The 67772-nt window shown below is 46.8% G+C and overlaps 21 protein-coding genes across 21 annotated transcripts in view; 14 read left to right on the forward strand and 7 right to left on the reverse strand.

The window, feature by feature from the left end:
* Positions 1 to 205: 205 nt before the first annotated feature.
* On the forward strand, positions 206 to 555 carry EDB91DRAFT_1169782 (uncharacterized protein; the record flags this gene model as incomplete). The annotated part of the gene is made up of 1 exon (XM_041320153.1): positions 206 to 555. A coding segment is annotated over exon 1 (240 nt), but the record flags the coding sequence as incomplete, so codon positions are not given.
* Positions 556 to 1065: 510 nt separating this feature from the next.
* Positions 1066 to 3096, forward strand: EDB91DRAFT_119025 (uncharacterized protein). Its single transcript, XM_041320529.1, has 16 exons — positions 1066 to 1343; positions 1396 to 1477; positions 1537 to 1550; positions 1610 to 1718; positions 1775 to 1792; positions 1848 to 1873; positions 1928 to 1953; positions 2005 to 2042; positions 2094 to 2118; positions 2181 to 2192; positions 2245 to 2260; positions 2316 to 2456; positions 2509 to 2568; positions 2624 to 2651; positions 2703 to 2760; positions 2814 to 3096. The coding sequence occupies exons 1-16, from the start codon at positions 1264 to 1266 to the stop codon at positions 3032 to 3034; spliced, it is 954 nt and encodes a 317-aa protein (XP_041170660.1). The 5' UTR covers positions 1066 to 1263; the 3' UTR covers positions 3035 to 3096.
* Positions 3097 to 12761: 9665 nt separating this feature from the next.
* On the reverse strand, positions 12762 to 13404 carry EDB91DRAFT_1062560 (uncharacterized protein; the record flags this gene model as incomplete). Its single annotated transcript, XM_041314538.1, has 3 exons — positions 12762 to 12946; positions 12999 to 13212; positions 13273 to 13404. 3 exons carry the CDS (start codon positions 13402 to 13404, stop codon positions 12762 to 12764), a joined length of 531 nt encoding a protein of 176 aa, XP_041170661.1.
* A 1457-nt stretch (positions 13405 to 14861) lies between these two features.
* Positions 14862 to 15954, forward strand: EDB91DRAFT_1087307 (uncharacterized protein; the record flags this gene model as incomplete). The annotated part of the gene is made up of 6 exons (XM_041316191.1): positions 14862 to 14904; positions 15040 to 15076; positions 15131 to 15176; positions 15301 to 15460; positions 15788 to 15844; positions 15899 to 15954. 6 exons carry the CDS (start codon positions 14862 to 14864, stop codon positions 15952 to 15954), a joined length of 399 nt encoding a protein of 132 aa, XP_041170662.1.
* Positions 15955 to 17301: 1347 nt separating this feature from the next.
* Positions 17302 to 19093, reverse strand: EDB91DRAFT_1062557 (uncharacterized protein; the record flags this gene model as incomplete). Its single annotated transcript, XM_041314537.1, has 5 exons — positions 17302 to 17725; positions 17775 to 17920; positions 17990 to 18137; positions 18194 to 18375; positions 18422 to 19093. Coding segments are annotated over 5 exons (1572 nt in total), but the record flags the coding sequence as incomplete, so codon positions are not given.
* Positions 19094 to 20936: 1843 nt separating this feature from the next.
* On the reverse strand, positions 20937 to 23471 carry EDB91DRAFT_1006960 (uncharacterized protein; the record flags this gene model as incomplete). The annotated part of the gene is made up of 4 exons (XM_041312333.1): positions 20937 to 21095; positions 23083 to 23140; positions 23168 to 23253; positions 23307 to 23471. Coding segments are annotated over 4 exons (468 nt in total), but the record flags the coding sequence as incomplete, so codon positions are not given.
* Positions 23472 to 24402: 931 nt separating this feature from the next.
* EDB91DRAFT_1087311 (uncharacterized protein) lies at positions 24403 to 25103 on the reverse strand (the record flags this gene model as incomplete). Its single annotated transcript, XM_041316192.1, has 3 exons — positions 24403 to 24516; positions 24616 to 24810; positions 24861 to 25103. The coding sequence occupies 3 exons, from the start codon at positions 25101 to 25103 to the stop codon at positions 24403 to 24405; spliced, it is 552 nt and encodes a 183-aa protein (XP_041170665.1).
* Positions 25104 to 26593: 1490 nt separating this feature from the next.
* Positions 26594 to 26773, reverse strand: EDB91DRAFT_1032506 (uncharacterized protein; the record flags this gene model as incomplete). Its single annotated transcript, XM_041312749.1, has 1 exon — positions 26594 to 26773. A coding segment is annotated over one exon (180 nt), but the record flags the coding sequence as incomplete, so codon positions are not given.
* A 668-nt stretch (positions 26774 to 27441) lies between these two features.
* Positions 27442 to 28016, forward strand: EDB91DRAFT_1255021 (uncharacterized protein; the record flags this gene model as incomplete). The annotated part of the gene is made up of 2 exons (XM_041323903.1): positions 27442 to 27685; positions 27805 to 28016. The coding sequence occupies 2 exons, from the start codon at positions 27442 to 27444 to the stop codon at positions 28014 to 28016; spliced, it is 456 nt and encodes a 151-aa protein (XP_041170667.1).
* Positions 28017 to 29668: 1652 nt separating this feature from the next.
* EDB91DRAFT_1255022 (uncharacterized protein) lies at positions 29669 to 30760 on the forward strand (the record flags this gene model as incomplete). Its single annotated transcript, XM_041323904.1, has 4 exons — positions 29669 to 29837; positions 29884 to 30099; positions 30150 to 30373; positions 30431 to 30760. The coding sequence occupies 4 exons, from the start codon at positions 29669 to 29671 to the stop codon at positions 30758 to 30760; spliced, it is 939 nt and encodes a 312-aa protein (XP_041170668.1).
* Positions 30761 to 32976: 2216 nt separating this feature from the next.
* On the forward strand, positions 32977 to 34840 carry EDB91DRAFT_1255023 (uncharacterized protein; the record flags this gene model as incomplete). The annotated part of the gene is made up of 6 exons (XM_041323905.1): positions 32977 to 33241; positions 33291 to 33346; positions 33401 to 34043; positions 34316 to 34453; positions 34509 to 34564; positions 34619 to 34840. The coding sequence occupies 6 exons, from the start codon at positions 32977 to 32979 to the stop codon at positions 34838 to 34840; spliced, it is 1380 nt and encodes a 459-aa protein (XP_041170669.1).
* Positions 34841 to 42525: 7685 nt separating this feature from the next.
* Positions 42526 to 43530, forward strand: EDB91DRAFT_1255024 (uncharacterized protein; the record flags this gene model as incomplete). The annotated part of the gene is made up of 1 exon (XM_041323906.1): positions 42526 to 43530. The coding sequence occupies one exon, from the start codon at positions 42526 to 42528 to the stop codon at positions 43528 to 43530; it is 1005 nt and encodes a 334-aa protein (XP_041170670.1).
* A 1727-nt stretch (positions 43531 to 45257) lies between these two features.
* Positions 45258 to 46172, forward strand: EDB91DRAFT_1255025 (uncharacterized protein; the record flags this gene model as incomplete). Its single annotated transcript, XM_041323907.1, has 2 exons — positions 45258 to 45385; positions 45848 to 46172. 2 exons carry the CDS (start codon positions 45258 to 45260, stop codon positions 46170 to 46172), a joined length of 453 nt encoding a protein of 150 aa, XP_041170671.1.
* A 406-nt stretch (positions 46173 to 46578) lies between these two features.
* EDB91DRAFT_1255026 (uncharacterized protein) lies at positions 46579 to 47631 on the forward strand (the record flags this gene model as incomplete). Its single annotated transcript, XM_041323908.1, has 3 exons — positions 46579 to 46650; positions 46705 to 46942; positions 46997 to 47631. The coding sequence occupies 3 exons, from the start codon at positions 46579 to 46581 to the stop codon at positions 47629 to 47631; spliced, it is 945 nt and encodes a 314-aa protein (XP_041170672.1).
* A 957-nt stretch (positions 47632 to 48588) lies between these two features.
* EDB91DRAFT_1255027 (uncharacterized protein) lies at positions 48589 to 49735 on the forward strand (the record flags this gene model as incomplete). Its single annotated transcript, XM_041323909.1, has 6 exons — positions 48589 to 48659; positions 48712 to 48827; positions 48876 to 48991; positions 49022 to 49090; positions 49144 to 49303; positions 49488 to 49735. The coding sequence occupies 6 exons, from the start codon at positions 48589 to 48591 to the stop codon at positions 49733 to 49735; spliced, it is 780 nt and encodes a 259-aa protein (XP_041170673.1).
* Positions 49736 to 53610: 3875 nt separating this feature from the next.
* On the forward strand, positions 53611 to 55176 carry EDB91DRAFT_1239925 (glycosyltransferase family 90 protein; the record flags this gene model as incomplete). Its single annotated transcript, XM_041321925.1, has 5 exons — positions 53611 to 53630; positions 53898 to 54552; positions 54669 to 54754; positions 54855 to 55058; positions 55113 to 55176. 5 exons carry the CDS (start codon positions 53611 to 53613, stop codon positions 55174 to 55176), a joined length of 1029 nt encoding a protein of 342 aa, XP_041170674.1.
* Positions 55177 to 55312: 136 nt separating this feature from the next.
* Positions 55313 to 55701, forward strand: EDB91DRAFT_1169797 (uncharacterized protein). The gene has a single exon (XM_041320154.1). It carries the CDS (start codon positions 55495 to 55497, stop codon positions 55675 to 55677), a length of 183 nt encoding a protein of 60 aa, XP_041170675.1. The 5' UTR covers positions 55313 to 55494; the 3' UTR covers positions 55678 to 55701.
* Positions 55702 to 56571: 870 nt separating this feature from the next.
* On the reverse strand, positions 56572 to 57118 carry EDB91DRAFT_1169807 (uncharacterized protein; the record flags this gene model as incomplete). Its single annotated transcript, XM_041320155.1, has 3 exons — positions 56572 to 56715; positions 56800 to 57018; positions 57086 to 57118. Coding segments are annotated over 3 exons (296 nt in total), but the record flags the coding sequence as incomplete, so codon positions are not given.
* Positions 57119 to 59793: 2675 nt separating this feature from the next.
* Positions 59794 to 62907, reverse strand: EDB91DRAFT_1087320 (uncharacterized protein; the record flags this gene model as incomplete). Its single annotated transcript, XM_041316193.1, is given in 13 exon segments — positions 59794 to 60146; positions 60198 to 60394; positions 60566 to 60693; positions 60713 to 60821; positions 60883 to 61021; positions 61068 to 61505; positions 61566 to 61648; positions 61702 to 61850; positions 61901 to 62066; positions 62117 to 62177; positions 62202 to 62310; positions 62405 to 62747; positions 62786 to 62907. The coding sequence occupies 13 exon segments, from the start codon at positions 62905 to 62907 to the stop codon at positions 59794 to 59796; spliced, it is 2397 nt and encodes a 798-aa protein (XP_041170677.1).
* Positions 62908 to 63788: 881 nt separating this feature from the next.
* On the forward strand, positions 63789 to 66425 carry EDB91DRAFT_1255031 (uncharacterized protein; the record flags this gene model as incomplete). Its single annotated transcript, XM_041323910.1, has 8 exons — positions 63789 to 63864; positions 63928 to 64014; positions 64065 to 64259; positions 64303 to 64465; positions 64521 to 64572; positions 65728 to 65786; positions 65847 to 66174; positions 66240 to 66425. 8 exons carry the CDS (start codon positions 63789 to 63791, stop codon positions 66423 to 66425), a joined length of 1146 nt encoding a protein of 381 aa, XP_041170678.1.
* Positions 66426 to 66760: 335 nt separating this feature from the next.
* Positions 66761 to 67772, forward strand: part of EDB91DRAFT_1087322 (uncharacterized protein) — a gene marked incomplete at both ends in the record, with an annotated part of 2713 nt that continues 1701 nt past the window's right edge. Inside the window, 2 exons of the mRNA XM_041316194.1 lie at positions 66761 to 66949; positions 67470 to 67734. Coding sequence (XP_041170679.1) covers positions 66761 to 66949; positions 67470 to 67734 — 454 coding nt within the window. The remainder of the gene's footprint in view (positions 66950 to 67469; positions 67735 to 67772) is intronic.

The following is a 67772-nucleotide window of genomic DNA, read 5'->3' on the forward strand; positions in this document are numbered from 1 at the left end:
TTTGTATGTTCCGGCTCTTCTTTGGATTTCCTACTATGTTGTGCTTTGTCCGCTCTTCGTTGGCAGTCTCAATAATCGAATCGGGATGATTCTTGTCTCAAATCCTTTTCTGAGCCAGGGAAAGTGCCTCTTCTGACCCTTTTGGCTCTGAGTCATTTTATTCAGATCTAGCAAGGTGAGAGGATAGATTTCGAAGAGAATAGCAAGACGTTGGAGAACGAACTTGGGAAAGAGGACAGCGGTGCGTGTCACAAACACGGGTCATCGATAACGATGAGCGCTCGAGCTGCCGGATGAGCTGTGCTGATCGGCTCCATGACATTTTCATCCCAGGCGAAGTGCTTGCTGTTACTGTTGACCCACCTTTTCCCTGACCTTGATAATTTCAGCTTTCGCAATTCGAAATCGTTTGCGAGTGATGCTGACGCTACTGTCGAGACCAATGGTGCTGGACCCTCGCGCATGACGGATACACTCCTTCACCTTGGTTATCCCCAGCTACCGGAATCGCGCTTTTTAAATCCTTCCTGCAATTCCTTGTATCAGCTATTTAAGGTCTGTTGGCATCATCATCCAGGCCTCCGAGGCAGGTCAGCATATCCAGTGACGCCCGCTCTATTGATGTATATCCTTTAATTAGTACAGCCGGCTATATAATAATGTCCGAGGTCTACTTTCTGGAGTTCAACAAGGGACTCTCTTACGCACAGCCCGTCCCAACCACGGTGCATCACGCATAATGCTGTTGGGAATCTGGAGGATATTTATTAGCATAATCGCGCATATCATAAATCTCCCGAATCTTATACACGCGGATCGTTGATGAACTGCCGGATGAGCTGTGCTGACGACTTCTTCGAGACGCATATGCCATTTTCCTCCCAGGCGAAGTGCTGTTACTGTTGACCCACCTTTCCTCTGACCTTGATAACGGCTTCCGCAATTTGAAAAGCGTCGCTCAGGATCACTGTCATGAGTGATGCTGACGCTCCCGTCGATGCCATATAAACGTATGCATGTTGCCTTACCTCTTGCTACTCATCGCAAGGCCTCATCTTCCGCATAGTATTAGAGACCAGCTACATCAAGGCACATATGCTGTTTCCGTGGGACTTTGGTGCATAGGTCTGATCAGGGGGCTGCATACTATGAACCAAAATAAAGATCTCTTCTTGATGCGGGCACCACTCTCGGAACAGGTATAAACCACGAAGTGTTTCATGACCGCCTTATAGCTCTCGCTCGAGAGATTTGCATTCTAGCATGGCATCCAACATGGCATTCAACATCGATCTGAATAATTCCTTTGGTGCACTATATATCGGCGCTACTATTGGTGCAATGTCAGTCCAATTTTCAATATGAGGGTCGCTCATTTCCGACTGATCTTGATAGTTTTTTCGGTTTGAGCAATGTCCAAGCGTTTCTTTACTTCCAGGCACACAGGGACGAGGGAATCACATTCTACAAAATTGCAGTAAGTCCCTGTGTACTAGAATGAAAGGAAAGCCCCCATTGATCTAACACAATGTTAAGGTATGCTGGCTCTGGTAAGGTTTCTAGCGCTTGTTCGCTGGTGCTACAGTTGACTTGACGATCGCACTCGCAGTTTTCTCGATGCTTTGCATGTCGCTTTGGTCAATCACATCATATACTATTATCTTATCGTCAACTATGCAAATCCGCTAGCACTTCCCGAGATTGTGTGGAGCTTTAAGGTGCGCAATGATCGCAACTATACTGGACTGTTCCCTTTTGATCTCATCACGCGTAGGTGATGATGATCATCGACGTAAGCTATCACGAGCGAGCTATTGCGTGATGTACCTCATCTCATGACTTCTCAGACACTTATTGTGTATACTGTGCACCTGTGAGTATTACTTCGGCCAGTGGATTTTCCTGCTGATATACTTTCGTACCATAGCCTATATCTGCAGCGGATATGGATACGTATGCATCCACTGAGGCTACAATGACACTGAGCTTACCTGATCATCTTAGTTAGCAAAGGGAGAACTAGAATTTTGCCTGCGGTCATGGTAAGCGGTCATATCGCAGCTGGCCTCCTGTCGATCTGAGAATACCATAAGACGGTACCCATTGTCTCGGTTTTAGGCAAGTAAACACAAAGTGTCGTAATTTTTTTTGACTGACGTTGACCCATCTGTATCCCACAGGCGTTGCCATCGGTGAAGTAGAATGCATTTTCTTGATCTGCTACTGACCCTTCCTCTTCACCAGTTCTGCTCAGGGCAATGTAAATAAAAGCCTCGCTGCACCGATTGGCTATCTCACCTAACACATTAATCTAGATTCAAGTGCCATCTTTTTTCGGAGCTGGATAGTATTCGGTGGACCGTCTACCTGGGTTTGGGCGCGGTCACGTTGATCGACATCCTCATCGCCACTTCATTGTGTCACCTCCTTGCTACTGCCAAGATGGGGTTCACTAAGTATGGCTTTTCCTAGTGTTTTTTCTTCTCTGGCTGATAGATAGTATTGTAGAACAGATAGGACACTTCAGACGCTCGTGAGAGACATTATCAATACAGGATGCTTGACAAGGTATGCGTTTCGTATCGTTTCTTTCGCCATCCTGCCACTGATTCCCAACTTTCAGTGTGTTATCGATGGCGTGCATAATCACAGTGAGTGCCCCCTATGGCATTTACAATACCGTGGCTTATCGCCTCCTACAGGGCGCAGTAATGCCAAACAACCTCATCTACCTTGCAATCGAGTGGCTACTGTCCAAATGTACGCTTTGTTAGCTCCGTATTGCACGCAGAAAGCTTATTCGACGCCCTTAGTATATGTGAACTCCTATATGGCTCTACTGAACGCGCGTTATTACCACGATGGAAGCGCACACACTTCACAAGCCCGACCCCCGCAAGTCTACCGCCCAGAGTTACAGGTCAAAGTTTCACAGGACGTATTTCCCCGAATTTCCACATCGGACAAGTTGCAGGTCCGGGCTCCTTATACATTGTTCCCATTGTTAAATAGATGCTGGGAATCATTTTTATGAGTCTGTCCACCTAGAAATAATCAAATGAGAACATATTTTGTGATTTCCTGCATATATACCATATCTATTGATGTAGGGCGCTTCAGGGGGTCAAATAAGGATCGGAATCTCTTCATATATACTAATAAACATGTTCTGAATGCCCTGGGACACTTCCCTATCAAAGGGGCAAAAATGCGAAAGTGTTCTGTACCCTACCCTATTCCCTATTTTGAAAGGGGCCTGGAGGGGGAGCTGTCACACAAATAAACAAAAAAAGCGGTCTATTATATTATATTATACATATATATACTAAACTACTACCTATATATGAACAGGGACCTATTGTAGTGTGCTGGTGAAGCTGCAGTGAGGTGGGGAGGGTGTGAGAATAATTATAATTGTGGGGTATACCAAATTGGGTGATGTTTGAGGTGTTGTGGGGTAATTCCCACACCATGTGGCTGAAAAATGCGGAGGTATGGTGTGTGGGAATAATGTGGGGAGGCCTGACATGAGGGGGTGACCAAAATGAGTGAATTTCCGCTTTTGGAAGCCAAAATTGCGGTCATCACATGACCAAGCTATACACTATAGGTCTGCTACTTAGCATGTTCTAATGCATCAAAAATCAGGCTAAGAAGCATAGATGATGCATCACCTGTGACTTGTAGTTAGCAGGCTTGATGCATCATAGCTACAGGGACTGGTGCAATTAGATTGACAACAAGGTCAAACCCAAAGCCAGTGATGATAATGATGAAGATGCAGCGCTGTATGCAGCGACAGGAAAGGGTTGGTTCTACTGCCACCGTTGAATCAGTTATTCACGTTTACAGAACGTGCCGACCTCCCCTGTTGTCGCTTCACCAAAGATATCAATGTCCAGATTGCGCTCTGTAAATCAAATTTCCATATCGGGTGCTTGATTAGCATGTATCCAGCAAGTTTCTTGCATTGTTGGTAAGTTTTCATGCATGGGCGCGCTCTTCAGTCGTTAGCTCGTAATATGCATGGGGAAAAAACTACAGACCGTCCACATGATCCCATAATGACATTAACTTGTATGCTGTTGGCATGGCCTTTGCCTTCAACTACCATATGTTTGCACTAACACAGAGTTGTATTGTGGAAGTGAGCATACTCTACTTTGTACAGGCCTGTTTAACTAGCTCAAGATGAAGGTTATCTATCCCTCTGGTGACAAATTATGCTCACTCTTGAATTTTCGGCATATGTCTGGTTCATAGATTTCACGAATTTCTCCTATGGCGTGCATCACTTAGTCACTACCACTTTTGGCAGTTCCCAATAGAAATTGATCTGGGTCATCACTGGTAAGTTCCCATGCATGGCCACATTATTCAGCCGCCAGTTCGTAATACCCAAGTCCTACACGGTAAAAACTGTAGACCATTCACACCTCATCAATTCTGCCAGCATGACCTTCGTCTTTGGCTACCACTCGTGTATACTACTTCAATTGCACGATTGGGGCTGGCTCGTACATTGGGATTGTGTAGCACTACAATACACCAAAACTCAGAGTTGTACTGTGGAGGTGAGCATGCTCTGCTTTGCCCATGTTGCACGCTTATGGATGAAGGTTATCCATTTCCTCCAGCAACAACATTTTGGCAAATGTCCGGTTCATCAATTTCACTATCAACACAATATTCCACTAGGGTGCGGGTTACTTACTAGTTGCCGCCAACTTGTGGCAGTTCCCCCATAGACATTGATCTGGACGAGGGATTTGACTGTGGATACATGCGTGGTCTTGATGCGAACACGTCCAGTGACTCGGAAAGCAAGCAAGAACACGACCAGAAGTTGGTCGTTCAGGAGATTGTCAGGTGAGCGGATCAACTTTGCATATTCTTACGGAAATTCCCTTACGAGCTCAACGTCATTGGGATCGTCAGGTGAGTGGATCAACTTGGCATATTCTGACAGAAATTCCATTACGAGCTCAACGTCATTGGAGGTGTCACGAGACACCATCTTGGAGCACTGTAACAATGCTTTTGAGGTCCTGATTCAGAAACCGAGGAACATCTGGTTATGCGAGCAGACGCACAGCTAGATAGGTGTTCCCTACACCACATGTATATAAACCAAAGTACTAGCTTTTGACTCAATAGAAAAACCCCATCAAGCCTTAGCCTCTCTTAGCTTGCAACTATGAAATTCATCTCACTGGCCACTTTGCTCATGTCTGCCACAGTGATAGCTGGCGCAGCTACCGGGGAATCTAGATTCACCCCCGTCGGCCAAGACTGCAGACCATGTGGTGAGTACTCTTACAGCCTACCATGTTCTAGATGTGTGAACCTTAGACTGCATGCTTACGGTTGCTCTGTCATATACCTGATCCGACTGCTCTGATATTGATATCTGCTCCGCTTTCCGACCCCTCCACTTCATCCATCCTCTGCTCCGTCCAATCACAAGTCCGCATTCTGCCCTACACTTCCGCTCAACCACTCAACCGGTCCCTTTCCATAACCTCTCCATTCAACTGGATCCCTTTCCCCTTCTAGATATATACTTTCCCCTTTGGTACATAGACCCTTAATTCCGGATCACCAGTAATTCCAATTACTGCTCAATCGCTGATCCGACGCGTACATATTGATATCCACTCTGACTTATGTCTTCGCCTATGTAAAATACTTACAAACTATATCCTTGGTACATAGCTTTACTACATAGTTATCCTGATCACTGCCTCATACATAGAAGTATATAACATATCCTGTACTTAGATATTTTCCTTAGTCTTAATATTACTTGTCTTCTCGCAGTTACCTCTCATGAGAATTCTCAGTAGGACCTTGCCTCCTCTGGACACAAGTCTCAACTTGTTGTCACCTCTGACCCTCCGACCCTCCACTCTGACTTAGAGCTGTGCTCTAAGTTCTTCCCTTATTACTCTGCCCCTATCAAATATCCTCCTTCGCCCCTCCACATTATCCTCCACCTTCCCCGCCCCTATCAACATTCCCCTGCTCCTATCCACTCTCCGCATCACTTCTTGCCTTCTCCGCTCCACTCCTAGTCTGCCCACCACCAGTAGCTCTTACTTCCTGACCCTCAAAGCAGACCAAAGTGGTCCATTTGTCCTACTGTCGGACAATGTCGGACCCGCTCCAAATTCAGGGCATGTACTCGGCTAAGGGCGCAATGCAAGAGCTGAAGCCAAGCCCCGACCCCTCTGCTTCCTGAGTCGGCACGGTACCTAACATGCTCGCAGGCAAAGTGGGGTGCAATCTTGAATTAGGTTTTAACAACGACAATTCGTCCTTGTATTTTTGTTCAACAAATGGGAAAATTCTGAGTGTCATACCATGTGATTGTAGGAAGTGCTGCACAGTGACTGGTGATCTGACTGGCCATTGCTAATGAGAGGCAAGAATGAGCATGGTTATTACTGTGTCTCTATGACAGCACAGTGCCTGGGGTGAGCTTGGGTCTTCTTGTTACCTCCCGAGTCCGAACACTGATGTGGCTATTCTCACCAGAACGTTCATGAAGGCAATAATGTAGCATGGTACCTGTGGAGGAGTGCGGTAGCCTATTGTCAATGATATGCCATAGAGTTCTGGGGCCAAGTCCACTGTCTATAACAGTGCAAGGCAGATGAGCCAGTCCCCCATTAGGTATTTGTTGGATCGTGTCTCACGAGATTTCATCAAAGAACTCCTACACACGATATCCAGATGCTCTTGATGAGGGCAGACAGACTGCTTGCATGATCATATACGTTGTGACAATGACCACAGGTTTGCACTTCCTCAGTACAAGCTAGGAATTTTCACGTGTGTCGACTGAATCAGACATGATATGCGGGGGGAAAGTGTAGTGGTGGAGCTGATAACGAACCTGTGACCTTGTGAGATAGAGAGTGTTAGCAAAGTAAGTACTGGGATCGAGGAGATTACCCGAAAGGACATGTGGGAAACACAAACGGGTCCTTAACGAAGTATGTGGAGTCTGGGAAGACCTCTTTCCTAGATAGCACAGGGTTGTGGGGATACGTCGAGACTCGAGAAGGTGTTTTTCAAGGTATACATATAATTGTATCACCTGAGTGACACCTGTTCCCACACTTGTTAGTAATGTATATAGTATAACATATGTGTTACTAATGAGGGGGGTAAACCTACCCTGCAGTACTTCAGCAATAGCTGCAGCACTTAGCAGTGACTTCATGAATATTAAGAGGGCAGGTAAATAGGATATGTAATACAAACAGCTTATCCTATTGATTTGTCATTAGGGAACTGCACGGGTATACCCCCGGGTATCAATAGTCAAACCCGTACCTGTACCCTGAGATATACCCATACCCACACAGCGGGTACGGGTTTTTCGACAGGTACCTGCAAAACAGACCTGCAGATCTCTGTGAATTACAACTACAAGATAAAGAATGTATTAGCTAGTAGTCTGAAATACTGTCCCATCCATCTGTAGAAAGCTATACGAGAGAGCTCAGTGTTGTGAACAAACAGCTAATCATTACTAAAGTACCTATATGAGAGAGCTAGAGAGAAACGATCGTAAGAGAAGTGCGGTGAGATCAATGAGATGCTATACATACCTCAGCATTGTGAACAAACAGCTGAGGTATAAGGTTTGAACTGAACACAATATAAGTAGTGAACAAAAAAGGAAATAAATGCTAAGTGAAAGCTAAGTGATAATGTTAAATATCCAACACACCCCCTTAATGAGGAACGAGAGAGAGACTGGACCTATGATGAGTGAAAAGAGGACGAGGAAGTGTCTTGGTAAAGATATCTGCCATGTTCCTATGAGTAAAAAGCCAAATTGGAATGAAAGTGCCCTCTTTGATGTGAGCTCGAATGAAATGATAACATAAATCTATGTGCTTGGTGTGAATGTGATTTGCGGCTTCAGTGGACAAGGCAATGGCCCCAGCATTGTTGGCAAAGAGTTGAAGAGGCAGTGTGATGGGAATGTGAAGGCACTGATAGAAGGACTGTAGCCAGAGTCTGTCCTGAATGGCAGCAGTCAATGCCATGTACTCAGCCTTGGTTGATGAGAGGGCCTGGGTTGCTTGTTTCTTCGCGGAGTGCGAAACTGGGCCACCATTGTAGAACCATACATAGCTGGTGATAGAGATGCGGTCTTCTGGACATGATGCCCAATTGGAGTCGCTGAAGCCATGGAGTGCGCGATTCACATTGGCACCCCCATAATGAATATGGGAGTGAATGGTGCCTGTGAGGTAGCGGAGGACTTGCCTTGCGGCAGAGTAGTGGCACGATTTGGGATTGGAGTTGTGTTGAGCGAGCTGCATGACGGTCAGGGCGATGTCAGGATGGGTATACATTGCCAGATAAAGAAGTTCACCAACGAGCTTGCAATACTCAGTTTCAAGGTGTTTGACATGGGGATAAATGTCTGTGGGTCGTCCGAAGGGAAACTTTGGATCCATAGGCAATGAGACAGGGTTGCAATCAGTGAGGCCATGTTCCTCTAGAAGGTAAGTGATATAATCTGCTTGATGCATCCAGAGTTTGTGTGAGGTGTGATTACACTCGAATTGAACACCAAGGTACTTAGCGACTGGGCCTAGGTTCTGTGATCCTGAAGCATTGAGCAATTTGCCCCTTTGCACTGTCAAGGAACAGTCGGATCAGTTACAGTCCTGCAAGTCCATCGTCGACAGTGCCACACAATGATGCAGATGACCCTCACCCCCATGCCGTTGACATGATCGAAGATGAAGATGGCATAGTCAGCTGCACAGCGCTCGAAACCTAAGGATGCAAGGACCTCCCACAGAAGTTCATACCAATTGTATGCCGCTTGCTTTAAGCCATAGAGAGAAGAGAGGAGATGACAAACAAGAAGCTTCCCAGAAGGATCAGTGTGCTCGAATCCAGGAGGCTGACACATATAAACATCCTCTTGGAGTTTACCCCAGAGAAATGTGTGTTTGGCATCAAAGCTGTCCAGTTCCCAGTCATTAGCGGCTGCGTGGGCAGCAAGGACATGAACAGAGGCAGACTTGGCGACGGGTGAAAAGGTCTTACCAAAATTGACACCAGGAATCTGCGAAAAACCCTGCAACAAGACATGCTTTGAAGACGGAGCCACCCTTCTGATCCTCCTTGAACTTGAGAACCCAGCGGCACCCGATGGCCTTGCAATCACTTGGCAAAGGAAGGAGTTCATACATGTTCATTTCGGACATAAGGGTGATCTCCTTGTGCATTGCAGTGAGCCAGAGGTCACAATCGGGTTGACACATCGCTTCGTCATAAGTGGCTGGTGGGACCTTGAGGTCATACCCAGGGGAGGAGGGATTGCGACGGGAATCACTGCGAACACTAATGCATGCCATCTCAGCAATGATGAGGTTAGCCAGTACCTTGGGAAACCCAATGGCCTCATTGTCTGCCACAATGGCGTCTTCATCTGCAGGAGCCGGAGCATCAACTGCGGGAGGAGGAGGCACCCCCTGGATCCTGGCCTACTGAAGTTTGCGCTGACGGGCTAGACGTGCTTTGTTGTCAGAGATTTGAGACTGGAAGAGGACACTGCATTCAGTAAGATCACGTGTGCGACCTGACCGCCGAAGACCAGAGGCTGCAGGAAGGGGAGCAGGAGCAGGAGTGGGTGCTGCAGGAACCACAGGAGCTGGTGGGTTGTCATATTTGTCGTCACTATCAGGAAAGGTACGCCCCCCGAAGCTCTCGTCGAAGACAACATTGTGAGAGTTGAAGAAGACACCAGAGACAACATTGTGGCACCAGCCAACCTTTGACACCAGGAGGGTAGCTCATGAAGATCGCTTTGCAGGAACGTGGACCAAGTTTCACCTGAAGCTCGGGGGAATGTGTGTGAAGCAGCGAGCACTGAAGATGCGTAGGTGAGAGAAGTTTGGCTGCACCCCATGCAACATCTCATATGGGGTCTTCCCAGACGGCAAAGTGCTGGACTCGGAGCGGTTGAAGAGATAACATGCCATGAGGACAGCTTCCCCCCAGAGTATGCGCAGGGAGACGTGCAAAGGCAAGCATGGCAGTACAGACGCCCTTCGAGGGTGCAAATGACTCGCTTGGCAGTCCCATTCTGCTGATGAGCAAAAGGAGTGGCAAGTTGGTGCTCAATTCCAGCAGCTGTGAGAGCTGCAGAGAAGGCAGCACTGATGAATTCACCGCCATTGTCAGAGCGAAAAATCTTCACCCGTAGACCAGACTGGTTTTCCCATCGGGCGTGGACAGCAGTCTAAGCATCCAAGGCCTGATCCTTAGTGGCAAGGAGCTGGACATCCAAGACATTTGTGTGATCGTCGAGGAAGACAACAAAGTAGCGCTTGCCGTGAGGAGTGCTCATGGGCATTGGCCCACACAGATCAGAGTGAATCAGCGCCAGGAAGTGAGGAGCTCAAGGGGTTTCCGAAGGTGGGAAAGGCTGCCAAGGGTGCTTACCCATGATGCATGACTCACAGCGTGAGAGAGGGAGAGTTGAGTCAATAGTCACCCCCTTGGCAATGCGGGGAAGACATTTGATGGCATCACTGCTGACATGACCAATGCATGCATGCCAGAGATCAAGGGACTGAACGACGCAAATGAATGCAGAGAGCTCTGCGGGCTGGGCAACAAGGGGAATCGAGGTGGGTGGAGGAAGAATGAACTTGAGATCTACAAAGACTAAGGTCTCAGATGGGCTGGACATGGGGATGCCCCCGAGCTGTGTCCTGCAATATACGAGTTCACAATGACCAGGGTCCCCGCGGAAGTTACATTCCCATCCCTTCTTCACCATCCACCCGACAGACAGTAGATTGATCATGGCGCTCAGAGCATGAAGGCAGTTGGTGAAGCAAACACGGCAACATGTCCCTACCAACCATGAGCCAAGCAACACAGTCTCCACGGCCAGAGGTAGGCAGCTTGCCATGATTGGCAGTGCGAACAGTGATGGGATTGGCTAGGGAGTAGGACCAGAAATACTCATGATTTTTGATCAGAGTCATTGAAATCCCAGAATCGAGGATGGTAGACAGAGCGTGAGATGCAATGCATGCGATCACGTCCGGTGAGGGCAGAGAGGGAGACTCTGCGATCCCGACGATGGACACACAAGACAGATCCTCTGGAAAGGTGGTAGTAGAGCTGGTCGCTGGCAGCAATGGCTGTTGGAGCAGGCGGTGCGGCTGGAGGCACAACCGCGGCAGCTGCTGTGGCTTCTTTCTTCTTCTTCAGCCAAGGAGCCTGGCCTTCCATGCCTCCCCCCTTTGTGATAGCAATGCAGCATGGTCGTGATCGCCTTTGTTATACCCCAGTGTGGTACAATGCACACCATCAGGGTTATGACGGTGCTTGCGGAGACCAGGTGATTGGGTTGACGTTACTGACGGGCACGACAGCTGTGGCATTGGCATACTCTGACCCAGGACCGCTGATGAGCATCTCCTTGTCGAGTTGATAGGGCAGCTTCAGCAGATATGCAGGTGACACAGTTATCGAAGGTGAGTGGGGTTGCAGATGAGCTGAAGAGGGATGCGCCAGAGGCGAAGAAGGTCAATTGGGCCTTGAACTGCTGGCCATAGGCCGGTCTTTGGAAGCCTGTGAAGCAGCTGAAACATGGCTTCTTCGTCAGAATAGGAAGCTCCCATCCGAAGTAAGCGCTCACGCAGCAGTGGTATGCTATCTGACATAATTGGAAGTGTCTTGTGCATCTTTCATCTGAAGTGAGTAGATGCTTTGATGTACGACATGTTGTGAGCTGACGTCAATGCGGCCGTAATGTTCCTCAAGGGTCTTCCAGGTGTCCGCAAGCAGTGACCTTGTGAGAGGACGGATATAAGTTGTTGTACAGTAGATGATAGTCAGCGAAGTGACGGTGGCTTTCACCTTGAGATCTTCGATGAGCCACTCACTGGATTGCCTTGGTCTCGACAGCAGTCGGTGCTCCCTTGACAACAGCGGCTCTAGTAGTCTGAAATGCTGTCCCATCCGTCTGTAGAAAGCTATACAAGAGAGCTCAGTGTTGTGAACAAACAGCTAATCATTACTAAAGTACCTATATGAGAGAGCTAGAGAGAAATGATTGTAAGAGAAGTGCGGTGAGATCAACGAGATGCTATACATACCTCAGTGTTGTGAACAAACAGCTGAGGTATAAGGTTTGAACTGAACACAATATAAGTAGTGAACAAAAAAGGAAATAAATGCTAAGTGAAAGCTAAGTGATGATGTTAAATATCCAACACCGTCAGCCATGACTTCATCTTCCCCCACAACATCTGGAAGCTTTGATACCTGAATCACGTCGTCAGACTCGACGAGGCCCAACTCACTCCATAGGCCAAGACAAAGAAGTGCGTGTGTTGACTGAGCTGACAGACAATTTCTGATGTGTGACAAGATGAGACGCCTGCGACTGAACAACCATTCTACATCAATGGATGTTGCTGTGGGAAAATATAAGCTTGCAGTGTGTTAAAAAAGTTAGTTAGTACATACCAGGGATGGTTAGATAGTCGATAGCCATGTGTGAAAGCCAGGGGGAAAGACTTTTGACATTCATAGCCACCAAGCGATAGGGTGAGTGACATGTTCTACGTCCATACAGAGGTACCGGTCAAGTTTGGAGTCTGCGTTAACATGTTTTGGGGGTGCGAGCGCTGGGAGATTGTCAAAGATATTATCACTCTAGTAAGAATTATTCAGTACAGATGTGAAATAAAGAATAAAGCAAATCATACCATCAGTACATTGTCATTTGACTTGAAGACATTATCCTTGGACTCCACATCAGAGTTGTCATTGATTGATAAGTACAAACATTTGAATTCCTCATGCACAAGTCTATCAGCTGTTTCAATCCAGTCATCTTCCCATTGTGTGGCCTTAAAGTAGGCTAGTTTATGCTGTGGATGTAAGACTTGAATTAGTATATAAATGTCAGTCTTTTAAAACAAAAAAAAATCACATACCCATTGCAATTTGATATGTTACAGAATTGTCTGTGAGCTGGTAATAGCGGTTGAGAGTATTTTTGGTGAGTTGAACTGCAGAACAGATTGAGAGCATATATTTTTTGTTGTGAGAGTAGGATGTGAGCATATTGTAGATGTGATCCATTGCTGGGATCACTGTTGTAAGGTTGGGTGTTGCGCGCGAGAAGTACAGTGTTGCATCCTTTAGAATCTAACAGATGCAAACAAACAATGTTAGTATGCAGTTGTGACAAAAAAGGAATGCACTGACCTTGAGTACATCTCGCAGCTGTCCCAGCATTGTCCACTCATGATCCTCCAACTCAAACTTCCACAAACCCACCTCCCACCATTGAGTAATGGTATTCACGGTGTCTTGATGTTTGAGGGCATAGTCCAACATATTGAAGGACAGACCCTTCAGTCATATGTACTGCAGAACCTAGTGATAGGATGTGTACATTGACCTGCAAAACCAGGTGTACAGGACAGTGGCTGGCCCATGCAGAACCAGATCTGGCCAGTGTTGCAGAACCCTTGTAGGCTGGTGCCCTATTATACAGAATGATATCTCTGCAGTATCTGTGTAGGCCAGTGATGCAGATCCTTGCACTACCTGTATACCTATCCAGGCTGTGGTGAATATGTGGGTAGGCCTGGTCATGCAGGCTGCATGGAGGGGCCGGCCGACATGCTGCTGGTATCTGGCACAGTAGGCCAGCCTGCCTCTGCAGTACGTGGAGGGCTACCAGCCAGCCTAGGAATGAATTGTTGCTTGCAGGGCCAGCCTGCTTTAGCGGTCTGCGGGAGAGGGCAGGCTGGGCATGCTTCTCATATCTGGCTGAGTAGGCCAGCCCCCCCTTACAGTCTGCAAGAAGGGGCTGGCCAGTGTCCTGTGGGCATCTGGCCCAGCAGGCCTGCCCACCTTTGTAGTATGTGGGGGGCGGCTGGCTGGCCTAGGAATGAATTCTTGCTAGGACAGCCTCCCTTTGCAGCCTGCATAGAGTGGCCTGCCCACCCCTGCAGTATGTGGGGGGTGGCCGGCCGGCCTAGGAGTGAATTCTTGCTTGGTCAGCCTCCTTTTGCAGTCTGCATGGAGAGCTTGGCTGGCATCCTGTCATATCCCGTACCTCTGGATCCGGAATTCTGGATCTACTCCATTAAAGTCCAGTCCTCCGTCTTACTATTCCGCCCGGCGCTCCGCCTTCATCTCCACACTCACCCCTAACTCCTTTTAGATTAGCTATTGCTCCGGTTACCGGTTATGTCCTATTCCGCTATGCTTACTGATCTGTCCATTCTTACTTCATTTCTGACTTCACTGCTTTGATCTGTTATACTTAGTAATAGACTTTCCACATGCTTCATACATAGCCCTCACCTTTGCTGACTGATTTACCTACATGATACCTACAGTATATAAACCCCTGTAATACTCCGGAACTCCTCAGTTCGAATATCATCTTAGTTCTGCTCATTCCTGCAATCTCTGGACTTGAGTCTCATCTCTTGTCCACCTCCGAGTCTTAGGGGTTAAACCTTAGGACTACTTCTCCGGCTCTACCTTAGGGTAGTCTAACCTCTGTTCAGTTTCTACTCTGGACTTCTGTAGTAGCCTTACTCCGTCCCAGTATAAACCTTCCGGAGTTCCGCCGAACTCCACCGACACTAAGTCCTCCGGAACTCCCCAGACTTCCGTTGGACTTCCCCTCTGTCCCCCAGAAATTAAAGGGCACGTACTCGGGTAAGGGGTGCAGCGCATGAGCTGAAGCCAAAGCCCTTTGAGTAACCTCTCCCTTGAGCACAACCTTAACACATCCTGTGGGCAACTGGCCCAGCAGGCCTGTCCACCTCTGTAGTATGTGGGGTGTGGCTGGCCAGCGTTGGAGTGAATTCTTGCTGGGTCAGCCTCCTTTTATGGTCTGCATGGAGGGACATACTGCTGGCATACATGTGAGACAAGAGCTAGTAAATATTAGGACACTTCTAGACAGATTTGACAATAGCATTCATGAATTTTAAAGTTGTCATTTTGAAGCAAATTTGAGTAAGTTTGGAGAGATATTTATTGGAGTGTGTGTGTTGTGTGCTTAATTTATAGTTTATGACACATCTATTTACTTGTATAGAGTACACCCCCTCCCCATCCTCACCCAACCACTCAGTAAAGCTCCAGTAGGTTATACACTCATTTTATAACACATTTATGGAGTACCCGTTATCATCACACCTAACCACACTAAGTCAAGTTCCAGTTGGTTGTGCACTCGGTTTATAACATATCTATTTGCTTACATAGAGTACCCCCATCCAGGATACTGGATGGATGAGTTTGAGTGAATCCTTAGTGCAGATTGCAAAAGGAGGCTGGCCCTACAAGCAAGAATTCACTTCTAGGCTGGCCGGCCACCCCCCACATACTGCAGGGGTGGGCAGGCCTACTGGGCCAGATGCCCAAAGTATGTTGGCTGGTCCCGACATGCAGATTGCAGATGGAGGCTGGACCTGCAAGCAAGAATTCTCTCCTAGGCTGGCCAGCCACCCCCCACATACTGCAGGGGTGGGCAGGCCACTGGGCCAGATGCCTAAAGCATGTCAGCCAGCCCCTCTATGCAGGCTGCAAAGGGAGGCTGGCCCAGTAAGATTTCATTCCTAGGCCAGCCAGCCACCCCCCACATACTGCAGAGGTGGGCAGGCCTACTAGGCCAGAAGCCCAAAGCATGTCGGCCAGCCCCTTTACACCATGTTTACATTCTGAATACTCACATCACACTTTTTTTTACAAGTCAGGAAGATCAAAATTACATTAGCATGTCAACTCGTGAACTATCAACTTGTTATATGTAATTTTCCTTCAAAATTCTTGAGACCCTGAGCTGAAAATTCTGCCCACATAGATGCCCGCCTCTCAGCATATGCCCTATTCCCATTCTTGATGCTTTCATCTGCCTGAACTCTCCACCTCTCCTCCTGTGTCCAAAACCAGGATATGGTCCAAAACATTTCATGTTGTACCAATTCAGTTCTTCTGACCAATGGTCATACCGTGCTTTAACTTTCAACCAATTCACATGATAAACTGGAAATGGGGAATATAAGCTAATTGACTTGATAAAAAGCAGATCACAATAAAACTTACACTCATTCATCCATACATTCTTCTGACTGTCCTCTGCATTGTTATCCTTCAAAACCAAGCAATTTATCTGAACCCTGCCCATGCCTGTTTTCTTCTGTGACTTCTTTACTCACCACTAGGTCCTGAGGCTTTAGGGGTTGATACACTGCCACTGTATCAGAGTCAGCCCCTAGGCGGAGCATTGCAGCCCTTGCCCGGCTGTAAACTCGCGCCTGTCTGTTGATGGAGAGAGTTATCTTTTGAAGTTCCTTTTTAGATCTAGTGCCCTGGTGATGGACTGATTTGTTGAAGTGTATTTTCTCCCGAAACACGACTGATCTATCACCCAGGGCTTGACAAAGCTTTTCCAGGCAGTCGTTTGCTTGACCCTTTCAAAGCTCGAGTTCTTCTTGATGTAATGCCAAGATGACATCATCCATGATGTGACCAGAGGCTGCCCATGATGGCATCCAAATCTCGGTGACTTCTGCAGGTGAGTCAATATTACCCTCAAAGTTGAAAAAGTCCTCTTCCTCTGGATCTTCCATACTGGATATGTCAGCCTCCTCCAGGCACAGTTCAGGGTTGTCCAGTGGTGCTCCTTCACCTCCCTTCAATTCCATACCATTAGTCATGACCTCTGCAGCCTCATAGAACTTAATAATCCATGCCATGAGCTTTTGCCTTTTTTTCTTCTATTCCAGTTCCCTGAGAAGCAGTCAGATCCTGGGGCAGCTGCCTTATAGACAATCTCAAGGCATCTCTAGTAACACAATTTAAGTCAATCCAATCCCAAAGTTAAAATATCTTACTGAGCATTTTCTATATTTATACCCTCAATCAACCATGCAACAGACCCAGTCCTACCATTAGCAGATAGTTCATTTTCAGTCAATCTGAGATGTATTTCAGCCATAGAGGGTGATTTAAATTATTTTCCATCAGGGCAAAATTAACTGTCCACAACACAAGACCTATCCATTTTAGGCTGATAGATGTCAAGAAGCTCTCCACGGTCCTGAGCTGCTTTTTCGACTGCCTTTTTCCACTCCTGAACATCATCCAAATCAAGTGATCTAGTTAATTCCTCGTATGGACCCTGAGTGTCACTAACACCCTGTAGGGCTTGACAATACTTTTTGAGTAATGACTTGACTTTTGCCAATTTTATGTCAGGCGAAGTCACAGAAACCAGAATGAAGGGGACTTGCCAATGCCAACCAGCTTCTTCCAATTGGAATCCCACATATGGTCATCCAATACTTCCTTTCGGTGAGCCAAAGACATGGATCTTGCAGTGGGGGAAATCTTGTTGAAAGGAGCCCAGAGCATCTCTAATATTTCCCCATCAATATGTCCAGCTCTGGTTATAAAATTCAGGCTGAACCTAGGAAAGCATTGAAACTTATGTGTGCTCAAATGGAACTTGCCAATTGCAGATAATATTTCAGTCCCCTCAGGAAGGGACAGATGATAGCTCTGGTCCACCCGTTCAGCAAAGTGAATACTCCACTGACATGCAACATCATAGATGATGAGCACACTGCCAATATGTTCGGGCATATATTTCACTGTATTGCAAATGGAATAGTCCATGTTCATGTGCCTGACTACAGGGTCAGTCCATTGTCTGAAATAGCAAAACAATCACAAACCACTCTCCCTTTTGGAAGTCTACCACTGCATGAGGAACAAAGCATCCATGCCTAGCACATGCTGGTGCCCCAACCCCTGTAGCTCTTAGGTTGCTTCTTTGGATGTTTGCTTCATTCACTGCCTGATGATTGTTGCAAGTGGATTTCTTCAAAAATATTATAAGTCAGGAGGAACTGGTCATCCTAAAATCATCACTTGCCTCTCTCTCTTCTACAGAATCATGAATGTGAGCTTGATAAGGTCCCTCTGTTACCATGTATCCCTTTCCATCTGCTAGAGAAACATCATCTTCCGGAATTTTCATTTTCATATGTTGTGCTGTGAAATTTCCATCGACCACATATCTTTGCATAACTAACCACCTACCACAGACCAATAATGAGTGACATACTACTGCAATAGTTACAAGTCAGCTTACTCTTCATAGTCATATCTCCAAGACATTGGCAAGTTGATTCCAGGTTGTGGACATGCTGGGCAATAAAGGGCTAAATCCCTTGGACCAGGGGATCGTTTGATGTCATGTCCAAACCCAAACCTTTTTTTATTAACCAAATCCCGCCATATATGTGACACTTGCATAAGTTCACGGTAACAGTCCTTTTTGTCCTATCAGCAGGGCACACAATCATATAAAATTACTCACCAGTATTTTATCAGGGAATGCATTGTTTGTGAACTGATGGAGCTTTTGATAGAAACTCATGGCTGAAGTCTTGCACTCCAAAGTGTCTATGAGGAAGTTATCCAGGACATCGAATGTGAAAGCAGATTGAGGGCGAGTGATACTGGCAGGAAATAACCTTGCTTTCATGAGATGGAGATGCTGGGCCTTCTCAGCTCCAGAACACTGGCACCATGATACACTGTGTGAGTAAACACCAGTAGAGTGCACAATGACTAGGTTAGATACTCCTAACTGCATGTCATTAATTGTATCCCCCTCCTCCTGTGCAAACACATCTTTCATGGCCCCAAGATCTTCCCAGGGAGATGGGTCTGGCTGATGTGAGATATTGGGGCATGGTTCCCCCCCATGGCCAAGATACATTGTATACCCTTGAGCCTGCAGGGTAGTAGTCTCGTAGAACCTGCCATTCCAGAGTTGAAGGTTGTGGAAGGGGTTGTGTTGATGAGCTTTAACAACACAAGAAGGACACCAAGCATGTGTTCCTGAGCAAGACAAACACTGGATCAACCCCTCTCCTTCTCCACAATCTTTGCATTTCCCATCGTTGACCAGCTGCTCTAACTCCAATAACACTGAAAGATATTCAGTGCGCCAAGGCAAGTAATCTTGAAGGAAATCATTTTGGGTCTGCACATGTTTTTTTTTAAAAAACTTGAGACTTCAAAATTCAATGAACTCACTTTTGTTTTTCTTTTCATACCATCCAAGCCTCTCATCCAAAAATCACCATGAACCTCTTGGTCATATTCCACCAGTATATGATCTTCAATATGGTGATGCCTCTTTTATTTTGACGGTGAAGCCACTTCTATCTCACTATCAGAGTCCTCATAGACAAATGATGCATTAGCTTCTTTCCACAAATCTTTTCCCCTCCGTGTTTTTGAAGGGATATATGCATATTTATAAGTGCCTCTTTTTCTTTTTGATGGGCGAGTTCCAGATGAAGATGGCTGGACTCTGACCCTGTTTCTATTCCTCGGTGTGATTTGCGAGATCATGAAATTGAGAGTCTGTCAAAGGGGACAAAACAACAAGAACATTGGCATTATTGGGGCAGTCCACCACCACCGCCCACACACCCCAGAACAGTCCTGTTCCTATCCTAACTATATTTGTAATTTATTGGCTCTCCTGACCCATGTGTTTGGGTTTCCTCCCTACCAACTCTAAAAAGTTCCTCTGCATAGGAAAACTTGGCCTTGGTACTTTTACTCTATCATGCACAGCATCCTTCATGAAATGGGCAACCACAATTCATTCTCCATTAATCCAAGGACTGTCATATACCTGATCCGACCACTCCCATATCAATATCCGCTCCGCTTTCCAACCCCCTCTGCTCTGCCCAATCACAAGTCCGCACTCTGCCTAATCACAAGTCCGCACTCTGCCCAATCACAAGTCCACACTCCGCCCTATGCATCCGCTCAACCGCTCAACCAGTCCCCTTCCATAATCTCTCCATTCAACTGGACCTCTTTCCCCTTTTAGGTATATGCTTTCCTTTTCGGTACATAGACCCTCACTTCCGGATCACCGGTAATTTCTATTACCACCCAATCGCTGATCCAACGTGTACATATTGATATCCGCTCCGACTTATGTCTTCGCCTATGTAAAGTACTTACAAACTATATCCTTGGTACATAGCTTTACTACATAGTTATCCTGATCACTGCCTCACACATAGAAGTATATAACATATCCTGTACTTAGATATTTTTCCTTAGTCTTAATATTACTTGTCTTCTCGCAGTTACCTCTCATGAGAATTCTCAGTAGGACCTTGCCTCCTCTGGACACAAGTTTCAACTTGTTGTCACCTCCGACCCTCCAACCCTCCACTCCGACTTAGAGCCATGCTCTAAGTCTCTCCCTTATTTCTCCGCCCCTTTCAATATTCCCCTCTGACCCTTTTCCATCCTCCGCATTATCCTTTGCCTTCTCCGCTCCTACCAAAACATTCCCCCTGCTCCTATCCACCCTCCACATCGTTCCCCGCCTTCTCCGCTCCACTCCTAGTCGGTCCACCGCTAGCAGCTCTTACTCCCCGACCCTCAAAGTGGACCCAAGCGGTCCACTCATCAGACAACGTCAGACCCACTCCAAATTTGTAGCACATACTCGGCTAAGGGCGCAGCGCAAGAGCTGAAGCCAAGCCCCGACCCCTCTGCCTCTTGAGCTGGCATGGTACCTAACAAGGACCCACAGAGTGCTCCAGTACCCTACTGGCAATGTAGACCATTGCACCAGGTGAATAGTCTAGCTCTGCATGGACGTTGGCCAAAGAAAGAGTTGCATGATGATTTTGACCTAAACTGACCAGAAGATCAAAAAGTGAAGGAGATCCACCAGGATCTCTGGGGCTGAAGGTTGTTTGGTTGGCAATGATTTCCAACCCTGAAAAGATAGAGGGCCAAGAATCCACTGGAGCCGAATTATTGTTTTGCCGCCTAACTTCCTTGACAACCTTGGAAAATGCAGAGGAGCCTGATTCAAAAAGTTCTGGTGCCACTGCTGCGGTAATGGAGTTCCATAGAAGTTCTGATGTTGTTAAAGCTCCTAGCCATTTTTGGACCTCCTTTGAGTTGTAAGACTCCGACATTACGAGAGGATCTATCAATCGCTAATCACCAAGTGAGAACTGGGAAAATTCAGCACTGAAAATACAATACCTCTTGTCTTTGCATGAAATATGCAGGCGACACAGTAATCCTACCAGCCCCAAATTCACCCCCTCCCTCTGGCACCACAAAGCTATCATCTTGCCAACTTTTTTTTGATCTGAAATGGGCGGCAGGGTATCAAGAAGAGAATTTCTTAAGCCTGAGGTGGCATTGTTAATGTAATCCTAATTAATCAATCAGCCCCTGAGGGAAAATCCCATCCAGAAACATACTAGATGAGAAGGTGACAAAATATTGGGGAGGTAAACCATCAAGATTCTGCCATGCCTATCTACAATGGTGGCCGGAGTCGAAATTTTGCCAAGCACTGCCTCAGAGAAGTACTTCTTGAGCCTTTCTGATTCGGTGGCAACAACTTGACCCTGTCAGCATATTGATCCACATCCCAATCAACATTGACTATACTTCTGCTTTAGAATTCATGACAGTTAAAAATATTTTGGGACACTCACTGGGATTGACCATTGCATGGGCAATAGTTAGTGCAGTCCAATCAATTTCATATTCTGAAATTGATGTATCGGTAAATGTGAGCCCATTCAGTGTACAACTCCATGTTAGACGGACCAACTGAGGGACATAATATCCCATATTAAACGGGCCAGCAGACCATGGGCCGATGTCATAATATCCTCGATATTGATGGGTGGGCCGATGTGTATATAATACTCAATGGTGATGGATGGGCCAATGTTGCCACTATGTGTAAGGGATTTGATAGAGATGGGAGGGCCGAGATATTTGAATGATGTAGACTAGTGGGCCGATGGGACTGTACATCATATAGATAGATGGGCTGATGGAACTGTCAATTGAATAGACGGATGGGCCGATCAACCTGTAGATTGTATATGTTAAGGTCGTGCTCAAGGGGGAGACTACTCAAAGGGCTTCGGCTTCAGCTTGTGCACTGTGCCCCTTACCTGAGTACGTGCTCTTAATTTCTGGGGGACAGAGGGGAAGTCTGACGGAAGTCTGGGGAATTATGGAGGACAGAAGTCGGTGGAGTTCGGTGGAACTCCGATTGTATAGACAGATGGGCCGATAGAACTATTGATTGTATAGACCGATGAGCTAGGAAGGCAAATATTAACTTGGTGATACTGGATGTAGGACTATGTTACTCGGTGCTCAGTACTCATGCCTGAGTGGTTGGTTATGGGTGGTTGGAACCTGGGACTGACTCAGCATGTGGTGCTCAGTGCTCAATACTTACGACCTGATCCAAAGTATTCAATGCTCAACATTCAGTCAGGGCTTGATCACTTTGTCAGAGGTATGGAATTTATGAATATACTAATGACCCGCCCTGGCCATTGTTTCACTGAATGGAATCTTTACCTGAATCCATCATGGCCCATCCACATGAAGGAACACCTGCATAAATATGGACAGAATCCCTCATATACCATGCCCAAGCAACCCTGATCCCCTGCTACTTCATGGACCCCATGCCTCACTATCCTTCCTGAAAATGCAATCATGACCCCGGGATCATACATGAACTCCAGCTGAAGGCTTGGCATGCTCATGCGAGCATTAGAATAATTCCCCACAGTTGTGAGAATGTCAAACCACTTGGGAGATGATAAGTGGTCTCTATGATATGGGGTTTGCCGATTAGAAATGACAGAGAGGGTATTGAAGATGGAGGCCCAGAGCTTGAGGGTCTCTGACATGTTCGGAAGATTCTTGGTTTCAGCTGACTCACCGAGGCTTGAAAAGGCTCGCATGCCTGCCCAGTACTGTCGAGGATGCATGACCCTGAGTGCAGCTGATGCAATAGCTGCCAGCCTCACAATAGCTTGAGGATATTCCTCAGGAAGTGTGGACCCTTCAATGAAGCGGATACCTCCGGGTCTGAGACAGTCTATGGGATTGGTGAGTTTAACTACCGAGGAACATCGGCATGTCATAGCATCCAACCTCATGCCCCTGCTGAAACCAAGTTGGGGATATATTGATGCATCCGGCAGCGATGTCACTATTCCCAGAGCCTTAGCTGAACCACTCTTCATTAGTCCTCCGGCTGCCACTGACTTTCACACTTTTTTCGAGTGTGGGAGTCAGTAATTGTGAGGCCTTCCAAATTTCTTCCTGTAGTATATTGAGTATTCTGGATCCATCGGGTGACAGAGGATCTGAAATACCTGGGTGGTGTCTGTGAGTGCTCCTGGGAGATACCACATGATGATGGCACCGGTGACATCGAGAACTGTGGCAGGCATGTCGACAAACTTGGTACCCTCATTGCCAGGAGGAGACCTGTCAAGCAGCTTCTTCTCTCTCTCTTCATTATTGCCAGTGTCCTTTGGGATATCAATTTGCTGTATCTTGCAATATCAATCTGCATCTGAACTGTGATCAAGGCATTTAAATAATCCAACAGAAGATCCAAATCGGCATTCTGACTCACTGGGATTGTGATATGCTTTGATGAGGCAATCAACCAATCGATCACAAGCCATCACAAGATTGGTGTCTAGGTGAGGAGAAGGTATGACCGGATCCCCTCCCATCTTGTCCACATTGAATTTCTGTTCTGTATATTCACTCGCCTCATGAGCGATGGTCAAGGCCCAAGAGATCCAGAAGGATATCTCAATCTTGGAGTCTGGGGACACATTCATGATGAAGGGATGTATTTGATGGTGGGAAATCCGATGTCAAGTATAAGATGATACCTATGATTCGGCTTTAAGGGGGATATCAGATCTGGGGTGGTGGAGATTGCGAGGATCAGATAGGGCGACATGATGCATGATCTTGGTATGAAGCACCAATGACCGAATAGCGAACATTGAGTATCAAAGATGCACTGAGTACCAGTGATTCAACCAATGGCTGAATATCAAGTATCCCAGGTGTACCAGGGATTGGTAATTCAGAACCATGAAGTTCCAACAAATTGAGTATTTTCACACTGGATCACATAGTTGATGCTCCATACCAAGGACCAGGATCTCCAGGATCGTGGACCAAATGCTGAGCAAGGACCGACTACCAGGCACTGAGTACTGAGTCATCAGGCCCGAGTCTGCAGTAATGAGTGCCGAGCACCGAGCAGTTGGATATTCATCCTTGAGGCATTCAGTGCCAGTCATCTCCTTGGTACTTAGTACTCAGTATGGATGGAGCACTGAGTACCGAGTCATCAGACCCGAGTCTGCCATAACAAGTGCCAAGGACCAAGCACCAAGCATTGAGCAGTCGGATATTCATTCTTGAGGCATTCAGTGCCAGTGATCAGTACTGAGGAGCAGGATCCAGGACCCAGAGTCCTTGGCTCTTGGCTCTTGGTAAGAAGTGCTGATGGGTTGGTCCTCGGTGCTCACTCCATATGTGGGACTCAGTGACTCTCTAAATGTGAATATGTCTATGGTATATACATGGTGGGGTACTGAAGTGATACAACCTTCCTATGGATCCCGATTAGTCCTGTGATCCATTGCTGCACACCTCCCTGGCTTGCTGCAATCGGGTGAGGATACCAGTGTACATTTGTATCTCACCCATCTTATCTCTGATGCCCTCCCACTGCTCTTTGATCAATGTCACCAAGCATTCTTGAATCCACCGAAGTCCCATAAGAGATGGGATTGAGGTTTGATCCACTGTCTCCGGAAGAATCAGACCATCATCCTCAACACCACCCTGGATGTTTTGATTCATCAACTGTCATTAAAATGGTACTTGGTACTTACCAGCCAGTGCTCATAGTGGAATCCACAACACTCCATGACCCGATTCAATCGCCAAGGTTCATTCGGAATTGTGGTGTGCCCCATCCACCACAGAGTATCATAGTCTGGAATGATGTGCGAGGGATCGCCGGGAGCTGCACGATCTTGAAGCTGAGCCAGATGAGCTATAAAAACATGGTCCAGAATATCAGTCCAGGTTTGCTGGGAGATCAAGCACAGCAGATGAGCGACCAGGATTGGCATGACCGAAATGATGTTGTGTGCAGCTGAGTAATGCAGGACTGACATCACAAAGGTCTGCCGGTGATGTCAGGATTGACTACAACATAGCCATCATTCACTGTGCTCACCAAGATCTCCCATTGAAACCCAGTTTTAAAGTGTGTGATGCGGGCGGACAGCAAATCCATTTCAGCTGCCTGTTAGATACCGTGCTGACTCAGGAAGCAGAGGGGTCGGGGCTTGGCTTCAGCTCTTGCGCTGTGCCCTTAGCTGAGTACGTGCCCTGAATTTGGAGCGGGTCCGACGCTGTCCGACGGTAGGATGATTGGACTGCTTTGGTCCACTCTGAGGGCTGGGGAGTAAGAGCTACTAGCAGTGGGCCAACTAGGAGTGGAGCAGAGAAGGTGGGGAGTGATGCAGGAGAGGGGATAGGAGCAGGGGAATGTTGGTAGGGGCGGGAAAGGCAGAGGATAATGTGAAGGGGCGAAGGAGGATATTTTGGTAGGGGCGGAGTAATAAGGGGAAGACTTAGAGCACGGCTCCAAGTCGGAGTGGAGGGTCGGAGGGTCGGAGGTGACAACAAGTTGAGACTTGTGTCCAGAGGAGGCAAGGTTCTACTGAGAATTCTCACAGGATATAACTGCGAGAAGTCAAGTAATATTAAGACTGAGGAAAAATATCTAAGTGCATAATATGTTATATACTACTATGTATGAGGCAGTGATCAGGATAACTATGCAGTAAGGCTATATACCAAGGATATAGTTTGTAAGTATTTTACATAGGCGAAGACATAAGTCGGGGTGGATATCAATATGTACGCACCAGATCAGTGATTGAGCGGGAATAGGAATTCCTGGTGATCCGGAAGTAAGGGTCCATGTACCAATAGGGAAGGCATATCTAAAAGGGGAAAGAGCTCCAGTTGAATGGAGAGGTTATGGAAGGGGACCGGTTGAGCGGAAGCATAGGGCAGAATGCGGATTTGTGATAGGACGGAGCGGAGGATGAATGGGGCAGAGGGGTCGGAAAGCGGAGCGGATATCAATATCGGAGCAGTCGGATCAGGTATATGACACTGCCTCTTTCTGATATTGAGCTATGCATGCTCGGATGTGTGACGCAGCCATCACCAATGTAGCTGCAATGTCTGTGGCACTGAGAGTGATCAGTTGATATGGAAGATCTCTATCATGACTGGCAGAAGTCAATGTACCACTTGGATGTGAGTCTGGCATGTCCAATGAAAGAGTAGAACAATGGAAATTAGAATAACAGTAGTTCAGGGTGTAGATATATGGGCAGCTGATGGATGGATGACATTTTCAAACTCCACCATCATTCCTGTGACACAACCAAACACCGGGCCACACAATAATTCACATTGTCAGGATGTATGCTGGAAATCCGTGGTGGTCAATATTCAGTCATCTTCAGGATCTATTGGCATCATTGTAAGATCCTGAAAAGCAGCCCACACATCCTGTGCAAGTATTGAGTACATTCAGGGATTGTCTTGCCATGTAGCAGGCATGAGCCTGACGCTGGTTCACCGATGACTCCCTCATATGTTCATCCCATTGGGTTGCTTTGCACAAGAAGAAGTTGCATGTCCAGTCCATCTCCAGTTCCACCACCATAAGTTCTTCAATCCATCGATCCCTCAGGGCCTTCACCCGAAGCCAATGAACTCAGTAAACTTCACATCAGTTGCGTCAGATCATCCCTGCATTTGGAAAGGATGCCCGAACTCACATTCTTCATTCCATGACTCACTCGGCCCCAATAGATCAATGTCGAGAGACCAAAACTAGGCAAGGGACTTGTTCCACTGACCTCGGGCATTTGGATCACCAACTGCAGTGCTGATCTTGAGCTGTTCTCAGAGCAGAGGTTGGTATTTCTGAAGCTGGTGCTGCCCTGGACCCAGTTTCATCATTTGCTTCCGTGTCCTGTTGTATATACTGGCATTCAGAGACACGGCCTGCTGAACCGACATCACCTGGGACCATGTCCAAGTATTCAGAGCTTGGGACTTCGCCTGCCTAACGGTGACTTGGATCCAGAAATTCTCGACAATCTCGATGATGATCCAGAGGATTTCACCAAGACATTTGATGCCCACCAAAACACCCCTGAACTCACTGTCATCCCATTGCCATCCAATGTTGGGGTCGACTGACTCAGAAGCTGCTCGGCAGATGATCTGATTCCACTAGAGATGTCACTTCATGAAGGACAAGCCAACGATGCCCTTCACAATCTCCGAATTCACTTGTGCAACAAGGCGGTCCTTTTCTGAACCACTGTTAGGCAGGTGAAGTCCCAAGCTCTGAAGACTCGGGCATGGTCCCAGGTGATGTCGGTGGAGCAGGCTGTGTCTCTGAATGCGAGTATATACAACAAGACATGGAAGCAGATGGTGAAGCTTGGTCCAGGGCAACTCCAGCTTCAAAAGTACCAGCCCCTCCTGTGGGAGCAGTTGAAAGTGAGCACTGCAGTCAGTGATCCAAATGCCCGAGGTCAGCAGAATGAGTCCCTCGCCTGGTTCTGGTCTCTTGACATTGATTTATCAGGGCCAAGTGAGTCATGGAATGACGAATGTGAGTTTGGGTATCCGTTCCAAATGTGATGATGATTTAACCCAACCGATCTGAAGTTTACTGAGTTCATTTACTTCGGGCGAAGGCCCTGAGGGATTGATGGATTGAAGAACTTACAGTGGTGGAATGGGAGATGGACTGGACATACAACTTCTTCCTGCAAAAAGCAGCTCAATGGGATGAACATATGAGGGAGTCATTGGAGAACCAGCTTCGGGGTCATGCGTGTTATGTGGCAAGACAATCTCGAATGGTCTCATTACTTGCACAGGATGCACAGGCCGCTTTTCAGGATCTTACAAAGATGACAATAGATACCGCAGATGAATAAATATTGACCCCCAAGGATGTCCAGCATCCCTCTGGACAATGTGAATCATTGTGTGGCTTGGTGTTTGGTTGTGTCATGGGAATGATGTCGGAGTTTCAAAATGACATCCATTGATCAGCTGCTCATACATCTACACCCTGATCCACTGTCATTATCATTGACACTCATATTTCTACTCCCTGAACAACTTTTATACTCATTTCCATCAACCTACTGTTCCATCAAACATGCCTGACTCACATCAAACTTCTGCATCATCTCCTCCCAGTGATCTTCAACATCTTGAATATCATCCGATCAGTCTCAGCATGGCAGATATCGCAGCAACATTGTCGATGGCTGCATCCTGCATCCGAGCCTGCATAGCTCAATGTCAGAGGGAGGCAGCTGACATGGACTTGTCTTCCTCTTGAATTGCTGATTTCAAAACCAGGCTTCAGTGGGAGATCTTGGTAAGTCAATGGTGGCTACATTGTAGTCTTTGCTGGCATCACCCACAGACCTTTGTGACCCCGATCCTGCATTACTCAGCTGCTTGGAACATCATCTCAGTTATGCCGATCCTGGTGGCTCATATGCTGCTGTTTATTCCCCAGAAAACCTGGACCAAGGTTCTGGACTATGTCTTTGTAGACCACCTTGCTTGGCTTCATGATTGCACAGATCCTGGCGATCCCTCACACATCATATCCAACTATGACACTCCATGGTGGATGCAGCAAACCACAATTCCAACCGAACCATGGTGATGGAACAGGGTGATGGAGTGCTGTGGATTTCACTATGAGCATTGGCTGGTAAGCACCGAGTACAATTTCCGTGACAGTTGATGACTCAAGACATCCAGGGTGGTGTTAAGGATGATGGTCTGATTCTTCCCAAGAGGGTGGATCAAACCTCAGTTCCATCGCTGATGGGACTTTGGTGGATTTGAGATTGCTTGCTGACATTGATCAAGGAGCAGCGGGAGGGCATCCGAGATAAGATGGGTGAGATCAAATTATACACTGGTATGCTGACCCGATTGCAGAAAGCCAGGGAGGTGTGCAACACTGGAATGCAGGGTTGATTATGAGCATGTCAATATGTATATACTGTAGACACTTTCAAATGTACAGAATTACTGTGTCGAGCAGATGGTGTGGGCACCAAGGACCCACGTCAATATGTATATCCTGTATATACTTTCGAATGTAGGACTGAGCCTTCAGTGGGGTTCACCGAGCACCGAGCACCAATGGCTCATGGTCCTAGGTGGTCAGGACACCAAATGTCCATGTGCTCAATACTCAGTGCTTGGTACCCGGTGCTCAGTATTTGGTAGTCAATCCTGACAGCTCATCTGTCAATCCTTTGTGCTCGGTAGTCGGCAGTCAGTCCCCGCTCAGTATCCAGCACTGAGATACTGAATACTCGGTCCTGATGCCTTGGTACTCAGTACCCACTGAATACATGGTACTCGGTCCCAATTCAATACTTGATACATGGTATTTGGTCCTCAGTCCTCCATCCCAAGATGATGCATCATGTCCACCCTATCTGATCCTCGCAATCTCTGACCAGCCGCATCTGACATCCGCCTGAACACCAAAGTGTTGCCATCATCCAGTACTCACCATCGGGTTTCCCACCATCAAATACATCCCTCCACCATGAATGTGTCCTCAGACTCCAAGATTGAGATATCCTTCTGGATTGCTTGGGCCCTTACCATCGCTCATGAGGCGAGTGAATATACAGAACAGAAATTCAATGCGGACAAGACAGGAGGGGACCTGGTCATACCTTCTCCTCACCTAGACACAGATCTGGTGATGGATTGTGATTGATTGGTCGATTGCCTCATTAAAGCATATCACAATCCCAGTGAGTCGGAATGCCAATTTGGATCTTCCATTTGATCATTTAAATGCCTTGATCACAGTTCAGATGCAGATCAATATTGTGAGATACAGCAAATTGATATCCCCGAAGGACACTGGACATAATGAAGAGAGAGAGAAGATGTTGCTTGACAGGTCTCCTCCTGGCAATGAGGGTACTATGTTCATCGACGTACCCACCACAGTCCTTGACGTCACCAGTGCTATCCTCATATGGTATCTCCCAGGTGCACTGACTGACACAACCCAGGCATTTTGTCTCCCTTATTGCCCAATGGTTACAGGATACTGAATATATTACAGGAAGAAATTTGGAAGGCCACCCAATTGCTGACTCCCACACTCGAAAAGAGTGTAAAAGTCGCTGGCAGTTGGTGGACTAATGAAGAGTGGTTCGGTGAAGGCTCCAGGAATAGTGACATCACTGCCGTATGCATCAATATATCCCCAACTTGGTTTCAACAGGGGCATGAGGTGTGATGCAATGACATGCCGATGTTCTTCAGTATTTCAAATTCACCAATCCTGTAGACCATCTCAGACCCAGAGGTATCCGCATCATTGAAGGGTCCACACTCCGAGGAAATTCTCAAAGCTATTGTGAGGCTGGCAGCTATTGCATCAGCTGCACTCAGGGTCATGCATCCTCGACAGTACTGGGCAGGCATGCGAGCCTTTTCAAGCCTCGGTGAGTCAGCTGAAACCAAGAATCTTCCGAACATGTCAGAGACCCTCAAGCTCTGGGCCTCCATCTTCAATACCCTCTCTGTCATTTCTAATCGGCAAACCCCATATCATAGAGACCACTTATCATCTCCCAAGTGGTTTGACATTCTCACAACTGTAGGGGAATTATTCTAATGCTCGCATGAGCATGCCAAGCCTTCAGCTGGAGTTCATGTATGATACCAGGGTCATGATTGCATTTTCAGGAAGGATAGTGAGGCATGGGGTTCATGAAGTAGCAAGGGATCGGGTTGCTTGGGCATGGTATATGTGGGATTCTGTCCATATTTATGCAGGTGTTCCTTCATGTGGATGGGCCATGATGGATTCAGTAAAGATTCCATTTGGTGAAACATCTAACAAGCCAGGTCATTAGTATATTGATGAATCCCATCCCTCCACAGAAGCGATTGAGCACCAAGCACACAATATTGAGTGTCACATATCGAATATCGACCACCCAGTATTGAGCATTGAGTGCCGAGCATCAGGTAGTAAAATTTCAGTATGGAGAACCAAGGACCAAATCTTGAGCACTAGGGTCCTGTGGATCAGGTAGTGAGCATTGAGTATCAAGCACTGAGCACCCCACAGCAAGTCAGTCCCAAGTCCCAAGTCAGTCCCAGGTCCCAGGTCATGATCATGTACCACCAACCACTCAGTCCTAACTACTGAGCACCAAGTACCATATTGTAGCCCATTGGTCTATACACTCAACACTTCCATCAGCCCATCTGTCTCACCGGCCCATCCATCTATATAATCTACAGTTCCATCAGCCCATCTGTGTATACAATCTACACTTTCATCGGCCCATCTGTGCACACAATCTACAGTTTCATTGGCTCATCTGTCTATATGATTGACAGTTTCATTGGCCCATCCGTCCATACAATTGACAATTCTATCAGCCCATTCATTGGTATAATCTACAGTTCTATTGGCCCGTCCATTTGTATAATCTACAGATCCATCAGCCCACTAGTCTACATCATTCAAATATCTTGGCCCTCCTATCTCTATCAAATCCCTTACACATAGTGGCTACATTGGCCCATCCATTACCATTGAGTGTTGTTAGGTACTGTGCCGGCTCAGGAGGCAGAGGGGTCTGGGCTTGGCTTCAGCTCTTGCGCTGCGCCCTTAGCTGAGTATGTGCCCCGAATTTGGAGCAGGTCCGACGTTGTCCGATGATAGGACAAGTGGTCCGCTTTGGTCCACTTTGAGGGTTGGGAAGTAAGAGCTACTAGCGGCGAGCTGACTAGGAGCGGAGCAGAGAAGGCGGGGAGTGATATGGAGGGTGGATAGGAGTAGGGGGAAGGTTTGGTAGGAGCGGGGAAGGCAGAGGATAATGCGGAGGATAATGCGGAGGATGGGGAGAGGGATAAGGGGAATATTGGTAGGGGCAGAGAATTGAGGGGAGCACTTAGAGCATGGCTCTAAGTCAGAGCGGAGGGTCAGAGGGTCGGAGGTGACAACAAGTTGAGACTTGTGTCCAGAGGAGGCAAGGTCCTACTGAGAATTCTCAAAGGAGGTAACTGTGAGAAGACAAGTAATATTAAGACTGAGGAAAATATCTAAGTACATGATATGTTATATACTTCTATGTATGAGGCAGTGACCAGGATAACTATGTTGTAAAGCTATGTACCAAGGATATAATTTGTAAGTACTTACACAGGTGAAGACACAAGTCGGAGTGGATATCAATATGTACGCGTCGGATCAGTGATCGAGTGGTAATAGGAATTACTGGTGATCCGGAAGTAAGGGTCCATATACCGAAGGGGAAAGTATATATCTAAAAGGGGAAAGAGGTCCAGTTGAATGGAGATGTTATGGAAGGGGACCGGTTGAGCAGTTGAGCAGAAATGTAGGAGCGGATGCAGATGATGATTGGATGGAGTGGAGGATGGGTGGAGCGGAGGTGATCGGAAAGTGGAGCGGATATTGATATTAGAGCGGTCGGATCAGGTATATGACACTTACCCCCCGACCCACCAAGCGGACCAAAGTGGTCTGCCTGTCCTATCATCGGACCTGCTCCAAATTTGGGGCACATACTTGGCTAAGGGTGCAGCGCAAGAGCTGAAGCCAAGCCCTGACCCCTCTGCTTCTCCGTCTGAGCACTGTCTCTAACAGTATATTAAGACTTCCTCTTAGCCGAAGTATACTAATAAGAAATAACCCCTATCCCCAATAACAAAACATATGTCCGACGTGACAACCACCACCGGGCCGCACCACCCAGAATTCCCTCCATGCTGCAGGACTCCTGCCCTCGAGGTGAAGTCCTTCCGACATTGTCACTACCTTCACCAGTTTTTCCCACCGCCGTACTGCCAGTACACATGGCTCTGCCTGAAGCTATTCTGACCTCATCAACTGCCCACACCCCAGCACTCCCACCCACACTCATGTCTCCGACAATCAACCCACAGCAGATGACTGCAACCAGACCCCAAACACCCCTAGAGTGCCAGGAGGTTCAGGCGGGTCTGTCGGGTCTGGAGGCCCCAGCAGTTCAGGAGGCCCCGGCAGTCCAGGCAGTCCCCCATCGGACAATGAAGGAGGAGAACCAGATGATGAACCCTCAGGGGGCTCCGATGACAGCAAGTACCAGGGCAATGATGCCTGTGACCTCATTTTCCTCTGCCTTTTGCAGGCAATAAACAACCTCGCCCGCAGCTCTCAATGCTGCTCTGCCCCCAAGGAATCCAAGTTAAGGGTTTGCAAGCCCGATACATTTGACAGCTCTGCACCTTCCTTGTCCAGTGCGAGCTCAACTTCCAGAGCCGCCCCCACACTTACTGCTCTGACCAAACAAAGGTCACCTTTGTTCAGTCTTACCTCAAGGGCATGGCCTTGGAATGGTTTGAGCCCGACCTTCTTTCCAACTCCCCCAGAGACTGCCCCAACTGGATGGACAATTACTCCGCCTTCATGTTAGAGTTACAGCCGCTTCTGCTTCCACTCCCACATCTCCTGGATCTCCATGTCCAATCCCACTGCCTCCTCTGCACTCTCTGCACCAAAGTCACCCCCGCGGCTCCCACTCCCCTCCATGAATTTCTCCATGGTGGAAACTCCCCACTCCATCACAGCTCAACTCCCCTCGACCACCCACACACTCCGCTCCAACATCAGGATGCTCCACTCCAGGAATGCGTTGGTCCAACTCAACTCGAGGACAATATTGTTGGCAACTCGTACCCAGGCCTGGTCGTCGTATTGGTACTCCTCCTTGTCCTCGCCAAGCATGGTGCCCTGCCCAGAGGACGTGCGTCCCATCAGGACTTGGGCTCACGTGCCTCTGCTTTCCCTTCCCTCATGGAGAAGGAGTTCCCGTGCCGCACCCACTTCTTGCCCCAAGGAACCACTGCCAGACTCGCCCATCGGATCGCACTGCTTCTTCTTGGTACTACAGGAGTCACAAGCGCTGTGCTTCTCCAAGATGGGATAATTCAGCATGAATCAACCAGTCAGAAAAGAAAAACTCACCTTGCCGTCCACCACCTTACCCCAAGTACATTCCACCCTGGAGGCAAAGCACCACTGGCAGTCGGCAGGCACTTTTCCGATGGGGGCCATTGAGGGAGTACCCTTCAGAATGTCAATCAATAACAAAAATAAAATAAAAAAATAAACTAAACCACTCACCACTGCGCTCACACTCATTACCTCCTGCAGTACACAGCAGTTCTCCACAACCTTCTGCCACAGCTCTGCCTGCCACTTCTTCTCCATCTCCTCCTGCATCCTCCACTCTTCCTCCACATGCTGGCGGCAGCCTCAGCCTCCTCCTCCACAGCTTGTCTCTCCAGCACCGTGAGCTGGGCCACCATTTCCTCCGCGAGCTCACAGGTCAACTTCTTGTCTCCAGATGCATTCTTGGACATAGTGATAGAGTTGAGGGTATTGATACCAGGAAAATGGGAAGTGGGGTTCAGAAAATTTTCCTTACCATTTTTTATACTAGTGCAATTTTCTCAGAACTCTTCTCATCACCTTGTGTTCCAGTTCTTTGGTCCTCTTGGCCTCGAGGGCTCGGCCCTAAGGGGGGGATACTGTCATATACCTGATCCAACCACTCCAACAATATCAATATCTGCTCCGCCCGACCTCATACTTTCCCCACTTTCCTACCACCTCCACTCCATCCGCCCTCTGCTCCTCCCAGTCGGCTCCCGCATCCACTCCTATGGCTCCACTTGACCACCTTGTTGGTTTCCTTCCACATCATTTCCACTCTACTGTAAACTCCTTCCCCATTTAGGTATACACTTTCCCCATTTGCACATAACACTTACTTCCCAGATCACCGGTACTTTCTATAACCACTTGACTAACTGATCCAATGCGTACATATTGATATCCACTCCGACTTATGTTTTTCACCTGTGTCTACTTACAAATTATGCTCAGTACATAGCCTCATACCAAGGACTAGCTAGTCACTGCCTATATAAAAACATATCCTGTACTTAGCTACCCCCCAGTCTTAATATTACTTGTCTTCCCACTATCTCTACTAGTGGGAATTGTCCATAGGACTTTGCTCCCTCTCTGGACACAGGTTTACCTTGTCGTCACCTCCAACCCTCCGCTCCAACATAGAGCCACTGCTCTAAGTATTCACCCTTACCTCTCCAACCCCACCAATCAATCCCCTTACTCCCCTCCATCCCAATAAACTTCCTCCACCTCCCCCACTCCGCTCCTAGTCAGATTACCGCTAGTAGCACTTACCTCCTGAACCACCAAGCGGACCAAAGTGGTCTGCCCATCCTATCATCGGACATTGTCAGACCCACTCCAAATTTGGCGCATGTACTCGGCTAAGGGCACAGCACAAGAGCTGAAGCCAAGCCCCAACCCCTCCACTTCTCCAGTCCAAGCATGGTCTCTAACACTTACCAACTTCTACCTGCCGTCACATATTTTTTAACCTTCAACCAACCCATTTCCTCTGCTTGACTCTTTCAAAAAATTATATATAACCCTTCAACAAACTGGTCTGGCCCACCACATTACTCGAACAAACCAAATACACAAATAATGACTTCGACTTCTACCTATAATCTCTGATTATGAACATGCGCTAGAGCCAGCTCTGTTGGCACACCTGCAGAAGAAAAGAATTTTAAGGTAAGTAATGAGTTCAGGCAATCTTGTCCTTAACCTACTATCTAGCATGAAGACCCCAGTGGAGGGCCCAAGCCTAAAGGCTGTGCTGCCCAACTCTGGGGTACCCCCCTTGTCCTCAGTGGGGTGGTCCACATAAAGTGAGACTGGAAGAGAGACCTTATTCATACCTAAATCCATCTGCTCGTATAGCGACGTGGTTAGTGTGTGTAGCCCCAGGAACAACCATTCGGTTGACCAGGGAGAATAACATAGCTGTAGATGCTGTGATAAGTGTAGAACTCGCAGATGGCAATGAGACTAGCTCACCTGCTGAAAAAACGAACAGGGAATATGATGTTTGAGACTGCTAACGAAAGAAGTGAGCAGTCCAGTGAAGCTGAGAGTGGTGACAACCACACATGGACCACGGTCCATTGCAAGAGAAAGCCAGGGGCAAAAACACCTGAATCTCTGACCAGTGAACAGAAGAAGGTAATTAGCTGAAGCTGAACGAAGACTCACAAAATCAGAACATTGGAGACTAGAAAAACGAAGAGGCAGTATTAATCAGAATACTACCAGTCCCGAGACCTCAGATGCAGAGTCAAGGGGAGAAGGACCCTCAAAGGGAAAGGGGGTGAACCCTCAGAACTGGGGCGCTATTACCTTGGAAGAGGAGATAGATATAGAGGAGCAAAGGGCGGCTCTAGCATCCTATAAGCTAGCAAAAGGAATGAGAAGGCAGTCCACAACTGTGTCAGATGCAGGCAGAGGAACTGAGACATGCTGGAGAACCACATCAGGGGAAACAACTGGGGGACACCTTTGTTCAAGTGGCCGAAAGGAAGAAGGCCATTGAAGCCGCAGTTGCTAAAGTAGAAGATCGGCTGCTCAAAGAATATGAGAAAAGGATCAAAGAACTTATGAAAAGTAAGAATCAGGCTGAAAAGCCCTATAAGAGGACTTGCCTAGCAGACCCTGTCAAAAGGTTAGTAGACAAGGTGGTCAACCCTGCATCAAACAGATGCGAAAGGAGACAAACCCCCCAGGCAATGGAACCAGTTCACCAGGTGGTGCCTAAGTCTTACATAGGTCAGGCTCTGGGGAGAATTGGGAATAGAGATGGAGGAAGCCCAGATCCCTCCAATTCTGAAACAGAAACCTCGTCAAACAGCTTGGATGACTCAAGCACGGACAGTAGCTCAGCCAGTGGCAATGCTATGAGGAAGAGGGATAGGAAAAAATCGAAGAAAAAAAGACCCAAATGGAAGAGTGAGACTACCCTGAAGCCCATCCCACCTACATCATATGATGGCACCATAGACTCTAGGGTGTTCCATAGGTTCATCACTGAAGGAACAGCCTATGTGGAAGATAGTAAGGTGGAGTCGAAAAAGTGTGTCTTTGTGCTTTCGCACTATCTAAAAGGCAAAGTGCATGAGTTTTACATACAGGAGGTGTTGGGGGACCCTTACCATTGGCAGCTTCAGGAATTCTCTACTGAAATGTTCAATTATTGTTTTCCCATAAATTTCAGGACAAAACAAAGAGAGAAGTTGAAATGCTGCTTTCAAAATGACAAACCTGTATGAGACTACATATATGAACTCAACGAGCTCTGGAATATGATTGGGGACATTGACGATTGAGACTGGGTGACTTGTCTATGGACTGGGCTGAACACTGAGATTCAGCAGGAACTCTGGAAAAAGTAGTTAAATCCGGAAATATCTACCTTTAAGGAGGTCCAGGCCACAGCAGAAATCATTGAGATAGCTCACTCTGTCCCTCAAGGAAGAGACAGAGATAGACAAATCAGTTGGGAGGAAAAAACATCCATAACAGTAGGATCCAATGCCGTCACTCCTGTGAGACCACTGTTCAAAGCTAAGAGCAATGGACCCGCAGGGTCGTCTAGAAGACCAAGGGAAAGGCAAGTGAATTGCCTGGATAATAACAGGACCCATAAGCCCAATGGAGGGGGTTTCGACAGAGGAGCTGGCAAGAATGTCAATAGAACAGGAGATGCCTTGAGCCCAGCAGAGCGGGACCATCGCTGGGCAGAGGGCAGATGCTTTATTTGTGGGGAACTAGGACATGTCTCATGACAGTGCCCCAAGAATATACATGTCAAATCGGATGTACCTAACAGATCCCCTGGAATACCCAGCTTTTGGGTTCACATTGCCCAGAGCAATGAAGAGCGAATGAGGAGACTATCAGAAATAACAGAACCTGCCGAGGGGGCTTACCTAGAGGCAGTTGGGATTTTTCTAGAGGAAACCGCTGTTGAAACAATTAGAAAACCCCTAGGGAATGTCAGCCTGTCATACACATTTCAAGACCCTCTGGCCAGGCGGGCAGGGGAACTGTTGGCTGGGATTCAGTATCCCGGGGATCTTAAGGGTGAAGACCAGCAAATACCTTGGGATGACCCGGACTGATTTTGTGTCTGGAATCAGGGAGACGACAAGTATCAGATTGTTGATCACCTGCTCCCAGGAGGCTTAACCCTGACTTCTGTATCAACAAAGCATATTGGATATACCAAGGAGTGAGCTTGGGTCATAACAAACGGCAGATGGAGACCAGGGAATGGAAACATACTATCAGAAAACCCCCATGGGGGACCCCATCAGTGAAAAGGTGATACGATGGCTAGATATGTTCAGTCAACCAACAGAAGATGAATGGAGAAGTTTGCCATCACAATGATTCTCCTGTACCTGATTGAAGGGAGGAGATTATGAGGTAGTAGATGCCGCACTTTCATTTCAAGTACAGATAACATGAGGGATGGTCCATCAGAAGAAATGGAACCCTGATCATTGGTATAAATGTCCAGTGTGGTGGGTGGCCCTGCAGCTAAACGATGAGCTGCTGGAGTTTGATTGATGTCATATCCCATACCTCTGGATCCGGAATTCTGGATCTCCCCCTCTAAAGTCCGGTTCTCCATCCTGTTATTTTGCCCGGCGCTCCACTCTCATCTCTGGACTCACCCCTATCTCCTTTTAGAATAGCTATTGCTCCAGCTACTGGTTATGTCCTTTCCGCTATGCTTACTGATCCATCTGTTCTTACTTCATCTCCAACTTCACTGCTTTGATCTGTTATACACTTACTAATAGACTTTCCACATGCTTCATACATAGCCCTTACTTTGCTGACTGATCTACTTACATGGTACCTACAGTATATAAACTCCTGTAGTACTCCGGTACTCCTTAGTTTGAATATCATCTTAGTTCTGCTCATTTCTGCTTCTCCGGACTTGAGTCTCACCTCTTGTCTACCTCTGAGTCTTAGGGTTAAACCTTAGGACTAAATCTCCGGCTCTACCTTAGGGTAGTCTAAACTCTGTTCCATTTCTACTCCGGACTTGTCCGTAGTAGCCTTACTCTGTTTTCTCATAATCTTCCAGAGTTCCGCCAAACTCCCCTGACATCTGACCTCCAGACTTCCGTCGGACTTCCCCTCTGCCCCTCGGAAATTAAGGGCACATACTCGGGTAAGGGGTGCAGCGCATGAGCTGAAGCTGAAGCCCTTTGAGTAGTCTTTCCCTTGAGCACGACATTAACAATTGGGGCCGATATATGGGATGTTTGACCCATTAATGGAACCCCAGCAGATGTTGAGTTGAGCACTGGGAGGAATACTCGACTGTGGAGAGCCAGTGTGAGCGTGCAAGATGATAGATGAATATCAGCTGTGGGAAGGTGTTAGCATTAATGGAGTGCAGGTGCCACAGGGTACCTACCCATCTCTGCAGCAAAATTCCACTACAACGTGAGATTTGGCACAGGCAATACCAAAGCCTGTCATGGTAGTGGTACACATCAACAGATGTCCAGTGTGTGCATTGATTGATACAGGGTCATTAGCTGACCAAACCGTCATTGATCCATGAGAGCATAACAAAAATACACAGAAGCTGACATCACCTTTACCTGACATGGAGGGGATATTGCAACATGTGGCTCAGAAACCATATCAATTGTTGATGGATGGGCAGGACACCTATGAACAAATCAGAGTGATACCAGAGCATGTGCCACGGATGGCAATGACAATGCCTGATGGTAACATGGTCAGTCACGTGTTGCAACAAGGTGATTGCAATGCACCAGCAATGTACCAAGTGGTAATGAATCATATATTCGGGGAATATATTGGGATCTTTATGAACATCTACCTTGACAACATAATAATTTATTTGGACTCACTGGAGGAACATATTTAACACGTATAGAAGGTGGTGCAAATCCTTGAGTGTGAACAGCTTTTTTTGAGTGAAAAGAAACTGAAATTTCTAGAGCCAGTGATGAGGATCCTAGGGTGTGTCATGAGTGATGATGGTATTCGCATGGATCCAGATAAAGTTGACAAGGTACTCAACTGGAAAACACTGGTGAATTGGGACTTGTGTTGAGGGTTTATTGGGGCAGTAGGATACCTCATGGATGATATTCATCGGGTCTGCATACCGCTAGGGGTGCTGTCAGCAATATGCAGGGATTCCATGCCTTTTTGCTGGACAGAGACGGAGGAACGTGCCTTCAATGAGATCAAATGATACGTGTCGGCCTGTGTGACCCATAATCAGGTCCCGTTGAGTTATGGGCTGGACATGCCTCAGGTCTGGATGATGACTGATGTATGCCCCACAGGGGTCGGGGGCGGACTGGTGAATGGCTAAGATCGCCGCCTTCTACTCTGTGAAGTTGAATTCAGCACAGCAAAATTATCCTGTACATGAACAGGAATTGTTAGCAGGGGTGGAAACTATGCTCAGACACCGGGACATACTTCAGGGATGCCCATTTGTTTGGTTGATGGACAATAAGAGTTTGATTTATATTCTAAATCAAAAGAATCTGTCTGGACATCAGGCATGGTGGATGAAGAAGCTGGGTGAATATGATTTTACAGTAGAGTATGTGCCTGGGGTGCACAATGTTCTGCCCAATGCATTGTCCAGGATGTATGACTTTGACGCTGTGGGGATGGTGCATGCTGTCAGCAAATACGTAATGTTCAATGAAAACATGCCACCTACTGACACTTCAGACTTGGTCAGTATGCCAGTCTTGGTGGGCATTGAGGCTGGGACGTCGGGTCCTCAGCGCAGCGCCCATGTTTTGGAATGATGGGGCCATGTGCATCAGGAACCCGTACCTCAGGGTCAGGAACCAGGAGCTGTGGGGATGCCTATGGTGATACTGGCTCTGGGGGTCCTTTCACCTGCTGCGCTGGCAGTGGGGTCGGGAGACCCTATGGTGGTAGCGCCTGGTAGGACGGAGTCAAGTGCAGAATTCGCTAGGCTAATGCATGGACACTTCATGCTGAAGGGCCCAAGGGCAGTTGCAGTGCCACCCCTTGCCTCACAAATGGAGGGGGGGGGGGGTACCGAGCACAGAACCTGAACCTGTAACAAAAGCAGTCAGCAGCAATATGGCAATTGAAGGAATAGCTCACCCAGAAGTAATTCCCGTGACTTACCCACATGAAACAGAATTACTGGAAAACATGAGACACCAGTATGAGGGCGATGTAATGTTCAACAAAGTACTTACCTCTCCCAAAGAGTACCGTAACTTTGAAGTAAAAGATGGTTTAATTAGAGTTAAACTGAACGATAGGAAGCCTTTGTGCATACCTGATATCAAGGTTGGTGACCGACAACTCATTGAGGTCGTAATCAATCAAGTGCACTCTTTACTGGCCCACCTGGGGTCTGATAAATCCCTATTGTACCTAAGGGAACATGTTTGGTGGAAAACAATGGTACCCGATGTACAAGCCTTTTGTCAGTCCTGTTGAACGTGCCAATGCAGCAAACTGTCAAACCAACGACCATACGGGTTGTTAAACCCATTGAAAGTCCCATCATATCCATGGGAAGCAATAGGGGTTGACTTCATGGAGCCCTTACCTACCTCATACAATCACAATGGCAAATATGACTCTATAACCGTCATAATTGACTTGTTAACTGCCATGGTTCACTTAGTACCAAGCAGAACCACTTACACTGCTAAGGAAATAGCTGAACTGATGTTCGTGGAAGTATATAAGTATCATGGACTGCCAAAAGCCATAGTCAGTGATTGGGACATACTGTTTACAAGTGATTTTTGGACTCACTTTAACCAGCTCATAGGAGTGACACTGAAGATGTCAAGTGCTTATCACTCACAAACAGATGGGGCAACCGAATGCGCTAATCGAACCATTGGGCAGATGTTGAGATCTTGCATTACCCCTAATCAGAAGGACTGGGTGTCAAGACTTCCCGCTATCGAGTTTGCAATCAATCTCAGCAAAGTCTGATTCTACAAACATACCTCTATTTGTAGTGAATTACAGACAACTACCTAGAGCCATGATATGGAAAACGTCAGGGTCAGATGAGTACCCAGAAGTAAGGGTATTTACTCAATGAATGAAGATGGCTACCATGGCCGCCCATGACACCATCTTGGGAGCAAGAGTAAAGCAAACCTTTGATGTGAATAAATGCAGAAGGATATGCCCATTAGTGCTGGGTGATCTCATATATGTATCGACCAAGAACATATCTTTACCCAAAGGGACCGCCTGGAAACTAGAACCCAAATACATTGGTCCTTACCAAATCATCAAAGACTATCGTAATAACACGTTCAAACTCGAACTCCCTTCTCAGCTTAAACAACGGGGTACACCCCATTTTTCACTCATCATACCTCAGGATTCATGTTCCTAACAATGATTGATTGTTCCCTGGATGAATGGAAAATCAAGTGGCCAAATTTGAAGATGGCGAGTCAGAATGGGCGATCGATAAAATCCTGTCTCACTCCAGAACCCGCAGTGACGCCCAGTTTGAAATACTCTGGAAAACTGGAGATGTTACTTGGTTACCCTATGAACAGATAGCTGAGTTGGATGCACTAAAGGATTATTTTAGCTTACGCAGGGTCAATAATGTTTCAGATCTTCGGGAAGGGAGTGGGGGTCATTCTGTAGAAGAACCCCAGGTGTTGTTAGGGCACCTCTCATTTGACGTCAACATGTATAAAACCCACATCGACAAACCTCCCTCATCATTTCCCCCATTCACTCCTTCCACTATGTTCGGCCTCATTATATCACCTCGCATCCTCCTCATCACAGCTATCATGGTACCACTACTCACTTGTGTCAGCAACTGTCACTTCATCCTTCCCCATGTGCTCGCAGAGGGAGATTTGATGGTTGTAATTGACCTCCTCCACGTGTACCTCAAATACAATGCTCATTTAAGGGCTGGCACTGCTGTGGATCGTGCTATGCCCACAGGGTATGGAGAGTTTGCCCTGGCGTTCAACACCATGCAATCTCTTGCCTCTGGTACCTCACGATTCACAGAGGAAAGGACCCACAGCCCTGAAATCACTGGCCCATCACCATCCTTCACCGACTTAGTCAGGGACAACATACCTGCAGAGCCCAACAATCACCCTACTCCTCAGCTTCCTGAGGGCAGACACTGGATTAACCCCCAGCACATCAAACTCCTAGAAGAAGTGTTGTGGCAGAACCTTGAGACTACCAAGAGAAAGCATGAGTGGTGCGAGTGCGCTATCACCAAGCGAAAGGGCAAATGTACCCATCCAAGCTTCAGCTCTGGGGACAAGTATAACAAATACCTAAGGTTTAAAAGTCCAGTTGTGCAACCAGTCAAAGACCAGCAGACCAAACTGTACCGCAACTTTTTAAGACCAAATTTTTGGTTTTGGTTTCCCTTTATTTGACATCTTGCAGTTGCCGGTTGCCTTGTTTGACCTCTAACATCAAACCAATGAAAAGTCGACCACAACCGGTCTATACCAGGACCGGTTGCATGAAACACAAATATTTACCCATGCAAATGAACATGACTTGGATAGTACAGACTACTACAAAATGGTCTCGACTTCGCCAGCTTCGTTCTCCCACTGCACCATGCCCTCATCCACAAGAAGGAAATCTTTGTACTCATATAGCAAAACTTCCTCAACAATACCTGAGTTTGCTTGAGCAGAGTCAGCAAGAGACTTGCGCCATGAGAATTTGAGCATCTGTAATTTTTCAAAGTGTTCAGCACCGAGACAGGAGCCATGGTCAGTGGTGGTCTCTGCACCACCTGAAAAAAGTTGTTTGCAGGGTACAGATAATGTCCAGCTTTGTCTGGTGCTATAAAGAGTGGGTGACACAATCTGAGGTGTTGGGCTGGTCTGAGCATTAGCTCAGGGTGGGACGCAAGCAGGTGGAGCCACTGGGAGGGCGGGAAAACCTGCTTATGAGTTTGATCGTGTTATGGCTAGGATAGTTCTTCTTCAGCGTTCCAATAAAGGATGATCAAGGCTGAAGCATATCATGAGTTCTAAGATCAAGGGTTCTGGCTAGTCGAGTGTCAAGGGCTCGCTAGATCAAGTATTCAGGCTAGTCTGCTGAAAGGCAGCTAGATCAGTGAACTCAAAGGATCAGGAGAGAACCTAGTAGATTCAAGTTAAGGAATACAAGTACAGGAAGTGTGATATATATATGTAACAAGAAGGTAGTTTAGGGCCAGTCTGTAGGTAGATGACCCTATCAAGAAAGGTAAGCGAGAATAGGAAGACGATATCAGCCAATCAGAAAAGGAGATGAGAAATGGTATGATGTTGGATCAACTAATCAGGGAATAGTATGAGTAATCATCTGCATAAGCATAATGAGTAAGCATATAGGTAAGTGTTCATGTGTTGGACGTGTTGATAAGCAGTCATGAGACTCAATGAGTAAGTAAAGAAAGAAAGAGAAAAGAAAATATAGCGCCATTGTAACAGATTGTGGATTGACTCTTGAGCGACAGGCCAAGGTAATCGATAAACTGACATTTGACAATTATATCCCATTGACAACGAGATTAAAACAAAGCAAGAGACTACAGTTCATAATTAAGGGGAGTGGTGGGTGGGAGCAAAGAACGATAGTAAGTACGAGTGAGGATGCACGAGCTATGCCAAACTCGACACTGGTGGATGAACAAAAAATGAATGAAGAAGAAAATTGCACATCCACTCAGCTGGATGTGTGGTGCCGGGATACTCTGGCAGGCTATGTAACCCAGCACCTGTACATTGCCTGCAAACATGTTGTATAGTAGTTACCGATTTTGCCCTATGTAGACTCCTGGAGCGGTCCTAACCAGTCCTAACCAGTCATACACAGTTATGGACCGGTTGCATCTGCAACCGGTCGGCAACTGACTGCGAACCTCATTGCTACTGTGCTCAACCGGTTTCTAAGAGTTCGGTCCAGGTTGCAGTACAAGGTTGAGTTTATGCAGACCGGTTTAGGTCCAGTCTTTTGAAAATTGGTCAAAAGACCGGACTTAACCGGACTTTTTAAACCCTATAAATACCCATACAACCACGGGGAAGGACCCAGTTTCAGTGGGACCAACAGCTCATCCACTTGGACATCCTCTGTCCAGACTCCAACTCCTCTGGCCCACATGGAGATCAATGATGAGGAAGATGCCACCTCTGTTGGGGTTCCTGTGCCTAAGGTTTACAACACCAGCAGCAAGGAAACCCTAAGAGCCCTAAGAAGAAGTAAGGGCATTGCACGCCCTGGAGGGGGGTATGTGGTGCTTGCTCCCTAACAACGAAGGACCACCCAGACTTGAGGGATTGATAGAGTTAAGAGACGGCCAAGTCTTGGGGCCCGAGCATCGCTGTTTCAAGTGATTGTGCTTTTTTTATTTTACCTATCTATTTGTTATCTATTATATCACAAGCTTCATACATCACAATAGTATTTAGAGTCGTGAAAACTGTACTGAAAGCTACTTAGTATTCTTCCAATCTATCCGGACTGGTATCTGGTTACTTGCGATAGAGTCTCTGAGTTGTGCCATCATCTAAAGTCTTACCAACTTCTACCTGCTGTCACACAAGCTCAGCCGCCTTTCTTTCCTGTTTCTGCCTTGTTTCGGGTACCTTTCCTGCCGCATTTTTTTCTCCTACTCGCTTCATCATCTCCATGTCAAACTGTCCATTGTAAGGGCCCAAAATGTTGTGTAAACTGACAGTGGTTTTACAGGTGGGCCTATGTCAAAAAACACAATGTCCAGCTACTGGATGAATATGACCAGATCCACCTCAATTTCGCACCATTCTGGGGTATAGACCCCATGCCCTTGGAGGCAATCCAATGTGATTGGGAGGCACATGTCCACTCATACACCCTCGCTAAATCTAGTCTGCTTGGGCCCTTGCACGTCAGAAATGAGACACTACCTGAAGACAAGGCTGCAAGGGATCATTTACTTATTGGCGCCAACCAGCTGATTGATCTCTTGGTTGAGGTTGAAGATGATCCACCAGATATAGGTCGAAGGATGTATCTTTATGGCTCATTATCCTAAAAGTCTGATACATGTTATTCTGTAGTTATCCACTATATTCCAATATGTCATATCCCATACCTCCGGATCCAGAATTCTGAATCTACTTCATTAAAGTCCAGTCCTCCAGTCTTACTATTCCACCTGGCACTCCGTCTTCATCTCCACACTCACCCCTAACTCCTTTTAGATTAGCTATTGCTCTGGTAACCGGTTATGTCCTATTCCGCTATGCTTACTGATCCGTCCATTCTTACTTCATTTCTGACTTCACTGCTTTGATCCGTATGTAGTAAGTCATACTCGCTTCCAATCCATGAGGCTCACTTACGAGTTACAACTCTGAGTCATAGTAGTAAGTACTTGACTCTGCCTCGAGCTTTCAACGCCCCAAGTTTTCAACCTCCCACCTGCACACTACCGTCAAATGTTACCACTAGAACTCAACAATGACCATATATCCCGCCTTGATTACTTGGATGTGCAGGTCAACAAACCGGTGGGTCTGAATCTTACAATCTAAGTTGAAACATTCATGCTATCATTTGACAAGATCCACTTCATCGAAATCAAGATGACAGCTGAATTCAACTTCGACCACCAAGATGGCATTTTATCCTTCTTTCCTAGTATCCGTTCAGCACTGCTCGCCTCTGAGCCTATCGAGGACGCTAAGGAGAAACACATTTTAGAAGACATGTATTCAGTCTTCGCGGATTCATTTGCATGTATAGTTTGCTGTCGCAAATTTAGATGGGACCGCATTCAGCTCCCAGATGCAATGCTTAAAAGTATGATGGTTTCTCTTTGTTTCTACTGGATTTGCTAACGAAGTGATTTGTTAGAGATAGCAGCATTAGACGAGGTTGAACACCAGCATTCACCCATTCCAGACAGTCCTCTGTCTACTGTGCTCTCTAAACAACTGGCGGACACCAATATCAGTGACTCGTACATATTTCCTGACCCTCTACCTCCTGCAGTTGTCTTGCCACAACTGGCAGATGAATATGTAATAGCGGACCGGCGTTCTTCCACCAGCTCCATCCGCACGTTGGTGTCATCTCTCTCGTGCTCTACAATTACATTGCCTTATTCCACTTGCTCCTCTCTTCATTCGCTGTCCAAAGATGATACCCAGGAACATGCCCTTTTGTCCCAACCACTCATAAGGGTACCCACTCGAACCCAGCCACATGGAGTCACCAGTTCAGAGTGCCTTCCTAGCCCTGCGCCTCCTCGCTCTAGTATTACTCAGCGCAAACGTCACCATCCCAGACGTGAAACACAAGCATCTACCACTTCGCAGTCAACCCAAACTATGATGCCCCCCTCTGCCACGTCATTGCAGTCTAACGACACTATGTCGTCTCCCTTCGTAAAGCTTCCGCAGCCAGTGTCGCACCCTTTCATTATTTCACCACTGTCACCTCCCTTGAAGTCTGCACCGATACCTCCCACAATGCCCACTTCTACATGAAACTTGGTATCATTAACCCGCAACCACTCCCTCGCTTCACAATCTGGCTAATCTTCCATCATCAATACAGGGGAGACTTGTAAACCTGTGCGTATTCTTAAATAATTGGGCTGTGCTGGACTTATGCCGATTAGGTGTTGTCTGGTGTGAAATCCAACAGGCACCAGGACACCGCCGATCGGATCAATCCTGTGAGAATCGAGATGGTGACACATAGCGGGAATGAAGGTGTCTCGATCACCAATAATATTTTTTTGCTGTCGACGGATCCACGTGTTGACATGCCTGACACTGCTAGTGTTTGGCATGCATGTGTGGAGATTGCTTCTATCCTTCAAGGCCTCAACTTGCATCCTATCACCATGGATGAGATCTGGAAATGCATTTGCCAACATGATGGCTATGGACCTTTCTCATGGCAATCTATCCTGGTCAAATTGGACATTCCAGAGGAGAAGATGCAGCCGCTGCTTTTGGTGATGGCGCGCATGAGTAATGAACGTTGTGAGTGATTACATTAATTTTTTGTCTAACTACACTAAAATCATGTTGTTCGCAGTTAGTACATGATTCAGGATCAGATCGGTTCTCTTGCTAGCTCGGAACTTCATTTGTGTTTTGACCCCAATGTTTTCTTTCAGATCGGTTCTCTCGCTATCTTGGAACTTCATTTGTGTTTTGGCCCCAATGTTTTCTTGAATATGGTTACGAAGTTTCGGTTTTCTCACTAGCCTCGAAGTTGGCCTGTATTTTGGTTCCATCATTTTGTTGAATACAGTTACCGGTTCTTCCCTGACCTCGGCTGCTGCAAGTCTAGTAATGTCATAAGAGCAGGTGCATTTTTTTGGCTCTGTTTCTTTCACAATGCCATGAATACCAGTTGTTCAAGTTTGTCGTTCATGCCCAAAACTATCCGCTGAACAGAAAGCAGCTCGTCGTCACTGGCAAGAAGCTTTGATGACTGCAATCAATGAAGCAAAATCTGCCTACATAGAAGAAGCTGCTCACATCGTGGAGACTCATGGGCAGTAAGTTTTCAAGTTGGTCATTGTTTTATCCCCTCCAGCTGAATTTTTTTAGTTCTCTGAAATGGACACGGAGCCAACTCTTCTTGAAGAGTCAGATGCTCCGTCAGCGGCGAAGTGTCAATTCATGGAACACTTTCGTCAGAGTGAAGCATATGGAAGCCAACGAAGGTAAATTTACGCACCCCGTTTGAATTTAAGCAGCTGATATAATTGAAGGTTGTGAAAGGGGTGATAGGATCAAACTCACCAAGTTCATTGCTGAAAACAGGGATGAGCTCGTTCGTGAGCACTCACAGCTGACGCCAGCAGAGAAACAAGCCCTCAATGCAGAAGTTGTTGAAGCGAGGCAATGAAAAAGTCAGGCAGCACGCGCTAACCCCAAGGCTACTCGACACAATATGAATGCGACATTTACGTCCATGGACCATGAAGTAAGTCATCTTTGCATCATTCATAAATGAATATTCATTAATATCTTTCTCAGTGGATAGGCTTCCACATGGCTGTTCATGGCAGTATCGAAGACCTCTCTGAACCGAAGATTTTTTTCACACAGAAGGCAGAAAAATTTGTCCAAGATGTTTTGAAGGTAGAACCTCGTCATCTTGGTCTCAAGCTCGAGTCATTCATTGTCAGCGGCCTCGGTAAGTTTTTTCCTTGAATTCACGATACATAACTTAATATTTGATATAGATGAACACACAATAACTACTCGTCCATGTCCATTGAACAAACTCGTCAGTGACTGCCGTACATTGATTCAGGAGGAACTTGGCAAGTGGTTCATTGTCTTCCGATGTGCATTCAATGATTGACGTGATTCTCCAGAGGCAATTGCCTTGGAGAACAACATTAAGGGCAAGGTCAAGATGAATTACACTAACTATGAACAAAACATTGTTGAGCATCACGGCTTTGCGCTTGTGAACTGGCCCTTGTCCAGTCATATTCAGAATCCTTCAAAAGTCGGTGGAAGAGCCGAAGTGCAGAGATTACTTGATGCGCTGAAGTCCCGGTCTTGTGAGTGGGTCAAGCTCACAGACGAAGAGCGTGTCGCGTGCATGAAGGATAACTGAGAGCACCATGCACGAGGGGAACCCATATATGTTGCCAGAAAGGCCAGGAAGACTACTGCCGCCTCGCAACACAAGAGCAACGAGATAGTTGATTCAAGCAGTGATGATGACACTAGTAGTGACAGCGAGTAGCATAGTATACCAAACTTGATGGTTTTCTTCAAGTAAAGCTATAAAAATACTTACATTTACATGTAAAACTCTACATATGTCAATATAGACGAGGTTAGAGAAAGAGCCGCTTGAAAATGGTTGAATTTGAAGGGTATTTTGTGCTCATCATTGGGCACAATGAGCATGAAGGTTTGAAGGACATGGCATCACGTGGGAGAAGCATCGGGAAGTTGCCGCCATTCTTGGCTTTGTCCAATAAGGGAGATAAACCTTATCTAGTATATCTATTATATCTTATCTTACAGGTTTTTCTACCCTACCTAAGTGACTGCTGAGTGCTGCGGAACTCGCTGAAGTACCGCAGCATAGACTTACCCCCCTAGTTAGTAACAAACATCACATCACATGTCCATTACTAAATAGGGTTATTAATGGTGTCACACAGGTGAGCCACTCACAGGCAAATTTTCAGCCATAGCCCATTTTGGGTATTCTCCACAATATCAACCTTTCCCACACCCTCCCCATCCATCCCTGGCTCACCAACCACATCACAATTAGATACAGCTTGCATTTATGTAGTAGTATAGGTTATATACACATAATAGAATATAATAGACCGCTTTTTCTCTTTATTTTGCACCAATACCTACCTCCTAGAGCGCCCTATATCATGTACTGTGCTGTACTAGCATAAAATAGAAAATAGCTACACATTTTTTGAGCTTTAGGTATATAGACTTGTAAATATGATCCCCAACATCCCTTCTATAGTATATGCAACATATAAGGAGCCTAGGTCAACAGGATCAGTCCCTGTGGTGCTATGTGCTTACCCTCTCCTGGTGGTTCACCCCATGGGAAATTTTTTCCTGCAGCTCCAGCCCTCCATGTTGGTAGGGTGCCTGTTCCTATTGATATCTAGAATATATAAATCACATAGCTGTATGAGAATAGCAACAGAATCCTTCTCTAGAATGGAATATCTCCTCTTGGCTATACTACTGCATATTTTTGCATTTATATATTCTAGATATCAATAGGAACAGGCACCCTACCAACATGGAGGGCTGGAGCTGCAAGAAAAAATTTCCCATGGGGTGAACCACCAGGAGAGGGTAAGCACATAGCACCACAGGGACTGATCCTGTTGACCTAGGCTCCTTATATGTTGCATATACTATAGAAGGGATGTTGGGGATCATATTTACAAGTCTATATACCTAAAGCTCAAAAAATGTGTAGCTATTTTCTATTTTATGCTAGTACAGCACAGTACATGATATAGGGCGCTCTAGGAGGTAAAATAAGGGCTGGGATAGGTACATATATGTTTACAAACATATTCTAAACACGCTAGAGTACCCCAATACTGGAGGGGCAAAAATGCGAAACAGTTTTTGATATGTTTTCTATTATGTCACACTTGCAGAGGCTCTGTACCAGGTATTGGTGCAAAATAAAGAGAAAAAGCGGTCTATTATATTCTATTATGTGTATATAACCTATACTACTACATAAATGCAAGCTGTATCTAATTGTGATGTGGTTGGTGAGCCAGGGATGGATGGGGAGGGTGTGGGAAAGGTTGATATTGTGGAGAATACCCAAAATGGGCTATGTTTTGGGTGTTGTGGAGAAGTGTCATATACCGAATCCAAGTACCCCCAGTACCACCTATAAGCATCCCCACCCCTGGTCCAACCCCCTGTTTCCCCGTCCCCTCCATTCCTCCTTCCCTGACAATGCATGAAGTGCATCTCAGCAGGATTAGCCCTGCTACCTTCACCCGACCCCATTCCGCTTTTCCAACACTACCCCTATGTCCCCTGACCCCATACCCCTTCCATCCAACCCTATCTGGGGTTCCGCTCCTCCGCCCTATCGGTCCGCCCGATCCTACTCCTACTCCCTCTGCTTTTCCGACCCACGGGGGTCCTTCAGTTCCGCTTGTATTCCCCCACCTGACTGTTAGTCTGTCCAACCGCCTCACTGGTCCACTCCTAGACTAGGAACCACTCAACTGGTCCTATCCCCGTTTAGTATCATAGTTCCGCTTTTCGGATCACCGGTAATCCCTATACCCTAGCGATTCTGATCCATCGTGTACATACTGTTCCCCAAGCCTCATTCTCGTATGTCTCAGTCATCCTATTGTAATCCTGTACACTCAGCACATAGCCCTCTGCTATGCCATGCTCATCACTTAGAGTATATAAACATATGTACATTTGTCTGTAGATACTCAGTCTGAATATTACCTTTTCTAAGCCCTGCTCTTCTGCCCTTTGACTTAAAGCTTATCTCAAGTCAAACTCCTGTTTCCCGGCCTAGGGGATTGACTCCCTAGGTCGGCTGTCCTCCGATCCTCCACTTCCCCGTCTCCCCGTTCTTCCGTCCCGCTGGTTCCACTGTTCCGTTGTTCCCCATTCCTACATTCCTCCGATCCCCCGTTCCCCCATTCCTCCGCTCGTCCGACTTCCCGTGCGTCGGAACCAAACCCCACACTCTCACATCCATCCCCTCCGTTCTGCTCTGCATCGGACTTTGTCCAAGCAGTCCCTTCCGCTCCGCTTCTACTGTTGGTTCCGACCACAGTAGTCTCCTGCCTCCCTCCTGTCAGGCGGAACAACCCCCACCCGACTTTCCCGCGCTCACCTAGTAGTCTGCCAGTCCTCCTTCAGAGGACCCCCGTTCCGACATCCTGTCAGAACTCATAGAACTCGTGTCGGACTACACTCCGAAATTAGGGGCACGTACTTGGGTAAGGGGCGCAGCACACGAGCTGAAGCCAAGCCCCTCAGACTCCAGCTTTACCCTTGAGCACGGTCTTAACAAGAAGTTCCCACAGTAGGTGGCTGAAAATGCGAACATGTGGGCTTATACAGTGTACAACCACTGGTTGACACACCATCATTCCTTGACACACTCGGCCATAACTCATTAAATTCATGTTTGATCAACCTTGTGATTCTGTAGTTAGGTCTATAGGTACATCTAGTAGGCATGGAATTTTTTTTGACCAATCTCACTGAGCAATGTTTCATATATGAATGGATTCTTACCAAAATGTGGCTCAAAATGGAGCATCAACTTTGTAAAGTCAGTGTACTGGGCAATACAGGTTATCATGTTGCTACAAAAACTACATCAGTCAGTAGGTGACACATTCACCAAAGTGTAGACCATAAATTGTGGCAAAAGCATTGATATTTCGCTGTGTCCGAACGTAGATTATGCAGAGGCCACTGAAGCGTGACACAGCAAGGCACTTAGGGACATGGGAACCAAAAACACATCAATTTGTATTGACGCATCAACAATGAATGTGCTTTGGCATCAAGCTCAGCTGTTACCCTCGAGGATATGACACAGGATGATGAAACAGAGTCTGAGGATTCAGGAGAAGAATTTGAGAGCTAGCGAGGTTTGTGTCGAAGTGGATCGTGTGTGTGATAGCGTTATCGCAGTGATATGTCACGCTGGTCACAGGTGTGTCAACGATAGGTTTCATGTGACATTACTTGCCCAAGCTCAAATACACTCCCATACATTATTATCGTCAATTATTAAAATTCTAGTACCTCAGTCGTATATATTGAACTATTTATTATCATTCTAGCGCTTAGAAACTGCGATTTTCGAGGTGTTTGGTGTACAGGAGGGCAATTGACACTTGCTGTGTCAACCAGTGGTTGTACACTGTATATATATACAGCAAGATTTGTAATTTAGAATGTAGGATTATGGATACATTCCCCATGGACAGTGGACAATTAGAGTAGATGATGTATCGGACTTTTTGGCTAATAGTCCATAAAAGATATATCTATATGACACTATCGGCTGGATGATCTGCCCACATTTAGGGCGGTGTTCAGCCCTCATGATAACCCTAACGTGTTTATCACACACGATATGAGAAGAGCCGTAGAAGCGGGCGAAAGGGGAGAATGTATGATTTCCGTTTCCGTCGCAAGTGCCTTAACCAACATTTCATCATTTTAGATATCGATCCTCTTAATGAAGATCCGGCACCATTCACCAGCGGCTGGATCCATGCATGTCCCTTGGACTCCGTCGCACGAAACCCACTCCGGTCCCCATCCACCACTCAAAAAGCAAAAACCTTCATCTACGACCACCTCCAAGCAATGGACCCCTGCGCACATCCCTCCCACCTTTCCCAACATGGCCAATTCCTCGCTCACGGCACAGGACCCTCCGCCAACCCCTTCCCTGTCCCGCAATTCAGTTACTGCTCCAGTCCTCTACACGCTGATATCCGAGTACCCGTACCTTTATCATGGGTGGATGACGTCGAAGGCGAAAGAGATGAAGAAGGTGCATGGGAGAAAAATGAAGATGAGCGGCTTCTTTGGAGGGGGCTTAATACGGGCATTCATCATGCGAGCGATAGACCTCAGGCTTGGAGGGATTCGCAGAGGGATCGATTAGTGGAGATTGCGCAGAGGACAGATGGGAGCATTAAGGTGTTGATCATGGACGATCATGGGGATGGGGAGGGGATGAAGGTGGAAGAAATGAAGAAGGCGAGGATGAACCCTGCGATGCTCGATATTGCGTTTGCGGGGAGTCCTAGCCAGTGCGAGCCTGAAACATGTAGGGAGTTGGAGGAGGGATTTGAGTGGAGGAGGAGGATGAGTGTTAGGGATGCGGGAAAATGTATGTATGTGCTTGATGTGAGTTTACATTTTTGGGTTCTACGTTGGTTTTGGCTCTTTACAGAAGCGCTACAATCAGTTTCTTGTAGCTTTCTCGTTGTTTCTGCGGAGCGGCTCACGTGTTTGTTCGCTAGGTGGATGGCAATGGGTGGTCGAGTCGGTTTAAACGGCTTATCACGACCAACTCGCTCGTGTTCAAGTCTACGGTATATCCTGAATGGTTCGTTCCCTCCCTTCTCTCGCTCCAGTCTAACTCAACATCACTACTTTTATGTTCCTGCTCCTCTCGTATTCCTACTCTCGTGTCCCACCCCAAACAGGTTCACAGACCGCCTCTCCCCTTGTGTTCACTACATTCCTATCCAAATCGACTACTCCGACCTCTACGACGCCCTCCTCTTCTTTCGCGGTGACCCCTCAGGCCGAGGATCTCATGAAGAGCTTGGAGCGAAGATCGCGAGGAGTGGGAGGGAGTGGAGTAGGGCGTTTTGGAGGAAGGAGGATATGACTGCTTATTTGTTTAGGTGAGTGCAGTTTGCGACCCTTTCAATACACGCAAAGTCAACCGTAGTCTTCAGGTTATTCCTCGAGTATGCAAGAGTTATGAGCGAGGATAGAGACTCGCTTAATTTCGAGTTGTAAGATTTGTTGTTTGGATTATTGGGTGGGTTTGCGTCGTTTTTGGGTAGTTTTACGAGTTTTACGATTCGTGTCAGACATACCACGCGCACTCTTTGCTTCATACAGGATGCATGATTCCTACCTCAAATACGCTTTGTACCGCATACTACGCATTCGATCCCTACGCATACCACGCACGATCTCTACCGCATACAACACAGATTCTCACATCAGACACGACGCACGACTTCATACCGCACGCTTAAGTGCTGCTTTCACGACGATGGGCCTAGGCGCTGGGGACGGGGTGCGATATACCCTACCCTACTCGCTGCATACATGCACCGCTTCATTATTCTATATTGCATACCCCTATACGTATACTTCGTCTATTGCGATGGACGTGTAATTATTGATGTACATAGTATTACACGCTGGATACGTGAATTGTTGTTTCAATGTTACTTGATTTACATGTGTGCTACTGCGTTAAACTATGGCACGACGCTGAAACCAACTTGATCAGCACCAACTTGACGAGCAAGTAAAATAGCTACCATGTCTTAGATTCGAGCCTTCTATCCACGACATATGTTTGCCAGCCACTGATCCGTATATTTCTTATCACGGCGGCCAGAAGGTTCTCTGGGCCCCACGGCAGGTGTTAATTTACTGGCGTGCTGTTTTACTTGTCCTCATTCTGTTCTTTCCAGTCCTTTCATGGTGTACCCTCGTCAACTGTAGGATGTTCTGAGTCGAGCACCACACGTATATACACAGTGCTACATTTTGAAGTGAGATGTGACAAGACTGTGAGGAACGTTAACTTCGTTAAGCCAGCGTGCAAGTATGACAAATGGACACAACTACAAGGATGAATGGACACAGCCACTGGTTCAGGACAGTTTGAATAAAATCGATGTATCTAGATAGATACAAACATGGCTATGATAATGTGAATTGTTTTGTTTGAACGGCGCGGCATGGCCCACTTCCACCTCCCGATAATGAGATAAAAAGAAGATACGAGCACACAATTTTAATTATAACAACCTTGCATGAACTCCGAGTCTTCTACAGCATGAATGAGTGATGCTGAGGAGTATAGCGCTTGGAGTACGAGATTGTCGAGTGTCGAGGGAAGAAGAGAGAAAGTGTTGTTGAATGACACTTCTAGTGCGGAAAATAATTATGCACTGTCTTGACCCTCGAGGGACTAAAACAATTGCTGAAGGGACGATCTCATCAATTATCAACCGATCAACATCGACGATTCTGTCCGCGACGCCGCCGATACTTGTGCGCTGAATAAGCTGAGCGCGCGGGAACCATTGAACACAGCGTTCTGGACGAATCCAGATGACGGAGAACAACATCAGGAAAAACCAATCAAGAAGAAACGACTATCTTGACACCCCCCTCCCCCCCACTGAAATTGGATCTGATCTATGATAATTTGATGACATGCACTTCCCGCAATTCGTAGGCCCTTTGTATCGGAGGCCTTGGAAGCGGATCACTGAGTTGTGACGGCGTTCATTTGGCCACGCTCTTGGACTTCTATGAACGTGCGCGTGAGGCTTCACGAGGAGTCCTGGTGTTTGATATCAGCAACTCAAGAGAATCAGTGCGAGAGGCAGCGACGGACTGAGGGCGTGATGCAAAAACTCCTGCGCAACGAGACCAAAGTGGGATTCGACGCTGAACACGATCGACTGGTATGTCTTGCCGTTCTTACCTTGTTTGGTGGGATCGTTTCACCACCCCTATAACGCCATATCTCCACCTCGAGCACGGAAAGGGTCGATACATTCGTGAGATTGGTCCAATACTCGCGCGGAAAACGGTGTGGATTCGTTGACCCTGACGCACTGCAAATGTGCACGTTCGTAAAGTCAGCCCACGTTCCAAAATGTCACTAGATGCGCACAATCTAAAGTGGCAGTCTGCTGGCATTGCATCTGTTTGAAAGTGTAGATAGGTTCTTCCTTCATCGCCACGGATGACAATATTCAGCACATAAAAACAAGCCGTCTTCCTACTGTCCCCTTCAGATTGATTTGAACCCATATCACATCCTCCCTCACAAACATTGAACAATGCGTTTTACCTTCGTCCTCCTTCTTGCTGCTGCTTTGACAGCATCAATCTCTGCAGCATCCACACTTGCCAGCGACCCTGCCGACATTGAACCACAGGGATGCCCTACCGCTTGCGTCACTAATAAACAATGCAGACACTGCTCGATTACTAAGCTGTGTGTGAGTATGAGTGGTTTGCGTCCTATATTGAACCACATGACTCACTGGCGTGGCAGTACCTCTTTTTATGCGAGGCCCAGTCCGGCCCCAACGCGTGAGTTACTAGTAGCAAGTTATAGGGGGAGGACTCTGAATCGGAGGACATCGGGAGCAACCAAGCTTGAAAGAAGTGGAGACATAGCAGAGAATTATCTTGTATCTGGCTGAGACAGAATGGAAAGAGAAAATGACTGCTGAACACTGAGGTGAGGCATACATCAAGAACATGACGTGACGACTTTGAAGCTAAGGAGCTTGACGTGGCTATGCCACACTTTTCCGTGGTAATATATGCCAGGCTAAGTGCCTCAACGCCATCTGCTAAACCAACGAAGAAGAATCGCCACCACTCTCTGTAAGAATAATGCATTAAGTCTGCTAATTAGCAGACACAGGTAATGCATCAACAGTGCTTACTAGCATACTCTCATGATGCATCAGTGATGCATGATTTGATGCTAACTAGCAGACATAATTCAGGCTGCCTAGATAGATAGGATTGTACCCACCAGCCCGGCAATTAAGAGTTTTTCCCCGGCCACTTCAGAGTACTGTTAAATCGCGATCTTGATCAATTCAAAGATTATATAATACTAGTGCTGCCGTGGTCCGGTCCTGAACCACGGTTCGAACCTGACCAATGGTCAGGTTCGTCCTTGGTTCGGTCCATGGTTCTGAATTTTGTGCGGACCGAACCGGAATGAGGTTCGTGGTCTGCTGTCTCCCGAACGGTTCGGACATAGGTTCGGACGTTCCCGAACCGGTCCGAACCCCGAACCGAAGCTTCCTTGCAACATTGGCGAGGCACACACTTATGGTCATTTTGACTTCTGGATCCTCGAGATTTGCACCGACTTTGAATTCTGTCTGGTTCCCCATGGTCACTTTGACTTCTGGGATCCTTGAGATTTGTATTGACTTTGAATTCTGTCCGGAGGCTTGCATCCCGCACCTCCTGCTGTCCAATAAAGCTCAAGGTACGAATTAACCGTCAAATCAAGTGCAATAAACTCAATAGACTGATTGATATATTACATTGAGGTTTGGATGGATGCCAATGGTGATTCGTGCCACCAGGCGACGAGGTAGGAGCTTCTCGCAACACACAATGAGCTAAATTATTGAGACGGGACTCGGACGGTGCGATAGCGGAGTTCGTGTTTGTGACTAGAGGTGGACCTGCCAGCAAGGTGTTGATCATGTATGAAGAAAAGAACGAATGAGAAGTACCGGTATCAGGATCTGATCATCTGGGAGATGGGTATTACATCGCAGTAAGTTGCTCTCAGCCATGTGCAAATATAGCGAAATCCAGTTCTTAGGGCTCAGAGGAAATAGAATCAGCTACTTGACATGGATTCTTTGTCCGAAGTAATATCTCGGCACTTGCCGATTGTAAGGCCTCTACTCAGTTTCTAACTTGGCCTGGTCATGGCCTACATAGCATTCGCTCCGAGAGTCAATTGAGGACTAGCACCCGAAACCAACACAGTGGGAAATATTGTGTGCCCGCGGCAGCACTGTAAGTGTCAGCATATTGTGTACTTCGTGTGGAATAGAGCTGGAGTCGAGATTGCGGGATATTCTGTTAGACCTCAAAGCACTGGAGGGAATATCAGAAAGGACAAGCGCAACATGGCTAAACTTTGGAAGGAAGCTGGACACGTCAAGGCTATCAACTCCAACACGATTTCAACTGTGGCTAAGCAGCTGTTGGCAAATAAGCATCCTGTTCTACCTTTTTGGCTATTCGAGCCTACATGTTCATTAGAGATTGCATCACGCGCTGATGAATCTGCTGTGCTTGATGCAGCGCCTTATGGGCTTCCCTCTTGCAGGACATACAAGTAACTGATATCATAATACATGTCATTCATGCATCTAATCCTGGCACGCGAACGGTCCACACGGCAGACTTGCCTGCTGTCAACATATAGTGCGAGAATGACTCTGAAGTTGTAGTCGGCAGCCTGCGCAGATTTGCATGACAAAGACCCAGAAAATGAGTTCTTCTTGTCGTTACATGCTGCTAGCGAGTACTGCAAGCATGGTTGAAAGTTCCTTCCAATTATACTGCATCTATGTTTTTTTTTGCTAGCTTCAAAAAAAATTGGGTTCGGTTCAAGCCGAAAAAAACCAAACCTGACCGTTTTGAACTGTTCGCAAAGGTCCAGTTCGAGGTTCGGCAAGTCTAGTAGAACTGGACCTAGGTTCGGTTCTCGGTTCTTGCTCAACCCTCTATGAACCGGACCAAACTGGACCGCGGCAGCACTATATAATACATGGGACAAGAATAAGGCACTACGTTGATCAGGCCGGAATGTCGCAGAAGCAATCATCAGTACCCATCAAGGGGGACATCAGGGATCGTCAAGTCAGGTAATTGCAGCTCGCGCTCAGGGGATATGATAAACAGAGATAGGTCCAGCATCTGGGGCAGGTAAGGCGCCCAAAGACGACCAAAATGATTGGCGAGCCTCTGACGGATATCAGCCTGTCGTGCTGCATATGCCTGTAAACCTTCAGTATCAGCTGAGCTCCCCCCCACACAGTGACTTCTCCATTCTTCCCACCGCTGTACCTCCCAGTTGAAAAAATGGACGACTCTCCCCATTTCCTCCATCAACAATTCTATCTCTTCTGTCCAACGTAGGGCTCTTGCATGGCTCTTGCACCATTCAATGTGCACACCTGGTAATGTCTTAGTTCAAGACACATCCAAATCACATTCAGGATACTTACTGTCATCAGTACTCTCATCGCCATTACAATTGATGCCCTCCATCATCCAGATCCACGAAACCTGACGTTGTCCTTGTCTGACACCGAAAGGATCCATGAGCAGCTTGATATGGTCATCCACTAGCTCCTGCAACTTTCCATGCCAGTCCTTCTTCTTCAATAGCATGGACAGAGACTTTAACGCCGTCCAAGCTGACCTGTAGCAATTGACGCACATAGTGCGCCGAGCGTGGACGCGAGCAAGGGCATTCTGGCCTCATGTATTGGCACCTTGACCACGCATCCATTCACGCTTGAATGTCAGAAGCGAGCAGTGTATCCAAAGACACTGATGGAGTTCTTCGAGGGCATCGTGAGCTTGTGCATACTGTAGTTCCCACTCGTCATTCTGGAGGTGCTGATCGCAAGGTTTGTTCCATAGCTGTGAAGGTAGCCACAATGTAAGATCTTCGGCATTCTTGTGGTCTTCACGCCCTCTTTGAATAAGACTCTGTACCTGCAGGCATGTAAAGGACCTGGACACCACTCCAGGTCTCAATTTTATGCCGGAGAGAGTTGCGCTTCCGAATGAGGCTGCCCCACTGTATATCAGTGGCATGAGGGCCTGTGGAGTCAATCAGAGAACTAAGACAATGTCTTGAAAATTGTTAGCAGGATCACGATATTCTGCAGGATAACCACTTACTGTTCATCTTCGAGATCTAGGCCAGATGCAATGAGTATGCTAGGTAATATTTCTGGGTGCAGGGAGACATCTACCCCACGCTGTAGCTCGTCAGCTTCCAGCTCGGCTAGTTTTCGCCGTGTGCCCACCTGTGTGATTGCTACATGCGCTGTCAGTGAGAGATTGCCAGCAAGTAAAGCACCCACCAATAGATTTGGTTTTGAACGGATTGGCCAGTGTCAAGTTGTTAGGATTCTCTTCCCAGGCCTCAATTTCATTTAGCCATGTTGCACGATGTTTGGGGGTAATCATGGTATCAAACTCCTCGAAAGCTGCTTGGTGTTCAGCCCTTTCAACACGAGCGTATTTCATCTTGTGGAGGAGAGATGCGCCCAACCCTACCACCTTCTTCCAGTTCCAGTCGCTGAAATGGTCGTCCAGCATGTCTCGCCGACACCCTGGGCCCATGTTCTTTGTACTTGCAGCCACAGGATTAATATTTGACCATCCTCTTTCTGGGGCTTTGCCGTCCGTGCGGCCAACAAAACGAGTGAAGTTGAATGAGAATATAGTCTGGCACTTTGCGACATGCGCGGGAAGGTGAAACTTTGGCACAAAGAAGTGGATGACCTTTGAAAGATAATCTAAATGATGCAAATGAGGGAGGGATTCCATGCGTGACCAGAGGTGTTTATGCCACTGACACGCGATGTCATAGGACACGTTTAACATTTTGACTGAATTGTCGCGCAAGCTGGAGAAGAAAAGGTAATCCATGTTGATATACCTGTAAAATGGTCAGACACATTGACACATAAGCATTGTGAGCACTCGACATACTTCTCACCCTTCTGTAGATCACCGACTCCATTAGCACGCTTCATGTTATGATGTGCACAGTCTATCGTGCCAACACCAGTGGCAGCCAGTCCCTGTGACAGTTTAGTGTCGGCCATATTCACCGCATTATGACTGGAGCATGTGCTTTTCTGTGAAATGGAGTCAGAAACATGCAAAAAGTTAGATCGGGGTTGCGTACCTCCTGTACTTCTCCAAGATGTTGGCCTAGATAGGACTTGTAGTCGGCCTCCTCCACAAAATATGACCACCCTGTAGACAAACTGGGATCTGCCTTGTCGCTCGATACATTGCGTCTTTTTAAGCGAAAGTTTGTGTCAATTGCCAAAAATGTGGTGTACAACCACCTGAATCACATGAGCCCATATCCATACTCAAAAAAAATTCTGATACTCACTGGTTGGCTTTCATCGCAAGTGCCCAGCCTTCATGCAAATTCTTACCAGGCTGCGGACAAGCTGGACAGATATCGACACATTCACCTTGTGATGTGCCATTAACGCCGCCCTCTTCATGTCCACGACCAAAGTGTTTCAACATCTTGAGATGTCGCCACTCACGAACCATTCGTAAGAACGCATTGTAACGGTCCTAAAGTCAAAGGTTAAGACAAACAAGTAAGTGGACAAGATGACGAAGTACTTTACCTTGGTTTTGTGAGACCTGTATTATCTGTCAGACGAACTAGTGAGTGGTAGAACTCATAGGCAGACGCCTTCGATTCGAATGATAGAAGTTGGAAATGGCGCAGCAGTCGAAAGGTAGCTGCAGTCCTCGGGTCGGTTGATGTTGATGGGAACCATCCATGGCGAAGAAGCTGTCTGACATGCGAGTTTGAAGTTTCACATCCGCAGAAATCCAACCTGACTTCATGAATGCCATTCGTGTCTATTAGCACGAACTTGCTGTTAAACACCTGTCTAGGGAGAATGCAGTGTTGGCCAACAGGATGCCCAAGCTGGATACGAAGGCTGAGAGCCTTCAATGACACGACCTGGAAAAAAACACCAGTCCATTCCTGCAGATAGCTTGATATTTTTTCCGTTTTTGAAATGATGACACCTACCTGTATTCGATGGGTAGGAGACCACGAGTGATTGGCCACAGTGCATCCGCGACAGTACAGTTGCAAGTCGTCACAATCCAGACATCGAAATTGTGCATGGGCACAACATTCCCCCCACACATTGCTAGAGCTATCACCGCGTCCATCTAACCGGATCAGTTCAGCGAGATAAGTGTCTCGTTCCCCCTTCCAAGAAAGGAGAGGATTATCCTAGGCACCAGTTAGTAAGTAAGGATGAGTATCCTGAGAGTGAGAGTCTTACTGCTGCCATCCGCCTGTGCCTTTGAGGCAAGGCCTCATCATCCCCCAAAACATTAGAGTAGACTCGTGCATAGATAGAATTGATGGAAGGTTGCTTGTGATGTTGCGACACTTGATCCGCATTGGCCCATCATGACACCCTCCAATGGTTACTGAGGTGTGCACTGCCTGTCGTGACTGTGAAGCAGTGGGTGGTATATATGCATTCAAACGAGCTCGCTTCCGGCATTTGTGACTTTTCTTCCGTTGATTGATTTCCTGCCATGACCAAGGCAAGCGAACCACCTGAATTGTGGTAGGTGGAGGTTGCTCATTGCCACCTAAAAATGTCAGTGTCGGTACATATATTGCATTCACTGTAATATTACTCACCCTCAGACTGCAGCATCCTTTCAAACTTGTCGTGCAATTGTATCACCTTGGCACGGAGAGATTGGTTTAGGCCTTGGACTCAGCCCAAACCAGTGTAGCAAAACTTTCCCTCAGTAGGCAATACACTTACCAGTAGACTGTAGACAACTCAAACAAAGCCAAACACATCCTCTTCGCAAACCCTTCCTCTTCGCATCTTGCAACTCCCTAATGCAACTCCCCATCTGAAAATTCCTCTGTTGAGTCACCAAGGCTCAGTATGCCTTCGATGTGGCTGTGAAATGCTTAAAAGCCGTGCCTGTTCTCAGTGAGTCCTACTTGACTCATTTCAGATTCTACACATCGTCCTTTACTCATTTGGATGACAGCAATGACCACCACGAGCGCGGCTGACTCTCATCCCATGCCTGCAGCAACTATTGTTTACAGTCCTGGTGATGCCGCTGGTAAGTCTTATTAGTTTTATAAATTGACCACAAGTGTAGCTGACTCTCCTCCCATGCCTGCAGCAACCATTGTTGACAGTCCCGGTGATGCTTCTGACTCTCCTCCCGCACCTGTAGTGACCATTGTTTACGGTCCTGGTGATACTGCTGGTAAGTCATATCAGTTTTTAAAATTGACAATACTGAATATTTGACTGTAGATTCTCTCTCTGCTCTTTTTGAGCAGTTGAATATCTCAGGGCCCAACGCAGTTGCACTGATGGTTGCCCTCTGGGAATTCATACAGGACACTGTCATGGCTACAGTGCGTGAAGTTACTGCGGAGGACACTGTCAATGTGTCACCTGTTCCCAATGAGATTGATGATTCCTGCCGCTACCACAACCAGCCTGCCTGTTGACACTTTCTTAGCCACTGCGTCTGTTGATGCCAACACAGCTAGTGTACCTGTTGGCTCTGGAGGTGTGGCTGCTAGCTCTCCTGCTGCCACTGTGCATACCCAGGTATATAGGAACATTAGATATGATGTTCCTGCTCCCAACGCTTCAGGGCCCTATTACTGGGTCACCCACGGTCGCCGTGTCAGTATCTTTTCTACTTGGTGCATTGCATCCACTTTGCTTCTTGCTGGTTAGCTGACCAATTTCCTGACTTAGGCAACAGACTTCCTTGCATGTCATTGGTGTTAGTTGGGCTTCCTTTTCCAAGGTTCGTTCGCTTGCCGAAGGCATGCAGCTGATGAACAACGCAATTGATCGAGGGGACATTAAGTTGTTGATTTGAGAGCTATTATACACATAGTGTCTTAGTTACATTGCACTTGTGCTTGTAGAATCAGATGTGTCTACTCAAACAAGGAGGATTGAAGCCAACAAGGTCGCTATTATGTACTCTTCCCGCAACCTTCCAATGTCTGACAGAACAACACTGCAAGATCTTGAAGACCAGAAGTTGAAGCACACAGCAAGGTGATTTTGACAGAACAACAGCGCGAGATCTCGAAGACCAGAAGTTGAAGCACACAGCAAGGTTGCGATGACATCGGCGGAGCATCGGACACCACGGAATGAGTGGACATGCAACCAAACTGCAGTATGGCTGAAACTGAAGAGTCTGAGTACAGGTGAAGCAGGCAACACACAGGATATGTTGCTCGAATATGACATGTTTAGTACTGAGGTCGTCTAGTACTACTTTGCGCTATCGAAGTTTTGTAATTCAAAGGAACAAGTTCGAAAGCAGTGAGCTAAGCTAAAGATGAAAGGAACGGTACTGGCAGAATTGTGATAGGAGTTGTCCTGAGATTTCATCCGTCCATGTACTTACTACTAAGTGGAAAGACTGAATGATCCATGGTATCTCTATGTGCAAGGCCGGCTCGTAACACTATTGCCTACAGCTTGTCTTAAGGTATCATACATATCATGTCTTGTGTTGTATCTGAGTCTGAAGATATGATTTGTTGTGATACTGATACTTAATTTCATAAATCTCTGATGAATATGTTTGGACAAGTTGAAGTTTATTACTGTCACATCTGGCCCACCACTTTTCACAGTCACGCACTCATGGGTCGCCCACAGCTATACACGACTGAAGAGGCACGGCTCGAAGCTGCCTGCACCTCTAATCGTAAATACTATGTGAAGTACATTTCCTGCACAAATTCTAGACTACATACTGAGGAATGCAGGAACAAGAGGGAGATTGGGCTCAAGATGGCCAGGAATTATTGTCACAAGAGGGACAACACTACTAAGTCAAAGTGTAGAAATCTCGCAAGTGCACCCATGACCCCCAAGTGTGTACTTTAAAAATCTTACACTGAGCTCACTTGCCAATTCTTATAACTGCTATAGACAGAGTGTATCTGAGTCATCATTTACTCCACCGTCTCCAGCAGTGCACAAGAACTGTGATATGTGCGACTTTTAATTGATATATTGACTGATTTTACTAACTTTCAACCGTACTCTTCATAGATATGATATTGAGGACGCCCAATCAAACCTTGTGGTGATTTCTACCGAACTTAAACCTCTGTTTATCAAGATGGTACAGGACTTTCAAGACAACAGAGAAGCGGTACAGTCACGCCTTTCCAAACATCTCAAGACTTTGGAGCACATTCATGAATACCTGCAAACTTTGGACGACAATTTGGGTCATGCAGTGGCTGCTGGTGTGATGTGTCAGTCCAAGGCAATAACAATGGCCACAGAGGAATTATGGTGCTACTCAGCTATGAGGGAGATGGATGAAGAAATGAATCCAAAATTCTTTCGCAGAGGATTGTTATACCAGACAATAGTGTAAATCTTTGCAATGTAAGCCCTATGAATATGCTCGCTAATATCCTTAACAAATTTCTGCAGACGTTTTCAGCTGAATACTTCAGGCTCCGGGATGACACAGATTGTATTGTTTTCTTTAACAACTTTTATGTGTGCTATTTTGCACGCTGGCCAGAAGAGGAGAGACTGTTTCCTGGTGTCACCAAACTCTCTGGAGAGCAGGCTATCGCCGTTGCTCGTTCTTTGAGAAGGAAAGAGAAGGTTTAATATACTGTTTTCACGCTTCAATGAACACACTACTGATGAGTGCATTTAGGGTCTATACTGATGGTATAAATAAGCTGAAAAGCGTCATCCGAGGCACAAGCCATAGGGTCTAGGAGGGTGGATGGATCAAGTCTGTCTTTGGAAAATGTTGAGGTTTTTGGAGCGTGTTTCGAAGATTTGCCATCGTTCGCTTAAGCAGTTAGATAGAGCACCAACAAATGTTATTTCTAGCTTCCACCGGTGATTTGTTGCTATGGTGCAAATCTTTATTGGAAGAGCATACCTCTGGCTTGCTTATTGTGCATATTTCGACAGATTTCTCTCCCATTCACCCAATGTACATGTCCCAGATGCAGATGGGAGTGCTGATGCACAAGCAGCGCGATATGCTCAAAACATTTCTTCCTGGATATGTGCTCATCAACTCAGGAACAGCAGAAGACGTAGCCATTTTCTGGGAGTCTGTTTACTCCAAGTGGTTTGAAACCTGGCCTGAACATGGTGCTATTGAGTATTGTCGCTGGGTAAGTCAGTCACTTGCACTTGATTGCCTGTATTCACGCCTTGTGTGCAAAGAGGATTAGATTGTTCTTGCAGTTGACCCACTTGTATATGACTTCTGACAAGGCAACTTTGCACGTGTACTTTCCCATCAGGAAGCCACGAAGGTTTGCCATTCAACTCATAGACATAGAGCAGGATTTAATACATATCAGAACATAGGCTCAGACGGCATATGCACTGTGCAAAATATTGGGTGGGAGCGGAGGTGTCGTTATGCAAAAGGGGGGAAGGATAGGTCGTAGTTAAATTTATGAAGTTGCAAAATGTATCTCGATTGTCAGGAACTGCAACTCACAACTCAGCCTTGTGCACAAATAGGAAAGACCGAGGTACTATTAGGAAGAATGAGGGCGCACATAACAACATTCACCCGTGTTTTTGCTTACCTATCTAAATATCATTGTCCCCCGGATGTGTTAATGTGCGTCCAGAAACATTTTCACTGGTGTATGCTGATCAGTGTGATGACAGATGCCGCAGAAAAAGTGGGCCACACCAGAACAAGAGGAATTCCTCCTCAGTCATTTTCCGGAATTCCGCACACATGCCTTGAACAAGCACTACAAGGATTTTTTGAAGTGTGTCAAAGTCGAATGGTTCCAACGTTGGCCTGAGCGCAAGGTGTCGTTCCCAGAATTGCCAGCTGAGCATGTCTACACGGCCGAAGAAGAGGAGTATATAGCAACACGCGTGAAAACCCGTCAAAAGGCAAGTCAGGGATATGCTCACCATGCAAAACAAGCATGTACTTATCAGATCTTGACAGCAAATCGTGTCCTGGTT

This window comes from Suillus paluster (assembly GCF_016628075.1).
Source record: "Suillus paluster strain FC165 chromosome Unknown EDB91scaffold_124, whole genome shotgun sequence".
Lineage (NCBI taxonomy): Eukaryota > Fungi > Basidiomycota > Agaricomycetes > Boletales > Suillaceae > Suillus > Suillus paluster.

Excerpts from the sequence above, each read along its gene's own strand:
- EDB91DRAFT_119025 (XM_041320529.1), top strand. The coding sequence starts at position 1,264 with ATGGCATCCAACATGGCATTCAACATCGATCTGAATAATTCCTTTGGT. Across the intron at positions 1,344-1,395 it reads GGCGCTACTATTGGTGCAAT|TTTTTTCGGTTTGAGCAATG; the intron begins GTCAGTCCAATT and ends TGATCTTGATAG. Across the intron at positions 1,874-1,927 it reads ATTGTGTATACTGTGCACCT|CCTATATCTGCAGCGGATAT; the intron begins GTGAGTATTACT and ends TTCGTACCATAG.
- EDB91DRAFT_1169797 (XM_041320154.1), top strand. The coding sequence starts at position 55,495 with ATGCACCGCTTCATTATTCTATATTGCATACCCCTATACGTATACTTC.